The 68,606-nt window shown below is 39.7% G+C and overlaps 1 protein-coding gene across 1 annotated transcript; it reads right to left on the bottom strand.

Moving 5' to 3' along the window:
* Positions 1-8,032: 8,032 nt before the first annotated feature.
* On the bottom strand, positions 8,033-51,408 carry Lurap1l (leucine rich adaptor protein 1 like). The gene is made up of 2 exons (XM_059255950.1): positions 50,452-51,408; positions 8,033-9,127 (listed from the first exon to the last, which is right to left on the bottom strand). Exons 1-2 carry the CDS (start codon positions 50,740-50,742, stop codon positions 8,753-8,755), a joined length of 666 nt encoding a protein of 221 aa, XP_059111933.1. The 5' UTR covers positions 50,743-51,408; the 3' UTR covers positions 8,033-8,752.
* Positions 51,409-68,606: the final 17,198 nt, after the last annotated feature.

The following is a 68,606-nucleotide window of genomic DNA, read 5'->3' as shown; positions in this document are numbered from 1 at the left end:
AGATAGTTACATGGTTAAACATGCACAGTGCTCTTGGAGGAGACCTGAGTTTGATTCTCAACACCTACATTATGCAACAGTTCACAGTTGCCTGTAACTCCAGCTCCCAGAGGGTCAGACATCTCTGCCTTCCATATCCACCTGAACTCAGTGCACATACCTATAACACAGACACACATGCATACACTTAATTAAAAATGACAAGTCTTTTTTACAGTTCACACAATATGCATTTATTTCCATAATTATAATAATTTTACATAAAATATAAATACTTATTTCATATTTAATCAACCATTTCTATCTTATTAATATTCATGCTTATATGGATTTAATTTATTCCTGGGCACATAGTATAGTTAAATAACATTCTGTCTCTCAGTAAATATTTCCATGATTTCTGGCTTTGTAGTTTAATGTGGTAAATACCCAGGAGCTTTTGTTTTCCAAAATTTTAAATTTAGATTTTTTTTTAAAATTATAGAGAATAATACATATTTACTATAGTGCTAGGAATTTATACATACTATATGTTTTGGAAAGTTTGGAGAATTTGAGAAAAATGAAACTTACTGTAGTCAATATTCAATACCAGGGTTTTGTTGAGATGTTTTATGTTTCAAACTTTTCACATTCTTTGTTCATTTAGTTATGGGCATACTAACAATATTCTTTCCAATGATATTCTATTCACTTAATTTTTCATAACCTATTTTGCCATTTTCTAAACGTCTTTGACTTTTACAAAAACATTTTTTTGGTGATGTGGCATAAAATCCATGATGCTCCTTCTTGAGTCACTGAAGTCCTGGGACTGCAGACATAGTATAACGGCAGTAGAACTATTGAGTTTGTGTTTGATACTAACACTGGGTTATCTGGGTTTGTGCTGTGTGTTGGAGGTGTATGTGTTAGTTTGTTTTCCATTGCTGTGATAAAAGAGCATGACCCAGTGTCAGTTGGGAAGGAAAGAATGTGTTTGACTTATGAGTCCCAATCACTGTCCATCATGAAAAGAAGTCAAAGTGGGAACACAAGGAGAAAACTGGAGGCTGGAACGGAAGCAGAGGCCATGAAGGAATGCTGTCTGCTACTTGCTCCTCATAGCTTACTCAGCCTGCTCTCTTATGCAACTTAGGACCATGTGCCCAGGTTGGCACTGCTCACAATGGGCTGGGTCCTCCCTCGCCAATTAATAATCAAGAAATTCCCTACATAAGATTCACAGGGCTTGCACAGGTCCGATCCACATGGGTTTCCCCGCGCTGAGATGGCAAAATTAACATGAACTCCTAAACCCAACCAAGAAGCTATTTCCAGTTGACTACTGCTCACAAAGGAACACTTTGTTTCTTTAACTTTCTTCTTTACTGTGTATTAAAAAAGACACACCTAAAGATAGACCCCACACCCAGCAGTAGATGGCCAACACAAAACAAACACAAAGGTATTTTAGAGATTTTTCTGTCTTATGTCTTATGATTCCCAATTTTGTATTTTAAAGAGTTTTTTTTTGTGTTTATTGTTCTCTCTTTGTTTCATTTTTTGTTTGTCTTGTTTTATTCTTGTTTGTCTATTTGCCTTTTTTGTTTTCTTAAGAGAGAGAAAAAGAAGACACAGAGTTGGAAAGGTGGGGAGGTGGGGAGGACCTGAGGAAGGGAAAAACCGTGATTGCAATATATTGCATGAAATGAACTTTTTTTTTTTTAAGGCCCTGGGTTTGATCCTCAGCTCCAAAAAAAAAAAAAAAAAAAAAAGAACTTTATTTTTAATTACAAAAGCAAAAACAAAACAAAACAAACAAACGAACAAAAAGAAAAGAAAAAAGAAAAGGCATACCCTCACAGACTTGCCTACTGGTAATCTAATAAAGGCAATTCCTCCGTTAAGTTCCCCTCTTCCCAGACAACTCAGTTTCTTTGTCAGAAAGATGAACACCAACTCGCACAGTGTACAATACACTGATTTCAAATTCCTAACATATTCTTTGTGCTCTTGATCAAATGACTATTTTCTCTATTGTTTTAATCCACTAAGTATGTCTATGTGTGCTTTTACCAGCATGTTCTTTCAGATCTCTTGTTTCACTAGAAATGTGTTCTGAAAATCAGTTATCCAGTAGAGGATTTTTCTTCTTTTCTAATTTTTGCTAAACAAATTAAATTTTTGTTTAAAAAAGTTTAATTTAGAAAATATAATTACATCACTTCATTCTTCCCTGTCCTCTCTCAAACCCATCCCTTGTCACCTCCCTCACTTCCTTGCAAATTGATGACCTATTTTAGTTATTACTGTTATAAATACATAAATGCATAGATATATAAATATAACTTTCTTAGTTTATTTAGTTTTGTTTTTGCATATGTGATTTTAGAGTTGACCATTTTGTATTAGATAACAAATTAGACAGATTTTTGCTAAGTCATTTGGTGAATGTTTAAATAACAGAATGATTCCCATGATAAATACTAAATATGACTAAAAATAATGTCACCAGTCCTTATTTCTTTGCCTATAATTTTTTCACAGATTCATTTTATAAAACTAATAGGAAAAAAGAACTCTATTTGTGTTTTAATTACTTCATTTTAATCTCTATAAATATAAAAATATGTCATTATAATTAATCTATTGCCATATCTGTAAGAGAATGAAAAACGTTGACACATAAATGTGTACTCATTTTTAACATAAATTAAAATAAAATTTGATACAGCAAATTGACAATACTTTAGAAAGTAGTAGTTTCTAAATTTTATCTGTACATTTGTTGGTTTCGAGAAAACACAAACTAAATTTAGTGCTTTCCTCTGAGATTGATTACTCAAGTATTTTTTTAGCCCAGTTATATTAGCTGTTTTATAGTGATCTCAAGGACAGAATGGAAAAAAACTTCATTCAGTTTTTTTTTTTTTTTAATTTACTACTGGCACTGTCTTCAAGAGTTTTATAACTTCCATAGAAAGTTAGAATGTGAAAACTACAAAATATTGAGTTCAAGAATAGTTTATATAAACAGCTCAAAGACAGCAAGAGTTTTTCCAGAAGCCTGTTTCATGTCTGCCCACAGCTTGTTGGCCATAACTTTGCCCCGTGGTCATGGCTAGTTACAAAGGAAACTACAAGGATAACTTACTTCTGTGGTATTTGCGGAGGATGTCAAGTGATAACTTGGTTAAATAATTGCTGGATTGAGCTCTCTATACCCTATGTTGTTAAAGTGTATGAAATTTGATGACCAACCAGCCAGGATATCTTAGATGTAAAATCTCCCTTTATGTATCTATTGTAGATGATAGTCACATCATTCATTAAGCCTTTGTGTGTGCCAAAGGTTACACCGAGCACATTGTTAGTTGTCCAACAATTCTGTAGCAGGGTTCATTACACTCATTCTACAGACAAGGAAACTGACATACAAAGAAGTAAAGTTCCTTTTCCTTAAGTTCACAATCTAGTATAGGAGAAATAGAGACACTTTAAAATCAGTCTTTGTGTTTTATACCACCTTTAGTTGTAAGTTATTCTGCTACTTAATTCCTTAAATATTTTATTTTTACATTTCATTATTTGAATTTTAAAAGAATTTCATTTATTTGCTTTATTTTGTTTTGCATTATTCTTTCAACCAGTCATACTGTTCTGTAAGTGTGGATCAGATAATTTTCTGAAGAGTGATCTACAAAGACAATTTAGCTTGTGTCCATCAGATAGTAATAGTTGCTTTTTTTTTGTTTGTTTCATTATTTATTATGTATACAGTGTTTCTTTATGCCTGCAGGCCAGAAAAGGGCACCAGATCTCATTACAGATGGTTGTGAGCCACCATGTGGTTGCTAAGAATTGAACTCAGGACCTCTGGAAGAGCAGTCAGCACTCCTCTGAGCCATCTCTCCAGCCCATAATAGTTGCTCTTAAATGTCTCATCCTTCTTGATTTTCAGAAGGATATTAGTCCAGAAGTTCCTTAAAGCGACCTTCTCTGACTTAATGCCACATAGTTTCAGAACTTTTTTAAAAAAGGTTTTGAGAGTTGAAGCAGAATATACACCATTATCTCCTCTATCTTTTTTACAATGGAAACAACTTTCAGAAAGTTTTTAAAAAACAATATATACTAATAATTTTTCATATAATGTTCAATAAAAATCACAGTGAAAGTGATTTGGAGAAAAACAAAGGGATAACAACCTGAAATGCTTTATGGGTAAAGGAAAGGAGGATCTTCCAACTTCTCAGACCCTCCTCTGCATCAGGGGGAAAGTGCAGAGCTCAGTGCCAGAAGTCTATTTGATTTATACCTGGATTTGGTTGACGTAAAATTAATTGTTACAAATTACTCTGAGAACAATCTAAAATCAAGAATACATGCATTGCCCTAGTAGTGCAGGCTGCTCATGGGTAAATCATGAAATGTCACAAAGTTCCTCCCACATTGGCTAAACAGATTCTGCACACGCTATTAAGAACTTGAAGAAATGCCAACTTTGGGAAAGGTTTGGAATTTAATTCGTGGTCAAATACAGATAGATGCGATTCCAGTGCTGGCTCTGGTTTGGCTCAACTAGACCTTGGGCTAATTGTGCTACACGAAACAATTCATAGTGGTAGGTGAGAATATTAAAATGTTGGTTAGTGTTTAAGTGTTTAATGGAAATGATTTACCGAACACCAAACAATGGTCACTGTAATTATAAAGAGATGCTGTAAGGCTGATGCACCAATCAATACAATCGACACTGCAGAAATGCAAGCTGTTCTTTGTTGCACATTCTTTGGTTCACGGCCACTTTGGGCCTCCCAGTTATCAGCATAATATTTTAAAATACTTCTAATCTTTTTCTCATCTACCCTCCCTTTTTAAAAGCCCCATTTAGATCAACCAGGACGATTGTTCATCTTCTCAAGGTCTTCAACTTCATAGTATCTTCAGAATTCCTTTGGCATGCAAGGTTTCCCATTCAGAGGCTTCACAGATTAAGACATAAATGTATTTAGGGATAGGAGTAAGGACATTTTTCTTCACTGCAGAGAAACATACTAGATGGGTGGTTTCGTATTCGGATGGCAGTATTACATCTTATTTATCTTTTCATCACTCCAACAGAGCATAGTCATTGTGTGGTGCTTCCAGAACACAACAAGCAAACATGTAAAAGTGCTTCAATTAAAGTATTTACTGAGTATCTACTATGTGAAAGACACTCTTGTAGGTGGTGGGAAACATGACAGTGAATAAAATATCATTCATGTTCTCATAATCCTTATCTTTGGCTTAGAAAAGCAAAGAATGCACACAAAAATGAGAATTGAATTGTGTGATGGAAAGGACTATGAGTAAGAAATGCAACGTGTTCTGGACTGCTACAGAAGAGGCCCTTGTATGAAAAGGGCCATTTGATTAGAGACCACAGGGAACTATAGAAGTAGAAGAAGATGCCCACAAAAAAAAGAATTGAGAAATACAAAGATTCTGAGATTGAAATACATTTTGAAACTCTTTAGGGAAGAAAAGTGGTGCCTGTGAGGTTTTGCAATGAAAGATAAGCTCTAAGAAGATGAGGTCAGGGAACAGAAGAGTGGCGTGGCTCACTGCATAGTATTTTATAGTCATTGGTAAGGATTTGGATTAGACACCAGGTGTCTAGATGGAGCTTATACAATTTGGATCCTGTGTGAGGAAAGAGAGTAACTAAGATTGACTAGAAGGATTTGGGCTGAGAATTTTCGCTGAGAATTTGACAAGAAGGAAGTACCACTTACTTAACTTGGGAAGATTGTGAAAGGATCTGGATATGTTCAGAATGAGTTACATATCAGAAGTTAAGTATAAAACCTATGCAGGCAGATGGACATGGGAGAGTAGAGTTCTAGAAAGAGACTGTGGAATGTGGTTTCTGTTTAGAAATCTCAGCTTGTGGAGGTCATGTAAAACTGTGGCGTTGAATAAAACTCCCAGAGTGATCTCTGAAAAAAACAGCCCAGCGCACTGGGGTTTGGAGACCAGGAAAAGAGAAGGGTTAACAGCAATGGAGTCTGAAGAAGCAGGCAGCGTAGAAAAGGGGGAAAGTAGCATTCTAGATCCAGGCAAAGACAGACTTCCAAAAAAAGTGACCAAATGTGTCAACTACTGCTGATATGTTAGTAGGTTCGGTTTCTCCAAACTGTCATTTGTTTTATCATCATGGATATGACTGTATTTTGATGGAGTTATGGGAGCAAATGCTTTAAGTGAAGTTATCAGTGGTGATCCAAATGTCTTATAATCCAGCCAACTGCAAGGAGTCTATGCTGCATCTCTGAGCATTAAAGAATATTTAGAACTCTAAACTCTGACCTCATGCAGTGGAAAATAGTACCAAAAACATATCAGTATTGGCTTGTCTGAATTGCTCAACTATTGTTCAACTATTTCACTTTTATTAAAAGACTAACAAATTCATAAAAATAGACTAACATAACTCAAGTACATTTTAATTTCTGTGGCAAACTCAGTGTAGGCACAATGGTTTGGAAAACATTGTTACTTTAATTTCTTAGCCCATTTCCTCATGGTGCTAACAAAGACCAAATACAAAAGCTCAGGATCAGAGATTGGTAACAGGAACTCCTTTGGTGAAAAAGAGACTTCTATGCATTCATTCTGGAAAACAGTTGGTTACATTTTTATAATTGTGGGCTTATATTGGCTCTCTCATCTACATTTTATTATTTAATGTCAACAAACAGTAAAAGTACAGGGGGAGATTGTTAGTGAGTGTAGTCTTTAAGAGCAGCAGAGACCTCAGCTCAATTCAAGCCCTAGGCTTGATACTGGGGGAATTTGACACCCCCTTTCATTACTTATGTTCTATGTGCCTCAGTTTCCTAAACATAAGTTGACAATGGTCCTTACATCCTTAGACTGCTCTGATGATACTATAAGCATTACATGGGGAAAATTTATAGTGCAAAATATAAGACCTGACAGACTTGAATTGGAAATATAGTGATATGTCTTCAAAAGAAACAATAAATTTGACAAGTATGCAATGAGCATGTACAGAGAGAAAATATTTCTTGAATGGGGACATTCCTTGGTTGCAATGTCTTGTTGACTTATGTTGTCAAACATTTAGTGCACAAACATGTATTATTTCTTAGGATACTTTGAAATCTTAATAAATCTACCTCACTAGAAATCATAGAGAAAAAATGTATAGAAATAATAATATGTATATGAATAGTATGTATAGGAATAACAACACAACATCAAAATTAACTGGGGTACAGAGATGGCTCAGCTCTTAAGAGCTTGGGCTGCTCCTTTAGTGGACCAGAATTTGATTCCCAGCACCCATGTTAGATGGGTCACAGTTGCCTGTATTTCCAACTCCAGAGAACCTAACATAGCTGACCACCACAGGCACAGGTATCCACGTGCACATACCACACCAAACCCACACATATAAAGTAAAAAAAAAAATATCAAAAGGAAAACCAAATGTTTTAATTCATTACATAAATGAAAATATATCCAGGTATCATTTCAGAAAATATTTTTCCATCCCAGGATGAAAAAAATAACGTGTTGGGCTTTATAGTTATAGCATAATATTTCTGCTCCTGTCTGTCTGTCTATCTGACTGTATATGTTTATACCTTCTACTAGCATGTCAAAGTATATACAAGAAAATATTAATAAATCTCAAACTATCTTTAATGTAGGGCATTTTTAATAGTTTCCTGTTGAAATGCTATACTTCTCAGCTTCTTTGCAACCAGGCAAGGCAACTCCTGAAGGGAGAGGACTTTGAGGCAGACCTTAATATACATGTGGTAGTCATTTCTGCCCCTATAAAGGTTGTAACCATCTTTTTCTGTGGAAGTTTTCTCATCTGCCTACCTGGCTCCACCATCTATGACACTGAGACGGTGTCCCTCACTGTGTATCTACCAACAAACATGGTCCTGCCTTAGATCAGACTCATTTCTCCTTCATCCTTCCCATCTCTCTTTTAAGCCACTCAGGGAAATCTAACTGTCTGCGCCCATACTCATCTTGAAAACTACTGCCCATTCTTCTTTGAAATCTAGCAGTATAATACATATTGTAACTCAAATAAACTTAAGATTTGAGTTAAACTCATTGATAATAAAATGGTAATCTACAATGTTAACACCAGAGTGGACTTAATCAAGTCTACGGTGGTTAGTCTTCCAAATGTTAATCGTGTTGATGAATGTGACCAAGAGTGCTGCTCGTTATGCACTAACATGTCCTGCCTTTGAATTAATGTCTAACTTGATCCAAATATTTTGTTCAACTTATTATACAAATAGTAAAATGTCTTCATATCTTCTGGCACATAGAAATATCAAATCACTTAAGAACACAAGCAACAAAAATGAAGTTATCAGACTTTGGTTTATTGTAAAATTTAGCAAAGTTTTCCTTATAATCCCTGACCCCTTGCTCTGAAAACATAAGCGGAAACAATTATTGCTTATTCTTTCCCCTCTACTTGTCTGTGCTACTATGAAAGAGGGGAGGAAGCTTATTATAATAAATAAAAATAAAAATGTAACAGAGAAAAATAAATCAGTCTAGATGAGAAATATTAGGAGCAAAAGAAATATCATTAAGCAGTTTAAAAATAAGCTTCTTTAAAAAGGTTGCCTTATTAAAATAAATCACACCAAAAATATAGCAGCAGAGAAGAAGGATACATACAAGTTAATTGCACACCAGTCCCATGCAAAAAACTGGGTCATTAGCCAAAGCAGTAGTACTCAGAATCCAACTTGGGATGCTTGTGCAGAGCCTGGGAGTCCTCTATGATGGAGCTGTCACTGAACTGATCCAAGTCCGAAGGGGTCTGATGGCCCGGTACGTCATCTGCCAGAGTGTCCAGATAGCTGCCCACAGAGATGCCATCCAGCCCGTCACTGCCATCGTGGAGGCTGTTGTAGCTGCCATGTAAGGAGGTACCCTGACTCTCCAGCAGACTGCACAGGCTGCCACTGAGACTGCTGCCCCGGCTGGTGATGGTGCCCTTTTCCTCAATCATCCACTTGATGGACTCGATGCTCTCATTGATGAGGAGCAACTGGCGCATGAGCCTCACATCTGTGGCCCTGAGGTTAACCTATGGCAGAGAGGAGGAGAAGAAATACATGCCAGTTATTTCACGTTCTAGAAAAATCTCAAATTTGCTTATCCTGTGTACTTCAGTCCACAATTTCAAATTCATAGAATTTTTTAAAAATACTCTTGTATCACTCTCTTTGGAAACTGTTGATTCTTGATAGGAGCCAGACTCAAGAACTTACTTCCTGGCATATACATCAGCCTCCTAATTGGCCAGTAAGAGCTCCATTGTGTTTCCAACCCCAATCAAGCTCCTTGAATACACCCATCAAATGGCAAGTTGTCTGTTAAGAAATGTATTCTCTTTCTGGGTAAACTAATAACTTACCTATATTTATATGGTACTGAGCTAACAAAAAAGTGGAGAAATGAAAGAATCCTCATTAGTTTTATAGAAACCTCTGCTTATTAAATGATAACATGCCAAGCAATATTACAAAAAACAAAAAAAAAAAAACCAAAAAAAAAAACCAACATTCATTTGAAAAACCTAATTACATTGTACTGCAGGCAGTATCACTTTCTTCTTCTTTTATAAACACCTGAAAACTGCAGGGAAAATTTTAAGAATATAGTAGAAACGGGCAATCCTGACTGTTTCTCCATAAGGAATGCTCGATAATACATTTGCTTCTAAGGAGAACCAAACTGGGAGGCAGGGACCTGTCTGGCCACAAGGGGGCCTACTCACATTGATTGCAGTTTGAAAATGGATACCCATTCTCCCACTTGGAATAGTAAGCCAAAAACGCTGGCCATGTCAATTCTCTCTTTAAGAGACAGGACTAATTCAGATATGCAGGTCTCTAGACTTCTCAAAAGCATTCCTTCTTGAGTGACTCAAACCACAAAGAAAAAGAAGCCTATTGTCATCAGAAATGTGCTTTCATCCAAAAGGACTTCCTGCTGGGGAGTTCATCCATAACTGAAGGTGAACTTCGGCTGTTGAGTGTGTAGACAAACAGGGAGGGATAAAATCTCCACCAGAAAGCAGCTGGGGATAGTGCTCCATGAATAGAGCACTTGCCTAATAAGTGCCCTGGGTTCAACCCAAAGAGACAGACAGACGGAGACACAGAAAGAAGAGAAAGAGACAACGAGAAGAAAGAAAGTTTCACTCTAGAGTACAATTTTCAAAACATAAGAAAAGTATAAGTGTAAATACAGGATGTACAAAGTGCACTTTTAAAATACCATGGAATCACTAAGATATTAAAGCAACCTCTGCATCTTCTCAGTGAAAGGCATAAACAGACAGTAACAGGTTGAAATTAGTCTCCCATGGTATTCTCAAATAGAAGGATATGAGCTCAGTAGGCCTCAAACTGCTTTTTTTTTTTTTAATGGTGTTTCAATAACTTTGCAATGACTGTGACCAAGAAGGAGGCTTTCTGAAAATCTTTGTGTTCCAGTTCACCCACATACCTTAAAGGCCATCAAGACATAGTTCAAATTACAAATAATACAAATATTTACAAAGCACCAACAATGTACATGGGTCCACTGGTGAGCACAGAAAATCAGTGGGTAAAACTTCTACAAAATTCTTCAGTAAGTCCCTGAAGCTGAAGACATTTCCCATGCCTACTAGAGGCATGGGACAAGAACTGTGTGGCCATTTCCCAAACAGTCCCCAAATGGACAATAGATGCCCGTTTCCACATGCATGCTTCATCCCAGGAAAACACCCAACTGGGTCCAGCAGTGGACCATCACCGCTCTTCATTTCTTCAAAGCCTCCTCATTCCTTCAGGTGCACTGTGCCCAGCTTACTGACTACTTATTCTCTTCTGCTGATCCACGAGCCTCTATGGCACTTTCGTGTTTCTATCTCACAACATTGCTGAATTTTGTGCAGTTGCATACTATGACTGATTGGGGATACATATGACTAATAAATATGTATATATTGATCTTCTCAATTTAGCAATAAGTCCCTTAAAGAACTAATTCTTACCATTCTCTTACATTGTAAAATCTTTCCTAAGCACTTTTTAAAAATTTTATTCATATTTTTAGATCTTTGAAATATCTTAAGATATTAATAAATTCACACTTAACGGAAATTACATCACTCAAGGGTTAATATGTACTAAGAATATATTTTCTTTCAGCAATTATGGTCATGTATAGTGGTAACATCTAATAGACATTTTATCATTTTCAATTTTATAAGCAGTAAGAATAAAAAGAAAGTAGGCTATGTAGAAACAAAAGTTTCCTTTGACCGTGAAATGATTTAAATAAGGAAATCATTGGCTTCTAAAAGCAAAACATTCAGATGTTATTGAGTCATTGTTGAGGGGTGGGTTATGAAAGTAACGTGGTTAAAGCCTGTAGATGCAGATAATGATTATAGATATGTGTGTGTAACCCCATGTCCTCTAGGACAGTAAACAGTGTCTGCCAGATTGCTGGGTGTGCTGGTTTCTATGACTGGCTGCTGCTAGTCTGTTCCAGGAGTTCTTGTCTGTTATGCAGGGCCTTGTCCCAGAACTGAGGTGTGGTTATGGTATTGATGAACCCTGGGTGTATGAGCAATCAACCAAAAACTGAATCACAGTGTTACTCCTGTCTCCAGCGGTTGCCCCACCTTTCCATGCTGTGATTCATCTCAGGCCTTGGGATGGCTGCACCAAGAACAGAGTAGCTTTACCACAGTGGCTGTTGTTCTCTCAGCCAGGGTCTCGTAAGCCCCTTGACTTTATTCTGAGTTTACTGAGAGTTGGGACCCTCCTCAAGCTCTGAGCTTCAATGTTACCGTAACCTTAGAGAGCCCATTCCTGATTAATCATGCCCAGTCCTCAAGCCCAGTTACAGATTGAGTTTCATGACTATTGTTTCCTGCATATTTATGACTTGTTAGAATCAATTTGCTTATTACTTGCGCATGAAGGAGTTTCAGAGTACAGGCAACTTTGACTGCCTAATCACCACTGCTTACTAAGACCTAGAGAAGTGCTTGGCACACAGTATCTACTCAATCAAGATCTGTCCAATGACTGAACACTAGTTACGCTCCAGATTGGACCCTCGGTTCAGCAGCCTGGAGCTTTGTGTGGGTTGGTGGTATAGGACTTGAAAGGAAGGAAAATCATCAGGAAGAAACACCCCAGGACTGAAGCATTCCCAAGCATATACTCCTGTTTCTATTCATTCACAGGACTCTGGCACTGAGTCACTGGCATAAATTCTCCCTTGCTTAAATTTACAGAGTGTAAGATAGCATCTCAAAGGGAAGCGGACTTCAAGCTGTGAGTCACAGTGCACACATGATTCTGTTTGCTTAGGGGTGATAACTTGTTCTAGCACAGCACAGGTGTTCTGCAAACACCCAGTGAAAGGAATTGAACAAAGAGACCAATCAAACCACATATCTTTTTCCCTAATACAAGTGTCCGTACTGACGGATTCAAAGTCACGTCAGTATATTCCCTTTCCTTCTTCACTTCCCACGCCCTATTCTGATCTTTACAATTCCTGCTGGGTGGTTTGCCTTCACCCTGAGTCTGAGTCTTCCAACCTTTAGGTTTGCGCCAAACAGGTTTTTGGCCTGTGGGGAAAGTGCTGAAACTTCATGTCATTTCTGACAAGTGGTGGACTGAGTCTGTACAAAATTTGAAATGAAGGATCTAGAAAGAACAACTATTTTCAAATAGTTGCTAAGAACAAAATTTTCAAGATCTGTTCTCTTATGAACAATCCCTTCTAAAACAATTTTTCAAATTACATTTATTTATTTATCTATTTATCTGTGTAGAGGGTGGAGGTGTACAGGTGTCCTAGACATGAATACAAGTCATTGTAGAGTCAGTTCTCTCTTTCCACAATGTGGGTCTCAGGGATCAAAGTCAGGTCACTGGGCTTAGCCAAAGTAGATTTACTGACATATACCAGAGCCATCTCATTGGCTCCACACAATCCTTTTCATAAGAAAGAATGCAACAGTTATGAATTAGCATGATGGAATCGAAGGAAGAATACAGTTAAATTTTCAATTAACCAAAGAACTGAGGCAGCTGGAGAGATAGTTCAGTGACTGAGAGCATGGGCTTCTCTTCCAGAGGACTAGAGTTCAATTTCCAGCATCCACAGGGTGATTTACAACCATCTACAACTCCTATTCCAGGGCCTCTGAGGGGATTGGGCCAACAAGTGGTGCACAGACATTCATGCAGGTAAAACACCCATTCACATAGACAAAAATAAATAATTGTTTTTTTTTTTAAATCAGAGAACTGATATTCAAGATGGTATTGTATGAGGAACATAGTACACTGTACAAGTCTGACCTTGACATGTTCTACTTGTGACCTATGGATAAACAAGAAAAATCACGAAGTTCTGTTAAGTTCTCCATGGGGCTTAATAAGGACAGCAAAGTGAGTTCTATGAAATAAAGAAGAATCCTCATCACTGAGGCTGAATTGAGCCCGCCTCATGTACTTGTCTCCGTCCCCACCAAGGTTTCATTTTAGGTATTACTTTATAAGAAAGCACTACTGATCAGATGCTCCCTGGTTTTCCTTCCGTTCTGACATAGTCTCTGTCTTCTTTGAGGCTGTGTGATTACTAAGTCACTTTTGCTATGAAGAAATCATGTGGGCCATAAGGAGACAGACAATTCCTGCTCAACAGCTTCAGCATGAAATGTTACAAAAAAAACCAAAAAAACAAAAACTTGTGATTAAAACTGAAATTCTAAGTCACCATGAATTATAATTAGCTTATCAGAAATTGTGTGATAATCTGTACAATTGTGTAATTGAGAATAATTTGTATTCTCACCATTTGAGTTTAATAAAAATCATATTTATGTTCCAAGGCAAACACGTTTTTTTATTTACTATTGTCTTGTCAGTGTGTATGTCTGATGCATACATATAAGTAAAGCCATGTGCTTGTCACAGCATACATGTGGAAATCAGAGGGTAACTTTCTGGAATCAGTTCTCTCCTCCCACAAAGGGATCCAGGGATTCAACTCAGGTTTTAAGGCCTGCACAGCAGTATTTTTACCAGCTAAGCCTCTTGCCACCCAAATAATGTCTTTAAATTAATCAACATGCACATGAGCTATTGAATGTGTTTTCTAATAGCCGTTTCTCATGTTGTCTTGTTGTACTTGAGGACCAGGTAAGATACCTCTCACAAAGTCCTCTATGTTTTTACCCTTTTATTTACTAATGTCAAGTTGAGTAAACAAATAAAGCATGCCATGTCCAAGTTACACATTCCGACTATAAACTCATGATATAAATCCCACATGTGCCAAAAGCAATAATAGGAATTTGGAAAAGGAAAGTTCTTGGCAAGTCCATCATGAAGTTCATGGGATAAGAGAAAGAGGTTAGATATGCCTCTTAGTGCTGTGCTCTATGCCTAGTTTCCAACCAGAAGAAACAATGAACATCTATTTCTTTTTTTTTCCCCTCCCAATTACAGTTAGAGAAAATCTTTGATGCTGGACAACCCTCTTTTATAGTCATATTTATTTCCAACGTTCTTACCATACTTATTTTACAGATATTTAAATTTTAAACATGAATTGGAGGGATATTGGAAAGGTGCCTGAAATATTACTTTTTTAGCAGCTTATCTTAGTTTATACATTGTCTTGGTTAGGGTTTCTATTACTGTGATTAAACACCATGACCAAATAACTTAGTGAGGAAAGGGTGTGTTTTCGCCTTACACTTACACACCACATCCTTACACAAAGGAAGCCAGGGCAGGAATCAGAAGGCAGAAACAGAAGCATAGGTCATGGGGGAGTGCTTACTGGCTTGCTGCTCATGGCGTGTTCCTTCTTATACTCTCCACCCCAGGACCACCTGTCCAGGGGTGGCAGCCTCCACAATGGCCTGGGCCCACCTACATCAGTCATTTTTTTTTATTATGGTCCCGTTGTACCAAATTACTCTAGGTTATGTCAAGTTGACATAAAACTATCCAGAGAATGCATATCCCCATTGTATCACCTCCTGATATCCAATTCTGTTCCTTCTCTGAATTCACCACATAACCATTTGATGATCACAAGACATTTTCTGCCTACTCATGGTTGGATCCTCCACAAGTTTTATTGATAGCTGTATTATATAGCATGTCTCTCTCTATTCGCCTTTCTCAGCAGATCCATGAGGACACTGCTGTCTCTCTGTCATCTGGGAAGACACTATATGACGTTTCTATTCACTGACTTCGATATAGAACCTTCAGGAGAAAAGACTGTGATCACACACACCTTTCTCATTTGGTTGAAATTTTAGAGCAAAATTAGTTTCTAACTAAGAAATGGGGGGTTTAATTTTTATATCAGTCAGCTTTAACATCCTTCATTATGTTGCTCACTGGTAGAACTGAACAGTAACTGCAACAGTTTGCTCTTTTCCCAAAGCCTTATGGCTATGTAATTTCCCCAATAACCACATTACTGACAAAAACACTGCCATCAGTACAGCTGACCAATAATCCTTTTGATGACACAGAAAGCAGAATTCGGTTATTTGAAAGAGGTACATGTGACTTCACTGACTCTGAATCCAGTTCCAGCATGAAAGCAGCTTGTGAGTACATATCAGCTCCTTCCAGTGAGTCTTCCCATGGCTAAAGTGAGCTACACAGCTTGCTTTTCTTTCTTATCCCAACAAGTTGTACTCAAACTGGTACCTTTTTCATGTTCTAATGGACTGACTGAAAGTCAACTTTCTCTATGTCTGAAGCATAACTGACATTAATAAAACCAAACTGAAAATTACCTGAGCCAAGATTTATTTAGAGTGAGTTAACAAACATGTCTCACATTCCCAGCAGAGAAGCTGGTCCATAGAGAACATAGACCAGAAGTTGGTCCACTAACATAAATTATTCTGCATATCCATCTTTCCAAATTAGACCTTAAAGCAGTATTTCCAGATTAGGTTGAGGTCACAGCATGTGCTCCTCTGTGGCTGTAGTGATCAGGTTTCTGTTTTAAGAGGAGGATGAAGGGAAGTATAATGCCAAGCGTTCAACAGCCAATCACTAGTCAATGCATACACACTTATTTACTGCTTCATTGTTGGCTAGTTTATGTCGACTTGACACAAGCTACAGTTATCTGAAAGGAGGAAACCTCAACTGAGAAAATGTCTCTATAAGATCCTGCTGTAGGGCATTTTCTTAATTGGTGACTGATGGGTAAGGTCCCACACAATTGTGTTTGGTGCTACCCTGGGCTGATGGTCCTGGGTTCTATAAGAAAGCAGGCTGTGTACAGGACCAACCTAGGCCCTCTGCATGTGTGTGACAATTGTGTAGCTTGGTCTGTTCGTGGGGCTCCTAGCAGTGGGAGCAGGACCTGTCCCTGGCACTTGAGCTGGCTTTTGGGAACCTGTTCCCCAAGCTGGGTTGCCTTGCCCAACCTTGATGCAGGGGGAGGAGCTTGATCCTGCCTCAACTTGATGTGCCATGCTGTGTTGACTCCCATGGGCGGCCTGCCCCTTTCAGAATGGAGATGGAGGAGTAGATGGGGGGCGGGTAGGAGCAAGGTGGGGGTAGGGAATGAGAAGAGAGAAGGGAGAGGAAACTGTGGTAGGTATGTAAAATAAATGAAAAAAATTATTTAAAAAAAAAGATACAGGGAGCAAGCCAGTAAGCAGCACGCTGCCAAGGCCTCTGCATCAGCTCCTGCCTCCAGTTCTCTGTCTTGTTTGAGTTCCTGCCCTGACTTCCTTCATTGATGGACTATGATGTGAGAGTACAAGCCAAGTAAACCCTTTCCTCCCCAAGTTGCTTTTGATCATGACACTTCACCACAGCAATGAAGCAGTGACTGAAACATCCCACCACTGTGTTGAAATAACTGAGCTAATCAATTTATAAGGTATAAAGATTTGTTTTGGCTCATGTCTTCACACAGCACACTTTGAGCATGTGGTAGAATAGTACCTCACAGGGAGAATGCATGTGAAGGGGGCCTTGTTTAACCTGCAATGGGTGAGAAACAGAGAGACAGGCTGGAATCCCAGCATCAAGACGTAATGCCCAGCAACTCAATTTCCTTCCAGAAAGCTGTACATCTGAAATGTTTTACCACCTTCCAGTTCTGTCCCAAAGTCAGGAATCTAGCCTTGGACACATGGGCCTTTGCAAGACATTTAAGAGCCAAATTCTACCATAAAAATAAATGCAATATAAATTGGGCTAGCAAGGAAAGTGTGTGATAGATACACTTTCTTTTTTTGTTGTTGTTTTTTGATTTTTGGTTTTTTCGAGACAGGGTTTCTTTGTGTAGTTTTGGTGCCTGTCCTAGATCTTACTCTGTAGAACAGGCTGGCCTCAAACTCACAGAGATCCACCTGGCTCTGCCTCCCAAGTGCTGGGATCAAAGGTGTGTGCCACCACCGCCCGGTTTAGATACACTTTCAATAACATATAAAGTAGTCTTTACTATAAACTTCTGATAACCAATTGATTCTCAAAGAATGCCTTATTCATTCTTGCTGAACTCTTGGATGTACGGCAACAGAAAGAATTGTTCCCACCTCACTGATTCTTCTCGATAATTATTTATCCTTAAATACACAGTTACATGTGGTTAAACTTTCTGATATAGTACAAATTATGTGTATTAAACTGAAGCCTGTGTTAGCCTTACATTGTTTATGTTACTGGTTTATCGATGGTGTCAGCAATTTCTTTGATGAACTGTATAACTGATTTTGAATACACAACAAAGATTTCATTTCCCTTTTCACTGTAAGCAAAGTAACAGGGACATTTCAAAATGTACTTATTTTGTATTTTATGTGTACAGATTTTTTTTTTTATCTGCATGTATATCTGTTCACCACTTGTGTGCTGGGGGCCTACAGAGCTAAAAATGGTTGGTTATGAGCTGCCATGTAGGTGCTGGGAATTGAACAATGTCTTCTAGAAGAACAACCAGTGTTCTTAACCATTGGGCCATCTCTCCAGCCCTATAGGGACATTTGGAAGTTTAGTCTTCAGTGTTAAAATCATCTCTGACTCTTTAAAGTATAGAATCAATGAATGAAAACATAGGATTTATTTATAGTGTTTTCCAGTTTCTGTATATGAATTCTTCTGTCATGGCTAGTTAGCAATGTGATGTCAGCAGACACAACTGATAGGTGTTTAGAACATCTAATATACAGTATTTTCATCTCTTAGATACAAGCAGAAAAATTTTATTTTTGGGGGGATTTCTGAGTATTATATTTACATCATTTATACTTTTTGTCTCCAACTCCTCTGGCATCTGTACCCTCACCTTCTCAAATTCATGGATTCTCATTCTTTAATTATTAGTATATATAATACATATATACTATACATATATACATACATATAAATTTATATATACATCCTGCTGAGTCTATTTAGTGTTAGTGTTGTCACATGTAATCTGTTAAGGGCTGATCATTTGGGATTAGATAACATATCAGAGAACTCATCCCTGGGGAAGGCTTGTTCTTTTTCTCTCAACATCCACTGACTCTTCTTCATCTAGGGGGTGGGGACTGGTGAGTTTCCCCTATAAACGCTGGCATGCCAACTGATCTTTTCATTTTTTAGGTCTTATTTAGGTAACCATATTATTGAAATTTCATGGGCACAGCTTCCCTGTCATGTATAGAAGACAGTTGCCTTAAAACCAAAAAACAAAACAAAACAAAAAACAAAAAAAACCCACTATAACTGATAGTAAAGCAGTAAAATCATCAAGAAGTGGTTGAGTACTTGCTACCTTTGAGTACTGATTTGTAGGCTTACATACAAACCTAAAGTTTTAATAGTGAGTCTGACAAGATGTTCCCAAAGCCCCTGAAAGTTTAATAAGCAGCTCATGCATCCCAATAGGTGTTGGTTTCCGAACCACTGGGAAGATATAGAAGAAGGCTTTGCCTACTCTACTGTATTTTGTGATAAGAATATTTAGGGACTTTCATTTTATACCTTAGGATTTTTATCTCTATATATATATGTTTTAAAAACAGAATGTTCCTGTCTCAGAAACGGAAAAAAAAAAAAAGAAGAATGTACCTTTATCTTTCCCACTAACCAAAACTTGAGATAAATGTAAAACATAGTGAAATGATTAATGTCAAGGTAGGCATGGTACTGAATGCTATAATCCAGGCATTTGGGAGGCTGAGGCGAGATGATGGTGTCACCTGGGTTACACAGCAAGACACTGTCTCAAATATAAGAAGTCGTTTATGGAAATGGTCAAGTTCAGTATGCAGACTATTGCTTTAGTGTCATTGAGATATGAAGTAGACAAGAAGGGATAATCAAGGTGCTGAAACTCCATTGAGCATTTAATTTTTATACTGTGATGATTTAATGGCTATATTTTTAAAATATGCTCAACACTTCTGTGTCTTGGTAGGTAGAATCAAATAAATCCAAGCAATAAGGGTTGGTTACCATTATAAATAATATGCTGCATGTTGATGTAGAGTCGTTCGAGAATGGATTTAAGGGTTGTCAAAAAAAACAGGACTATAATGGAAGCATTTTATAGTTAATCTTTTTAATTTTTAACATTGCTTTTACATTTATTTGTTTGTTTGTATATTTATTGTTTTTAGTATATGAATACTTTGCCTGTTTGTATTTCTGTGTACCATGTGCATGACTGGTGCCCATTGAGGTCAGAAGAGGGTGTCAGATCCCCTGAGACTGGAGTTACAAACACCGTGAGCCAGCCACCATGTGGATACTGGGAATTCAGCCCAGATCCTCTACAAGAGCAAAAAGTGCCCTTAACCACTGTGAGCTGGCTCTCCAGCTACCTTTTTAATATCTTAATGCCACCCATCATTACATCTTTTGGTCTCAGTCCTTATATCCTCTACATCTTTCTTATTCCACCAACACTATCCTCAGTCTGATAACTTTGTCCAAATCATGAGTGCTCTAATGACATTTGCTTTTCCTATACTTGTTGAATAAGGGAGGAGGGAATTACCAGAAAAACTGATCTTTGAGTTTAATAGAGAGTAAGCAGTAAGTAAGGAAAATTGAGAAAACAGCTTCTATAACAGAATAAAGCAAGTGGGCCCTGCTCATGGGGAAGGCTCTTGGATGGCAGGTGTTAATGGTCAACTTGACACAATCTAAACTCAGCTGGGAGATGGGCCTCGGGCATGGGGCCGATTACCTGAGGATAACTGAGTTGGGAATATTAGCCCATTGTGATACTACCATTCCCTGGACTGTGGACCTCCGACTGTAAAAAGTAAAGAAAGCGAAGTGAGTCACAACATGAATTTGTTGCTCTGTGCCTCTTGACTGCCAGCTCCAGTAAGCTCCTGTTCTTGTGACTTCTCTGCCGTGACAGACTATAACCTGGAACCATATATGAGCAAAATAAACCTTTTCTCCCTCAAGCTGCTTTTTCAGTGTATTTTATCACAGCAATGGAAAAACAAAGACAGCAAGCTTGGATATGTACATGGACTGCCTAAGAATCTTGCTAATATATAGATTTAGCTCACTAGTTCCATGATTCTGCATTTCAAACATGGTCTCAGTTGATATTAACTCATAGGAAGCCTGTAAAGTATATCTCCATTATTCCTCCTCTTGATGTATATCCTTTGGTAGTCCTTGCCATGCACTGTAGATCAAGCCTATTGCCTGGTTTCTAAAGAGCGCTGGAACAACCCTTCTGAGAAAGGTTGCAAAGAGCATGGCTTCTGCTCAAATACATCCCCCTTCCAAGCTGTGAAATGCCCTAATCTGAGATCCACATGGTAAATAAGTGAGTGCCAGGCAATAGCCAGCAAGGGGGAGGACCTATCCACCATCCTCAAGCATCTCAGTGAGACTGGAAGCATGTTCTTGCAAAACTGAGCCTAGAGATGACTGCAGCCCTCACCCTCACCCCTGCCCTGCACCTTGATGGGAGTCTGCTAGAATCTCTGAGCGCAGGGTCACTCAGTTAAAATGCACACAGACCCCTGACTCACAGGAACTCTGAATCAGTTTGCTTTTTGATGATGCTGATTTTGGAGGAGCACAGATCACTCATAAATAATTGCTGTGACAACCCAGCCACACTTTGATCAGCAAGGGCCTGAAGGTCTTTCAGCTTCTGGATAATTTGAGAGAACGGCAGACCACTGTGTCAATGGAATGCTACTCTTCTAATATCTAACAGGTTGGTGTTTAACAATGAGTAAGTAGTTAAGTATTTATTGGTGGGAACAAAGAATATTCTAGGTAAGGCAAAGTCAATATTTAAATAGCTATCTTGATTTCCCATGAGGCAAACTTTCTTCACCAGAGAATGCTGTTTCTTATACTGAGGAGTGATAGTAGGAGAAACGTTTGATAAGTAGTGTCAGAGTAGATACACTCAATGGAGATAACTCACATAACTCTTGAGGGAAAATAAAACGTAAATAATTACACTGATTAGCAGATCTAAACTTAACATCATAACATTCAGACACAATGTGAAGAATAGTTTGGAACAAACTAAAAGATTAACAGTGACATTATTGAAGTTTCAATATTTACAATTTTCTTCTATTGCAATTTTTCTTTTCAAAATTGTGCATTTAAGTTGAAAATATGCTTTGAGTTGGCCTCAAAAGAGGAAAAATGGAAGGACCATAGGATGGGAATAACAGTTCTCTGTTGAGAAGCTTACTATAAACCAGAATGTATTTATATGTTAATTCATTGTCTTTACAATGGGTCCCCTGTAAAATGATCCCTTTGGATAGGAAACATAACTGAGCCACTGGCATCTTATTGTGATACTCATTTTCATCTGTTGTTAGTGATTTGGCCACATCTACAATCCATTATGGAACATGAGTCTCAGCCTTATCCTATTTTCCCTACAGTGCCCAACACTGACTGACTAAGTATTTTCACTTGAGATTTCAGGCAAGACTCTCCAGACAGGAGCAGTGATATTGCCTCACTGGGTGGAGGCAATGATGAGAAGAGCAGCCTATAAACAACACCTGCAATATTCCAACACTCACTGCAGTACCTCAACTTTCTGCTCTCATGATTTATTCAGTCTCAGCTTTTAAAAGCAGCTTTGGGAATACTAAAAAAAAAACCAGTATGCCATTCATTTATCATAAGCTTCCTATGCCCTGTACTTAGGTAGCTGCCGTCAATATCAATTTGTCAGTATGTCATCACACACACACACACACACACACACACACACACACACACACCAATTGCTGAAGCTTATTATTCTCATCATGGTTCCAATCTGACAAGTAACAAAGGTCTCTACAGTAAGAAAACAACTGAACAAACTGCATGTCAACAACATCCTTAGAGAACTGAGGTCACAAGGCAAACCGCAGCCTGGGACACAGGTCAATAAAATCAATGCGGCCAGGAGTCCAGATGCAGAAAGCCCTGAGCTAGGACCAATGTCAGTTAGAAATGTTTCAGAGGGCAATTTGTGAGTTGGTGGAGGTTGCGTGGCACCTGCCTGGGAGTTAGGAATGGCTTCAACACTCCACACTTTCAGTTTCACCTCCAGGAATGCTGCTGTGTTCTGATCTCCTGGGTTTCTGGCAGGAAGAGGGATGCTCTGAAGTATGTACTCGCACACCTTTCTGGTCTCCTTATGCAAGACTCTCCTTACAGGAGGTTGTTTTACAAAGACTAGTAAAGTTAGGTTTTCCCTAAAGCGTATCTTAGTTGAGAGAGGGAAACCATTCAGTCAGGCTCACTAGAGAACACTCTGCCTTGGGCTGCCATCCAGCAAACCAGCTACTCCTGTGTAACGTGGGGTTAAGACGGAAAGTGCTTCAGGCCTTTGATCCTAGTGAAGATTGCCCGAGAAAAATGAGAGATCATAGAGTGCCAAAACAGAAGTCCTGGAGGAAATTTCAGTCGATGAAATCCATGGCTAGATAAACAGTAAACAGCCCAACGCTGACTAATGCTAACAGGGAGCCGCACTTAAAGGCCTCTGACGGAACCCAGCTCCTTTTCATACCCAACAGCCACAGAAGACCAGAGAAAAGTCTAGAAACTGCCTAGAACAGCATAAAAACAAAGAAACAGACAAAGAAAAAACTAACCAACCAACCAAACAAACAAAAACAAAACAAAACAAAACAAAACAAAACAAAAAACCAACTCCACAGAGAACAAGTATAAGAAACTACTTCTTTTGCAAACTATTTAAACTACAGAAATACTTTTAAGTCCTGAAGGGAAGGGGGGAATCAAATCTATCACAGGAATTGCATATCCACAGCATCACAGTGAAAGAGAATCAGGCTGAAGTTTAGTCAAGTATGGCCTGTTCTTCCTTCCCTTCAAGCTGCATGGAAAGACCTTCACAGTCCAGGTCCACACAGCGAGCCCCTCCCACAATCCTCTGGTAGTAGACCACCTCTCCGACTTTGGTTGTTGATAGGAGTGGCCTAGTGTGGTTGAACAGTAGCCAAAACAGCAAGCCTTTTAGTTTAGTTTTGTTTTTTTTAAGAGCTATTAACAAGCTTTCCATCAGTATTGCTGAGCGAGTGGGTGTGTGACACTCTGGTAATATCCATAGAGAGAGTAGAAATTATCTCCCCAATGGAATAACTTCACACTCAAGAAATAAACTTCATTTCCTTAATTTTTGTTCTCTGGGCCTATCAGAAAAGATTAAAAACAAATCAATATGATAATTTTTACCATAAACTTCTAAATTTTATTGAAAATAGACTTCTGAATCTAAACATAAAATTTTGTAAAATCAATATATCCTCAATGATACCTTAAAAGAGATTAAGGGTATGACCTGATGACCTAGGCTGATTTTTTTTTTTCAGGTAATCTGCTATTTACTACCAATTTGGCTCAGAATTACAAAGTCATAAGTGAACTTGGAAATTTGTGTCTCAAAGATGTGCAAACAAATGGCTTATGTTAGGTTGGAAAAAAATGATAATCTCAAAAACTTAAGTTTTATTGTTCTAACAGCTGTTTAACAGTTTTAACTCTAAATTAGGAGTTTGAGCTTACATTTTTCCTGAGAAAATATATAGCCACAGCACATTTATCTATTGGTTTTCTAACTAAATGCTCCATCAATTTTTGACATATTCCTTCTAAATTTCTTGTGAAAGTCGAGGTTTCAGCTTGCTGGTGTCACCGTCAGAGCTCTCACTGAGGAAGCACCATGAGCTCACCACAAGACCTGCTCACACAGAATGGCTTAAGCTGTTCCTGGGCCGAGGAAAGCATAGGAAGGGGACTTCACCTTCCAGGAACTTGGTTTCTTCTTTTTGTTTCTGGTTTGTTTGCTTTGCTGTTCCCAATCCTGACTATGTAGCTCCATGTTTTATTTAACTCTGTGATCATATCATGTCCATTTCACAACTAGATAATGGCAGGTTTTAATTACATAGCCAAGTATGCCTCAAAAACAAAACGTGTGTAAACAGCCACCTCCAGTAGCTAATGAACATTGAGTCTCACCTTCTATACATCTTTGGGGGTGCCTAAAACTGACAATCTGGTTTCATGATGGGATGACTTCATGGTCCCTGTGAAAAGATAGAAATCTGTCCAGATAATCTGGGAGGCAACAGTGGATATAGCCAGCTGCTCTCTATTGTCTGCTTGTTAACTTGCTAAGGTCTGTGAAGAAAACATTCCTTTTCCACTAACGTGGAAAATAACCCTTTGAAATTGGTAGCCTGTGTTTTCTATTGTCCTATGCTCAAGACCATGAAACTGGGCTTTCAATTCCTGTAGGTGGCTATGGACTAAAATGAAAAATCTTTTACCACTCACTGCTAAAATTATCACATGCAGGAGCAGCAAGATGGATTAGCAGGTAAAGTCCCTTGTTACATAACAACTGACCCAAAACCCACATGAAAGCGTGGATACATGTACACACACATACAATAATGATGATGATGGTGACGATGATAATAATCATAATAAATGTTTATGGAAGAATATGAGGGGGCTGGGGAGATGCCTCAGTGGTTAAGAACACTGGCTGCTTTTCCAGAGCTCCTGACTTCTATTCCCAGCACCCACATGGCAGCTCACAACTATCTGTAACCCTAAAACCAGGGGATGCAAGACTGTCTTCTTCTGACCTTCAAGAGCTCCAGGCACACATGTGGTGCCTTTACACACATGCTAGCAAAACACTCATGCACATAAAATTAAACAATAAGCACACCTTTTTTTTAAGTGTCCTAACTTCAAACTATAGCTATTTATTGTTTTCAATTACACATGGCAGTGTTTTAATAAAATGACTGAATCTACTTCAAGAATCCTTCCAATTTTCCCTTCTAAATATAAGCCCAAACTGGGGGGGAATAAATTAAAAATGTCTTTCATAGCCAAACACTTCTTGCGTTCTCTGCAAGGCTCTGGGTAAATGACCCTCCATGAAGACAGCTAGTAGACCACAGCCATAGAAAAATCATGCTGTGATCCAACAAAAGTATTTGCAAATAACAAGAGAGCTAGATGTAGGTACTGGGTTGCCCAATTCCCAGCTTCCATGAATTAAAAGAAGAAGCAAACAAATAAATAAAATAAAAATTTAAAGACAAGACACTTCCTGGAGAACTTTGCTGCAAGCTTTTCTTCTGGATCATTGGAAGTCTGGTCTCAGAGTCTTCCTTTCTTCGTCCACCCTTTCCATCCCAGTGGCTGCCCGAACTGAGCTGTAGAAGTCCTCAGCAAAGGCTTGTTTTATGTCTGTGTTTCCTGTCCTTTGCCTCTTTTGAAGAAACACGTTCTTCCATGGTACCAGCTGATAACCACCGAGAGGAATCTTCTGAGAGCCGACACAAACGCAGATGGTTTCAGTACAGTCTAGACAACACAGCGGAAGCAGAAATCGAGGCATCGTGGCAGCAGCGTGGCAAGTGACCACTAAGTTAGTGTCTCTAGGCCTTCAATTCATTGTTAATATTAATTTACTCATTCCTCACCCTTTATTCCACATAAAAAAACATGTCATTTGCCCAGCACAGGCATACACTGAATTTAATATTTCAAGAGTAACTAAGTAAACATATCTTTTAGGTAAGAACGAGATGAATTCCATGAGGAAAAAGTGGATTGCTTTTACCTTTTTTGGATTTATGTCTGACTCTCTCTAAGAATACAGAGAAAATGTCAGAACAAAGTGCCTTTCTTTACAACCAACACAGGGGACAAAAAGGTGTGAAGTGGAAGTTTTTCCACGTAGCAAGCTGGGCAGTCTGAAATACATCCCGCTGTGTATACTCAGTTTAGTTCAGTTCAGGTGCTGTGTCTGAGCAGATGTCACCAGATCCCACAGGTTAAGGGTTTAGTCTCACTTCTAATGTGAGCTCCAGGTTGTTTTCCCATGCTTCTTACCAACCAGCTACATATAAACCAGCTTCCTAGGATTCTCCTCCTTGGGTACATAGTTTGCTAGCACCTCGCACAGAAGTCAGGGTACCACCTTCCTTAGATTTGCCTGTGTATTATAAAGGATACTACAAAGGATGCAAGACAAGAAAGAAGGTCCATAACTTCCCACGCCCTTTCTAGTACTCCACTGTCCAGGAGGCGTTACAGGCACAGCTAACTGAAGCTTTCCAAGCCCTGTCCTTTTGTGTTTTCTGGAGGCTTCCACACATAGGCTTCATCAATTATATCACTGACCAACCTAATCTTCATCCCCTTTACTGGTCCCAGAGTTGGGTAGTTTGGCCTGAGGCTAGCAATCTTCTAATCATGCTGCTTATTGTCTTGCCATGGTGACAAGTCCCCATGTGGAAACCACCAGTGGGCTGATATTCTTCAGTCAGCTCAGTGCTGTACAAAACAAATTTGTTACTGAGGAGGTTGCAAGAATTTTGGGAGCTTAATGCCAGAATACATAAAGGAAGACCAACCATAGATTTCACAACAATGTACTGTGACTCAACATCTATCACGTATTAAGTGTTGTGATGGTTCTGCAATAATCTTCCTTAGCTGCTTACATTATATTTCTACAAATAGCTTAATGGCACCTAAAGCACAGAATATCAACGACCCCAGTCATATACTCCCACCTCATCTTTTAGATGTATTTAAGCAATCCTTTTGCATGGTTCCATTTTGGATAATTATGCTTATTCTAAATGAATTTGGAGTCATTGAACTAGCTGTGCCCCAAATATATTCTTTCTAGTTTAGTTTTCTTCAAGAATTTCACATTTGTTCATTAAAACATGTTTATTGGGACATGTAAGAGATTGCTCATTTTTAAATTGGATAGAATGTGGCATGTGGCTATCTAGGCAGATGCATTTCCAGCATAAATAACATGTAAGTAGATTTAAAATGCAAGTGATAGGTGCTTTGCAACCCAAACATCCACTGGTAGTGTAGTTGAGGGATTTGCTGCGAGAATACAACCTTGTTTTAGCTTTGTTGCCTCTAGTGGCACACTCTCGACTTAAATCAGCTGGTCTTCTCATGCTTTCATTGTCTTCTTTGATAGATGAGAATATGGAAAATCATTCTTAAGATTCCCTCTAGCCCTGCAATGCCTTGGCTCTCAAAAAAAAAAAAAAAAAAAAAAAAACCTGTTAGAAGTACATGCCCACTGTAGAGTTTGCAAAGAAAACTCCAGCCACTCAAGACATCAGAATGAACTGCCATTGCTTCTTGAAGAGACTGCATTGGAAGAAAATTGATACATGAACAACGATTTTCGGAGGCATGAATTCTCTAGATAGGAGAAGCAAAAACAGCAAGGACGGTCATTCACAGAGAAGTGAAAAAGTGAACTTGCAGCATGTGTTCACCCTGTCGGTTGATCCCAGGGTAGGACACAGACAGCAACCCGTGCTAAAGCCGTGGGTAAGAGAGAAAGATCAGAAAGGCAGCATGCGGGGATGTGCAGAGTAGTAGACTCGCTGTCCTTGGGCAAAGAACTCACGCGGCCGTGAAATCATTTGAGTTGAGAATAAGGAAAAGAACCACTTGCCCAGAAATAAAAATATCCCTTTGTGCTTAAAGCTGACAATCCACCTGCAAGAGCTAGGCTGCAGAGTGTGGGAAGGTGTGTCATGGAGGGGCTGAGGTGGGGAAGGCCCTAACCGCACATTTACATGGAGAAGCTCCGTGCATTTTCTTAGACAGTTCTTGAGCAGAGATTTGACTTCGCTGGGCTGCAAACTGCTGAGTGAACTTCCTCAGAAAGTGCGTTTCACTGTGCAGGGCTTTATGAGCATCCGAAGCCCATTCTTTCTTGTGGGCAAAAATGCACCAGTAACAATAGCTGAGGATATTAGAGAAAACTAATTCGGTCACGTAAGAAGCCGATTTAAGGACTTCTGTTTAAATTGACACGGGCCTAATTTAGTCATGTCTCTATAGAGGGGGTGCAGACTCTTCAAGTGTTGTCTTCCAAACTGTTTGTAATTACCTCAGTTCCTGAGTTCAAAGTGGCAGGTCTACTCTGGAGGAATTGTGATGGGGATGAAAAGAGGGTTAATTTGCACAGGAGAAGCACAAGCAGGCAGCTTCCCCTTTCCCAGTCCGAGTTTTAAAACCAGGGCAAAGATCTTTTGGAGGATGACACCGAAAGGCCTAGACCACTGACACCAAATTCTTCTTCTGATCTCCGTTTCCTCCCCATAAACTTAGTTTTGCTGTTCCTACATTCTCATGGAAAATATGTTTGTCCTCTGGGGTTTTGAGTCTTCCTCCCTTAGTGGGGGGCTTTCTTAAGTTGCTCCAGCTTATGTCTTAAAAACACACACACACACACACACACACACACACACACACACACACACACACACACACAAAGGAAATTGTCAAGACTTCAAATGCATTGTTCCCACTTTTAATTTCCAATTACATTTTATGCTTTAATTTTTGAAAGCTCTTCTTTGTTGGGCACGGTTATGCACACCTATAACCCCAGTAGGTTGAGGTAAAAGATGCTGATTTGAGGACAGTCTTGGTACTACAGCAAGATCTAGTTTCAAACAAAAAGGTAAAAGTAAGATGTCCTTGGGGCTGGAGAGGTGGCTCAATGGTGCTGGGTTCAATTCATAGCAACCACATGGTAGCTCGCAACCATCTGTAATGGGATCAGACTCCTCATTCTGGTCTGCATGAAGACAGAGCACGTATATACATAAAATACATGAATAAATAAATCTTTAAAAGAAAAGATTTGCAATTTGCTCTTAATGTGGCATCTTTATGGCAGTCTAATTAAATGGATACAGAAAAACTTTTTTAAATGATCAGAGGTGAATTTAGGAACACATTTTCTTTTGAGGGGGGTAGGGGATGTGAAGTACCTATGCTGGCACTCCTCTAGAAGCCATGGGGGCGCGGAGTGCTCTGTAAACTTAGGAATGGTTAATTCACCAATGCCTATGGGCATGATTCTCAATATTCTCAACCACATTTGAAGTCATAGCCTGATGTGAGGTTTCCTCCAGGAGCACAGCTGTTACAGCTTGTGGAGTTGTTCAAAGTTTTTGGATGAATGGGCCAATGGGGATGGCTATGCAATAATTATAATTAAGAGACTACATTTTCTACTTAAGCAACTCATTAGAAAAATATTTTAGTGCTAAAGATAAGAATTATGATCTTTATCAAGATGTAAAAAGCTTTAAAATTTTTCTGTTGCTTTATGCCTTAGAAGTCAGAATTAACTTTATGCCTAGAAATTAACTAAAATAAGAGGTTTTAATTTCTCTTTGAACTTGACAAGAGAGACAGCTACCGACATTATTTAACTGTGGAAATTACTAACATATCAAATATTCCAATGATTTTACTAAGGCATCGTTTCCACATTTTTTTTTTAGAAATGTACATAAACACATCCTCAAAATCTAAACTCAGTAAGGGGCAATAGATGATTTTTTTGCTTTTGGATTCCATGATTTGCCATTATTATTATTATTATTATTATTGCTAAACCCTTGTGAGTTTCCAAATGTAGATGAGCTAAAACATAACCTCAGACAACTTGACATCATATTAAAACAAATGAACATGCCTAGGTTTGACTTCAAAGGACAGGTTAAAATATCATTCTTCCATTAAGTGGTTTTTGCATTTCTGTCCGTTGAACAGGTTACTTAATACTTTCTCTACATTAGCTCTCTAACCCACAAAATGACTGCATGGTGGTGGAGCTGCATGAAATATTGTATGCAGCCTGTGCTCAATAGAATTTAGGTAACTCTTTTACTTTTGAAATAGGTCAAACCGTACTGAGTTGCAGTTATGTGGGACCAATAAACCCACATAGTTAATGTACACAAAGACTACAGTTAATAATGCAAGATGGCTTACTAGAAATTTGCCAAGAGCAGTTTTAGATGATCTTGCCACAAAAATATCAAAAAGGGTAGCATATGAAATATGTTAACTTGCATAACTATGTAGTTACTTAACTATATAGGTCCAGCATCCTGTTCACCTTAAATGTAAACAATAAAAATTGTTATGGCATAAAATTTTAAAATGCTCGCCACATTCAAGGAAGTTAGAAAGTATGTATATATTTATTTAAAGACTGGCTCTGTGTAGACCGAGCTAGCCTTCTGTGATTAATGGTCCACACCATCGCATCTGGCATGAAAACGAATGTGCTGAATTTTATTTCTGACCAAAATTTGGTTATTCATTTGATCAAAAGTGTTATTTAAACTGACTTTAGCAATAGTAAATATATCCCATCAGCTGTGCATCACCACACCTTTAATCCCAGCACTTGGCAGGCAGAGGCCAGTGGATCTCTACGAGTTTGAGGCCAGCCTGGTCTACATATCAAGATCAGGCCAGCCAGGTTACATTGTGGGACCCTATCTCCAGAGAGAGAGAGAGAGAGAGAGAGAGAGAGAGAGAGAGAGAGAGAGAGAAGAAACAAAAAAGAACGAGGGGAGAAAGAGAAGGAGGAAGAGAGGAAGGTGAGAAAAAATGCCTAATCCACATACTTAAGTGACTATAATTTTCATTTATAACATTTGAATCTAAATATCTGGTACCAGTGACACTATATTACTCTGAAGGTTTTTATGTTTGAACTGGGTTGATAAATTCCTGAGTGTTTCAATGAAACAATAAAAAGATAGCCTACAGCTAGGCATAAAAATTGTAGATTACTAATGCTAAAAGAAAGCACAGGCTGGGCAGTGGTGGCACATGCCATTAATCCCAGCACTCGGGAGGCAGAGCCAGGTGGATCTCTGCGAGTTCGAGGCCAGCCTGGTCTACAGAGCTAGATCTAGGACAGGAAACAAAACTACATGGAGAAACCCTGTCTCGAAAATCCAAAAAAAAAAAAAAAAGAAAGAAAGAAAGAACTCAGGATTGACAATACACTGGCAAGGTAGCTTAAATTTCTCCAATATATTCTGATGATACCTTAATATTGGATAAAGACAATATATTCTTCAAAAAGAAACAACTCTACAGCTTGAACGTAGAACATTCTTGTACAATCTTACCCTGTCATATCATGCTGTGCTGGCTTTAAAGGAAACTCAACAAATAACAAGCAAATAACAAGGACTCACTCCTCACATTTTAATGATAAAAAGGGTAATGACAAAGGCTTTAGAATTACTGACTCAAAAAAAAAAAGGTGGCTGAGAATACAAATATACTTCTGCTTTCTATTCTTAGCCTCTAATATTGCTAATTTCTGAAAATTGCTACTGCCAGATTAAATGCCTTGCAAATAGCTGTTCTAGCACTACAAATTAGCATATATTCAATGTTAATTCATTGCCTCTAGTTTTGAAGAACCACAGATGAGGATGATAAAAGCAGATGTCTGACATATGGCAACAGATGGGTCAACACATTTGAAAGAGCTGCTGGGAACAGAGTGATTCACTTTTCTCATTTCCTATCAAAAAAGGTGAATGGAATGGAGCAGAAGCAATCCAAGCAAGGCGGGCTGAACAGGCTCCTAATTTTCCCACAGCTTTTATGTGTCCTACAAAAATACGAGACTCTCAGTTGGCAAGGGTGTTTCATGTCATAGTGTTGGTCTTATCCAGGTAGAAAATTCATAAACAAACATCAGAGAACTGTAGACAGGAACCTGCTACACTACTGCAGAATATGTCAGTTGGTGGCAAGAATTATTAGAGCAGATGGTACATAATGTATTCATCAAGACATGTCCAGACCTCAGTTCCTAATTCCAAGTATACAATTCTTGCTCCTGTGATTCCCTAGTCTAATGTGACCTGAAATTTTTCATTTGCAATTTTATATTTTTACATGCCTGTTATTATAATGCAGACATAGGGGAAAAAACTAACGTGTAAAACTCTGACTCAACTATGAGACTGCAGAGACACCTTTAGATCCAAGTCTGCTCATTTCCGTGGGCATTAGTAACATTAAATTACTGCTCTGGAGTAATGGGAATTCCACTATCACATGGAGGTGGTTCCACAATAGATAAAACAGGTGCCCACACAGTGAAAACTGAATGGCTGGATTTTGTTATGTGGCGTTCTTCATCACATAGTGTTCTTCATCACAAAATTATATGTTTTCTCTAGGGTATACATTTTAAAAAAAGTTTTGTTAGGTTGATTTGATTTCTCTCTGCTAAGTCAAATAAAAACTCTTACACAAAAGTCCTTATACAAATTCCTAATTTAAAACAAAACCACCGCACTTCCCCTACATTTGAACACAGGAATAAAAAGACAAAGTCCAACAACAAAAGCTCATCTTTCACACAGCCGCTCACAGGAATAGGAGATGCTTTCATGACAATTAAGATCTTGGAGGACACAGCTTTGGAAAAAAAATCTAATCTGTATTGCATCTAGATTCCTCTAATGTCAGTAAAACAACCTGGTTCTGTGGCCAGGGTCTTTGCCTCTGCTTCAGGAGCATGATTACAAACTGAATGTGGAACTTGTCTTGGTTTTGCCTGTGCTGCAGCTATACAGCAATCAGACTATGATTCCCATTGCTTTTTTTCTCTCTCCAGTAACAGCAGGCTCAGCTTCCTTGCTGATTTGCAATTATCGGAGTCCACTGCCAGGGAAGCAGGGTAAAGGAGCACCCGCAGCGATGTACTGAAATCTGCAGAGGCATAGTTCCCTTCAGTACAGCTCCAGCTGATGCCAGCCATGCACTGCAAAGGCAGTGGAGGGTTGGGTTGTCTTCCTAGTAGTTTTGTTTTATAATGTCACCGAGAAATTTCTTTAATTTTCAAGGTGGCTTTCATGCTGACTGGGATATATCCCAACAACAATAAACAACAGCACAGACAAAACAAGTCATCTTTAATCAGCTTTAGGATCATAACTACAACTAATACCTCAATGCATTTCCTCCCACCTAATCTTAAATCACTAAATGGTAGAAATTACAACTTGGAGGAAGTCATTCTCCTGTGCATCAGTGGGAATGAGATTCAAGTCTTATTCTCGGTGGCTTTGAAACTTAACTTGCCACTCTACCCTATGAAAGAACTCTGGAAACAGCATGCATGTACTCTTTTATGGAAAAGATTTGATGTGACGAGAGAAAACTCCATCAAGAATTTGAAAATCATGTAGAAGCGGTGAAATTGATTCCTTGAGCTAGGAATTATTTGAACATGTGAAATTTAAAAACTATTCATCAAAATGAAAATCTAAGAAACAAGTTAATGTTTAAGACAGTTACATAGAGAGGCCGGAGAGATGGCTTGGAGCTTAAGAGCACTGGCTGCTCTTCCCGAGGACCCAGGTTCAATTCCTAGCATCCATAGGATGGCTCACAACCATCTGTAACTCCGGCTCCAGATCACCCGAACCCATTCTTGACCTCTGGAGCCACCAGGCATGCCAGTACTGCATAGACATACATACAGGCAAAACATTTGTACACATAAAATAAATCTTTTTTTAAAGGACAGTTACATGGGGAAAACTTGTAAAAAAAAAAAAAAAATCAAGCAAAGGACTTGGCTCCCAAAAAGGTAAAGATAGAAATGACGAAGTATATCTTCTACAATAAAAACAACTGCAGAGGAAAAACATTCAAATAAAATGAAAATGCCACTAATAAAATAATGCAGTCTGGGCAGCATAATCATCTTTTTGCTCCCGCTATTAGTGGAGAATTATGAATCTACATCATTAGGATGATTGAAACATTTAATTTTTCTCTAGAAAACTTCAATAAGGTAACCTGGGCAACTTTAATTTATTGACATCATATTATGAAACTACAAAATCATTATAATAGTGGGATTATAGTCAATAGGAAGAAAACAAATATTTTTGAAATATTTGTATCATATAAAAGTTTAATAGTCCTATTTTGTTTCTATTCTTGTTCCAAAAATATACTGTCATGTTTTACTTTACTGCACATTTTATTCCTCAATAATCAACAATGTTTTCTTGTTATGGCAAGTTCAAAGATATGTCTTTTCAAGATACTAGATACAAAACACATGGAAACTGTTTTTCTCTGAAGAAAAGAAATAAAAGAAAATGAGCAAGCATGCAAAAACACCCCATCTGAATTGTATAAATTCTCTAAAACAGCAGCTATAATTGGTCATTGTCATCTATTCAGCCATACAAAAACTTCTTAGTCTGGCACTCTCTCATTTAAGATTATCCCACCTTTTTATTAATCTCATTTTCATTAACTCTTAACACAGCCATACATCTGTCTCGGTCATTAAGGTTTCACAGTTAATTCATGCTTCCCCCTACCTCCGATTTGCTCAAGCTATTTAAACAATCACACCTCTGAATCAGCTGTTGCCCTTCCAAGTTCCTCCTCAGAGGGGTAATCTAACAAATGAGCTATTTTATTATTAATCTGTTTCTAATACTGAACTCTTGTACTCTGTTAGATTCTAAAGGTGAATAAACTAAATATGGTTCTAGCTATGAGAGAATGTGTCATCTATTGAGAGATCCAAAAAGGAAGAAAAATCAAAAGCAATACTAAGTAAAATGTATTGAATCGTCTGACCGTCATTATAATAAGTTGGAATTAACTACCTGTAATGTGGGAGTTAAGATGGGAAGGGAGCAAGAGCCAGCCAGGCAAAGGGAGCTAAGCCCGCGGATGACAAGAGGCTAGAACGCTTGGAAGGGGCTGAAGAAGGGAAATGGGGCTCCAGTTGCAAATTAAGATACAAATATATAGCTCCTGGGCCCAGCATCAGATAAACAGCTATGAAATAATAATTTTCTTTATAAAAAACATACACTTTATTACAAATCATGAGACCTTTGAGCTTCGACACAAATTTTCAATACCATAGAAATTAAATTGTTTAATAGTAGCCCCATGCCTTATTACCTGATTCACTTGTAAATTACTTGAACCTTATGTCTCCAGTGTTACCTGTATTGCTTATGGGGCTTAGCACAGGAAATGATACTGCCAATACCTAAAAATATGTGCTGTGTTTACTTCATGCCTTCTATTGAAACATTTCCTGAGGTGGAGATACGAAGCCTCATCTAGGGAACATATTTACACTGTTAAATGGTGTGCTGGTGAGTTTTCATCTGTGTCTGATCCAACAAGAAGTGAGGATTTGGAAATACAAGTTGCTTCATTTTACTGCAACAAAACCGAGTCAGTGATAGAAAAAAAAAAAAGTCCTAACAGTACATTCCTCTGTAAAAATTGGGTGAAATCCAAATGGAATCCATTTGTCTCGAGACTGAATGCAAACAAACATGACCCAACACTTCATGTGGTGAAACTGCAGAGCATTCCCAGTAGTGATGCTGGACTTTTGGAATCAGAGTGTAAATGGAAATGCATTTCCTCTATTTATATTGGCCAAGCCCTTACACCTGGAACAACCAGTTCTGGAAGTGGGAAAGCTGGCCTGTCTTTATCAGTGTGAACTCTCTCCATTTCTGTATCTCCATTTCCAACTCAGCAACTTGAGCCTTTGCTATTGCTCCTAAGAGAGTTAACTAACTGTGAATGGCTATGTGTAACAGTCACAGAGCAGGCAAGAGTCCCTTTGGCCGACTTGATTACTGGCGCCAAGGAAGACATGGAAAGCTCTGACAGCCATACTCAGAACTCATAACAGGAACCTAAATCAATGCAGACATCTGAGCAAATAGTTTCATCTAGTTCCCAGAACAGCAATGGAGAATAGAGATTTCATTTTCCCTTGGTATGAATTACTACGACATGTATAGGTTGATATGGTGATGGCTTATAATCAAGCAAGTTGCTTCTTTGGTTTGAGTACCTCCCTCTCTGTAACTTGCCTAACAAAACAGTTCACAGACTACTCATTCTGTTTAAACACAAGGGGATGATGTTGTTCCTTTATCTTTCATTCAGATTATAATTACTGAATACCTTCTGTAGAGCAAAATCTTCCCATTAGCCTTTCAAGATTTCACATGGATTGAATGCTTTAGTGAAGATAGGACTTTCTGGAACAGAACTGGCATAAACCAAGCAGGAAGAGAAATTTCTGGCATGCTGTTCTGAGGCCTTTCTCATGCTTTAGGCAGACCAACTTGTATCATCTAACTCAGGAGTGCTCAACCTTCCTAATGCTGTGACCCTTTAATACAGCTTTTTTACGTTGTGGTGACCCCAACCATAAAATTATTTTCCTTGCTATTTCATAAGTGTAATTTTACTACTGTTATGAATTATAATGTAAATATCTGACATGCAACCCATTTGGGTGTGGCAACCTACAGGTTGAGAACCATTGATTGCACACTGGTCTCTGGTAGGCTTCTGTGAGGCAGGTCCTAGAGGCATTCTGTCACAAAAACTTCTAAGAGCAAATTTGAATTCAGTGGAAAAGAGTTAAATAAGCCAGCAATTGTTTCATTATTGTGCAATAGACACAGGAGGGAAAAAAAAAAAAAAAGACACCCACCCCAACCCCCTCGCAAATGAATGTCTGCCTTGGGAAGTACTCACTAAGTTATTGAGAATCATAGCAACACAGCAATATCAATCATACTTGCAGTCTTTAGGGATTTAAAAATGTTTACGTGCTTGTGCGCGCACGCACATGTGGTATGTGTAGAAAGTGGGAGAAGGAAGAGAATGAGAAGGTTTAAGGGACACAGGGTAAGTACAATGCATTGGTTTGGGCCCAGTTTTTCACAACTCTTATGAGAAGACTAAAATATTAAAAAAACACATTATTTTTAAATGCATGCTGCATATTTAGAATTTTTCCAGTAGAGGATTTGAATTAGAAAGACTGATTATAGGCAGGAAAATTCCAGGCAGTGGTACTTCTCAAAAGGCAAAGACTGATGTCTCTGGGAAAGGCAGTATTCACACAGCTGTGTGCAGACAAAAATATCCAGAAGGGAATATACAGTTCCTGCTTTAGTTACAACACTACATTATGTGATGACCATTTAAAATCTTTCTAATTAATACAGTTTCAAATGAAGACACACATACACAAATAGATTGATTCAACGAAACTTGTACCAATATTATGATCCTATTGAGAACATTCAAGAAATCTAGTGTTCCTCTTTCTATTCATTCATCTTTCCCATGTGGACCTTGCTTATGTAAAGGTCACTACCAGTTTGTTGTTTTAAACACCTCAGATACAATGTGCCCCAGCCACACTGCCCTTGTAATGTCCTAGTTCCAGACTGAACACCAAGCCAAGGACAGTCAGAGAATTCATACTCTAATGCTTCCTAGCTCTCAAGTGAGCCTATCAAATTAAATGATTACTCATTTTCAGCTAAAAATGTGCAAAAATTTGCACAGTGCATCTGTATTTGTCTATGTGTACCAAATTATATGAATTCTAATCTTTGTGTGAATGTTGGGGGCGGGGGGAGGGGGTGGTAATGTGTGTGGTGTGTGGTATGTTAAATTGTCTCTTTACCCTGAAACCTCAAAATATCATTACAGAGCATGATACGATGGCAGAACTGGATGCATGTGCTCTCTGTACACAGGCAAGGAAGAGCAACTCCGTTCCATGCTGTGCTCTGTGAACACTCTTAGGCACATGGCTGCTGAGATTGGCTGCAGGTGAGGACAGCGTGGGACCTACAACCAAGTACAAATTCCCTAACACTCTTTCAAAGCAGGTAGAAAATAGTCATTTTAGTGTCTTATGCCTATTACCACAATCACAGACAGCAGAAAGATGTTGCGCTCTCTAATCGAGAGCCTCGTTCCAAATGACTGGGTCTGGCTGGTGTCAGCCAAAGGAGGTAGGCGAAGGAGGCAGTGCTGGTGCACTCCACACATGAAAGCTGGAAACCGACTGAGGTAGACTTGAATTCACATTTAGCCCTAAGTAAATGTCTAGGCCTTTCGGAAACACAAGCATCAAACTCATTGGTCATAGCGGTGACCTAGAATTGACTATACTGTAGGATACAGGATCTGACGCTGCCACGTCAGGAGCGTGTCAAATGAAGTCACATCTGTGTAATTTTGTCAGACTTTCACCCCATGGAAACCTTTTACCAGAGGTTCATGAATCTTTTGAACAATAACTTTATTTCCCACTAGAAAGATTTTCGTCAGTTCAGACTTTATCTGCCTATAACTCATTAAGTTTTAAGTGTGACTAAAATCACTGATCTAAGTGGGTTATCTTTGCAGTGCGATTTTAGAGTCACATGGTAGCGACAGAGGACTAAAGTACAGGTTCTGATTCTCGTCCATGAGTCATGTATAAGCCTAAAAAGAAGCTTTCCTGTGCCCTTAATTATTTCTAATCCTCTAGTCTTGACAAGGACTATTTTTCTCTCTAAAAGCCTTTATTTAATCGTTTTCAGTGGGACTAATGCTTTTTCCTCAACCACTCTAGCCAGCAGTATTCAGGCTATCATGAGCACTGGGTAGAATGTTTTGCAACTACCTCAGAGTACTTATTAATCCCATTATTACTCACTCAGAATGGCCCGGATGCTGGACACAGAGTTATTTTAGTTACACTTTTTGACTTTTGCTTTGCTTGCATTTGTTTATGACTGTCCCTGGTTCTTCCCTCTTTTTTTTTTTTTCTTCTGGTATTTTTGAGACAAGGTTTCTCTGTGTAGCTTTGCACCTTTCCTGGAACTCACTCTGTAGCCCAGGCTGGCCTCAAACTCACAGAGATCCGCCTGCCTCTGCCTCCCAAGTGCTGGGATTAAGGGCGTGCACCATCACCACCTGACTAGGTTCTTCCCTCTTGAAGGAAGAAAGTATTTAATTTCTTTGTTGTTGTTGTTTTAATTTTATAGGAGCCCACAGTTGAGAGACTTTGGGTATTTTAAAGAGACTGCACTTTCAAATTTTTGTGTTTGAATTTTAAAGATTGTGGGACTTTTGATGTTATACTATGGTTTATAGTATGATGTTAACATCATATCTTGGGGATAAACAGGCAAGGACTATGATTTAATAGAGATATGTTTGTGTGTCAAGTTGACAGGGTTCAGTTGTGCTGTTTGTTTGTTTGTTGTCAATTTGATACAAGCTAGGAAGAAAGGATTTCAATTGAGGAGTTGCCTCCCCATCAGACTGGCCTGTAAATCTGGGGACACTTTCTTGATTCAGGATTGATGTGGGAGGGCCCAGCTCACTCTGGGTGATTCCAGCCCTGGGTAGGTGGTCCTGGATTGTATAAAAAAAAGAAAGCTGAGCAAGCTGTGGAGAGCAAGTAATGCTTCTCCATGGCCTCTGCTTCAGTTCCTGCTTTCAGGTTCCTGCCTTGAGTTCCTGCCCTGACTTCTCTTCATGATGGACTACAAGCTGTGAGAAGAAGCAACCCCTTCCCTCCCTAAGTTGCCTTTGATCATGTGTCTTTTCATAGCAACAGAAAGCAAGTGAGTATAGTATATATTCATTCCATTGGTTCTGCTCCTCTAGAAAACTCTAACCAATATAATATGTGTATATAATCAACTTCTCTAGTCCATAAATTTAGAACATATTAATAATATTAAATGTCAACAATACTTACTATATTAATAATAGCTCAAAATTTCTATCTTATGTACATACATAACCTACTTGTCATTATCGATGATTTAGATTATTCAGCTCTCTTTTTTTAATGTACACGTTTGTATGAGGGTATACATGTTGCACATGTTTGTATATAGGTAAGGGCATGTGTATTGTGGATACATATGGAGGAAAACCAACCTCTGTCATCCTCGAGAATGCCATATGCTTCCTTTAACACAGGGCTTCTCAGTGTCCAGGAAATGATGAAGTAAGTTAGACTGGCTAGCCAGGATCTTCCTTGGTCTTTCTTTTTAGCTCTGGGATTACAGTCATGCACCATCATGCCAGGCATTTTTATGTGCGTTCTTGGGATTTAACTCTGGTTCATTAGGCAAATGCTAAACAAATTGAACTATCTCTGTTTTGTTGGGATTTTAGTAATGACACACAGTGATAAATGTACACACAAATTTATGTACTTTTACACAAATTTATGATGATTTCTTTTGGATAAATTTCTGCAGCACTGCTGATGCCAGAATTAGTAGGTTATAAAGGGAGTACATTTTTTTTGTTTGTTTTTTGTTTTTTGTTTTTCGAGACAGGGTTTCTCTGTATAGCTTTGCGCTTTTCCTGGAACTCACTTGGTAGTCCAGGCTGGCCTCGAACTCACAGAGATCCGCCTGGCTCTGCCTCCCGAGTGCTGGGATTAAAGGCGTGCGCCGCCGCCACCACCACCCAGCTTGTTTTTTCTTTTTTTAAATAATATTATCAAGCTCATCAAGGTACTTTTACACCCCACCCACAGCAAAGCATCAGTGACCATTTCTTCCAGTGTACAAGGCAGCACATTGGCACTCTCTTCTTTTTGCAAACAAGCATCAAATTTTATTGCTATTAGTCTCTAATGGCACAACATAATCACAACACCCTAAGTATCCTTTAAAGCAACATGTATGTATGATAGATAATAGGTAGATAGATGATAGACAGATGAACAGATATAGATGAGAAAGAGAGAGAGAGAGAGACAGACAAATGATTGATACGATTATTGATTGGTTGAACCTAGAAAAATAGCTGCATCATGAGCTGCTAAGAGTCATGTATACAGCTGAGCATGATGGCACATGCCTTTAACCCCAGTTCTCTGGATGCATAGTTAGGCGGATCCCTGTGAGTTCAAGGGCAGTCTTGTCTACATAGACATTTACACACCAGCTAGGGCTACATAGTAAGACTCTGATGTATTAAAAATCTCTTCACACTGGTACTCCTGGTATCAAAACTTGCTTTAGATTCATCTGGAGCTCCAGTTTGTGTTCAATTCATTTACTCATTCATCCATCTTTCTTTCTCTCTCTCTCTCTCTCTCTCCCCTCTCTCTCCAACAGAGATCAATATTGAGTGATTTTCTCTATTGTTCTCCACCATATTTGGGGAACAGGGTCCTGCAGAGAACCTGGAATTCACTAACTTAGCTAGACTATGGGGCCAGCAAACTGTATGGATCCTCCTCTCTCTGTCCTACCCCTCACCCCGCCCGAGGGTGGGCTTTACCGGGGAAGCTCTAAATTCAGGTCCTCAGGCTTGCTCAGAAAGCACTTTATGGATTGTGCCACCTTCCCAGATCCTGCCTGTGTTTAAAAGCCCCTTCTGAAATCTACCAAGGCTCTGCCAAAGTAGAGGGCAAAAGTCAATAACAAAAGTGTGGGATTGAAAGAAAAAACAAGGGTCTGGGAGACAGCTCTGCTGTTATGAGTAATTATTGCTCTTTCAGAGATTTGGTTCCCATCACCTACATGATGGCTCACAACTCTCTGGACCTCCAGTTCCAGCGGGTCCAGGAGACCCAATGCCTCTGACTGACACTAACTATTGTTAAGGAATAACAAAGACTTTCACCAGGAATCTCAGTTCCACAGTTGTGTCTTAAAAACTCAAGTCTTGATGCAGGAAAACATCTTTTAAAGGTGACTCACTTCAATGGAAGATGATAGGAGGTTTATTTTTATGTCAGAACAGGATGGGCAGGCACTATGAGTTTCAAATTCCCACACAATTTGTAGTATCTTTTAAACAGCATGCTTCTGTTACACAACCAGAAAGGAAGAAAGTTCTTTTCTTCCAGAAAATGTTCTTAGGAAAGGTGTGGTGGTACATTCCTTTAACTAGAGCACTTGAGAGGTACAGTTGTGACTCTGTGAGTTTGAGGCTAGCCATGGTTACACAGTGAAACTCTGTCTCAAAAAGAGAGAGAGAGAGAGAGAGAGAGAGAGAGGAAGAAGAAGAAGAAGAAGAAGAAGAAGAAGAAGAAGAAGAAGAAGAAGAAGAAGAAGAAGAAGAAGAAGGAAGGAAGGAAGAAAGAAAGAAAGAAAGAAAGAAAGAAAGAAAGAAAGAAAGAAAGAAAGAAAGAAAGAAAGAAAGAAAGAAAGGTACATTATTGGATGAGAAAGATGGCCCAGCAGCAGCTTTGATAACCTGAGTTAAATCTCCAGGACCTACTTGGTAGAAAATTGATTCCTACAAGTTGTCCTCTATCACACACACACACACACACACATACACACACACACACATACACACACACACACTACACATAATTTTTTTTTAAATTTAAGAAAATGTTCTTTATCTGTGTCAATAATTCCAAAGCACATTCTTCAGTTTTGGGTAGGACATTAGTTTGTGGAAATGTGATGGTTTTCAAGTGATATATTTACCTTCAATGAACTTATAGCAAAATGGCATTAGTGCTACTGTCAACCTTAGTGCCGCTCCTTAAGGAAGCATATCTCAGAAGATTTACTTAGTACATTAAGAATGCTAACGTTCTGTGGCAAAATGACAGAAGCAGCTGAATCCAATAAAGAACTAAAATCAAAAGGACATGACTGCCTCTAGGTATGGTAGAGGAGAAAGTTTATTGTATATTAAAGGGAGAGTATAACCAGATGCAGGGACATCTGGGAGAGTCCAGGGTGAGCCTGACCCTGAGCCATGTGAGGAGAGGTGGGAAGGGGAGAGTCAGATCAAGAGCCTAGGAGGTTAAAGGGTAGACAAAAGACTAGGTAAACAAAATGGTTGGATTATATAGGGAAGGGCAGCTGGAGTAAGGCATTCCAGCCTCTGGACTGGAGAAGTTCAGGCTGGGTATTCCAGCCATACCCTATGACAGGTAGGGACTGGGGGATGCAGGGAGAACCTGGCATCCAGGTCCACTTTGATACGTTAAATTGGCACCTCAACTCTTTGTCCCAGGTTTGAGACCTAACAACAGCTACTGCTGGGAACTAGCTGTCCTTCAGGTCTTTATCCCTAGGTTACACCCTTAATTTGCATGGTTGCCAGCAACACCTGAGGGGCTCATCCTCATGGGTCACCTCCACAGCCAGGATCCCCGGTCTCCAGTGTGGCATCTGGCACCGGCTGACATGTTGGTTTGTGATTTTTTTCAGACCCAATTATTTTCCCACTTTATCTTTCCAACCATCTTGAGAACTCATTAAAGAAAACGCCTTCCACTTCCCAGCATCTACCAGAAGGGATCAAAGTGATAAAAGTCTCCTTGCCCACACTGAAGTGTACCCGAAGCAAATGCGAAGTTAATTTAATGAAATTAAAGTCTGCTTTTCAGGGAATTTTGAAGTTTTTGTTTTGTTTTTTGTTTTTTAAGTTACAAAAAGCAAAGAAGCCATTTAAAATGGCAGGGACATAGTAAAACTCAGTAAGAAAAGTCTCCATGAAAGTCAAATACAAATCTGTTTTCAAGATTTTTTTTCAAACACTTTTAAATTGTTTCAGTACCTTTTATGAATTTGTTTTTCAAAAAATTTTAGCTTTATTTATTTTATTTGATATGTTGGAATGTTTTGCCTGCATGTATGTATGTATATGGGTGCTGGAAACCCGAAACTGAGTTCTCTGCAGAAGCAGCAATTGCTCTTAACTGCTGGGGTGCTTCTTGAGCCCCATTTTTCTTTATATGTGTATTTGTGTCGAGTCCAAGGTATTGCTCTGAAAACTTTATTAAAACAAAAGTTGACAATCAGTTGCAGCATGTGACTATGTTATAGTAAGAAAGTCTAAGTTAACTACCTTCAGATTTCTATGTTCACAGATACTGAAATCTGCAAACTATGGCCCCAGATATGGAAATCAGGACACAGTGTTTTCAAGTCAGCTTTCACAATGGCACCACCCTACTTAAAGACTGCAAAGTGTCTCCACTTGAGATGGCCCTGACTGGGATCCAGATTGTCACTTCCACAGTCAGTGCATGTCTTAGTCCACGAAACACTTTGATTTTCCAGCTCCTCTAGATAGGCAAGCTTAGGAATATACATTAGACCCTTGTAACTTCCATTTCTTACCCTTTGCTGATTGCCTCCATTATCTTCTGCGTTTTAAACTCACTACAGGGTACATCAATGGAAATGGTTTTTGTTCTCAAGTTAGATGTATGACACAGACATTTTGATATTTCAATCAAATTTATACAACAATCTCTTGAATAACTTGTAAAGAAAGAGTATGGTATACACTAGATTACTAACTAAGTGCTTGAAAAATGATAGACATTATTTATATTTATTGGAAGATTTCAGATATTATGAGATTATAAAGTGTAGTCATATTTAATAACCAGTGAAGTCCTCATTTTTAAACTCTTCAAAATGAGTCTTTTTGTATACTGTGGAAAGAAAGCTCCAAAACAGAATCCAAACAAAGTCCACAGTCTCTCAAAACTTACTTTAAAAACAAACAAACAAACAAACAAACAGACTGACAGACAGATAAAAATAAAACATATTATTGTATATGTATACATATATGATGTGTATGAGGGTAATGGCATGTACCACGGTGTGTGTGTGTGTGTGTGTGTGTGTGTGTGTGTGTGTGTATGTGTGTGTGTAGATCAGGAGACAATTGTTAGAGACAGTCAGCTCCTTCTACAAGTAGGTTCCAAACTTGAACTCAGGTTGTCAGGCTGAGAGGCAAATGCCCTTACACACTGAGCCATCTCAAGGGCCCCAAGACTGAGTATTTAAGGATGGCATTTTGTTCTAGATCCCTAAGGTCAAAGGCAGGAGTAACACAGACATAATTGCTAATTGGTAAAAGAATCCATCCTTCCAACAACCCTACCATATACCCTGAGGGCTTGTTTTGTGGGTTTATCATTTTATGAGGTACTGAGATATCACAGATTTACAGAGCTAAACCATTTTTTAAAAGAAATTTCTGGGCCGGGCGGTGGTAGCGCACGCCTTTAATCCCAGCACTGGGAGGCAGAGGCAGGCGGATCTTTGTGAGTTCGAGGCCAGCCTGGTCTCCAAAGCGAGTTCCAGGAAAGGCGCAAAGCTACACAGAGAAACCCTGTCTCGAAAAACACACACACACACACACACACACACACACACACACACACACACACACAAAGAAATTTCTGGAATACAGACTAGTGTAGGGAAAAAGACTACATGGAATCAGCTACCGTGAGTCCAAGTAATAATACTAGTCACTAGTTAACTGTGTGACCTTAGTCTGTGTCCTCAACCCATCTCTATGCCAAAAAAAAAATTGTTTTCAAACTGTGGATGAGAATATTTCCTTTGTTATAGTCTAACCTGAGGTACAAATGCTATGACACACACTAAAATGAACTGAAAAGTAGTGAACAAATACTATTGGGCAGATGTTGTTCACTCATCTATTTATTTTGTGGTGTTTCACTTTTGTTTTTGTTTTTGTTTTTTATGACAAGGTCTCACTGCTACCCAGTGGCTGGCCTGGAACTCACAGAGATCTGCCTGCCTCTGTTGTAGAATATTATTTTAACTGGGTGACCCAAAAGAGAAAGCCGGTTTCATGCCTCTGCCTCCCAAATGCTGCCAGCATTCACAGGCTTATTGGGTAGATTATGTATCAGAGGCCCAGCACCTACCTCCAGTTTCATAAGAAATTTCATGTGTAATTTTACATTCCTTTCTTATACTGTCAATGTCCTAATCTCTAAATTCAAAATAAGAACTATTTCTCATTGAAATCTTGGTTCCTTCCCCCGCAAAAGAAATCCTGAAGTGACTTAGAATTGGCCTATTGTATCCAATTATGCTTGCCAGTATCTTCACCAATATTTTCCTTACATGTGGCACCATGTGTATTGCTCAGAACGGTTTCACCTTCAAGGAGTTTGGCCGGAACCAGCTTCCTACCCTTCTTCAGTCTCTTCACTCGATTTTCTGCTTCCTAAACTACCTCCCTGATCTCTGAGAGCAGTGGCTACAACATTTAAAGACGAGAATGAAAGACGTTATCCATGGAGGAATGAAAAGAGGTGACAGAGATGAAGAGATAGTTCAGAGGCGTTCAATGGGAAATGCGCTTGCTGCACAAGTGTAAGGACCAGCATCTGGATCCTTAGCATCCACACAAACGCCAGATGCATTCATGTAATCGAGTGAACAAGCTGGCTAGCTAGACTAGCCAAATGGGCTAGCACTGCCTCCATATCAAAGGTGAAGACCTATGGAGGAAGACTTATGGTGTCAACCTACACATGCACTTGCCCACATACACACATACCCAGACACATGCAATCATGCTCAGATATAAATATATATATATGTGTGTGTGTATGTATACACACACACACACACACACATATATATATATATATATATACATACATACATACATATGTATGTATGTATGTATATATATGGGGGTTTAAAGAAAATAACAGAGATAATGATGAGATCATAGGTATATAAAACCTTAGGTGTTGAAACTAACTGCAAGTGTCTGCTGCTGCACGGTGTCCTTGAGGGTCCACTCACATATTCTAATAGGAAAAGAAGAAATGCCTAATTCTGGGAGATCCCTGGAAAGGCTTGTGCATCGCTAGAGTGTTTTGAGGAAGGAATGGTGAGGACAAGCAAAATAAAAACCTGGTAATTATACACCATCCAATCTATAAATAACTCAAAATAAGATGTGGGGTTGAGCCTACTACTAAGGAGGTTGACTCAGTGCTAGGCGATAGGACGGGAAGGTTGAGCCCAGGCTAGTTGTCTACTTCCTGTACTTTGGGAAGCTAGGAGGAGACAAAACGGACTGCAGAGCTGTATCCATCCCATCTTCACAGCAAAACCACTAACCAGCTCTACATAAGACAAGTTAGTCACTTTGCAATTATACCTAAGTAAGGATTTTGGATACCCACAAGAACAGCATAGAAATAGAGGGAAATGATGGCCTTCTTGACAAAGAAATATACCTCCACTGCCTTCTAAATTTCTGAACCCACTGAAAGATTTACTCAGTGGCGATCTTCATTAGAACACAAAGTTTATCACAAAGCATCTTTCTGACGTGAATTTTTCTCAGTCCCCAGACACTGAGACATCATAGAGAAAATATAAAGAAGTTTCATCAATCTGCTGTTGCTGTCCACTTGCCTTTTCAAAAATTAATGCCAGAGAGCTGGAGAGATGGTTCAGCCGTTAAGAGCACTTGTCCTTTCAGAGAACCAGTGTTCAGTTCTCAGTACCCAGATGGTGACTTACAACTATCTGTAATTCCAGTTCTGGGGTGTCAAACACCCTTTTCTGGCCTTTGAGAACACCACGTATGAATGCAGTGCAGACATTCATGAAGGCTAAACATTTATACGTGTAACAAAAATAAATCCTTTTTAAAAAACTGATACACCATGGCCATCCGAAATAGCAAGATATAGCTGAAAGAAAAGGATTTTTATCAACTTGGAAATTTCCATTAGAAAAAATAGATGTCTAGCAGATATTCTTAGTTGAAAATGATCAGTTTTCTTCATCCTGCAGAATTCGATACTACAAATAAAAGGCAAATAAGCACAAGGAATTTGAAAGCCCTTGGTAGACAAACTCACTGAAAAAAAGTGTTCTTACAACTATGATTTGATTTGTGAGAGTGTACATACGTGTGCATGTGACACCATAGTGCTAGTGTGGAGGTCAGAGTGCGGCTTGCAGGAGCTGATTATCCCAGTGAGCCCTGGGTATCAGGTCATCAGGCTCAGGGGCAAGAATCTTTACACCCTCACCAACTGGATCAGGCCCTCTGAGTGGGTGAGACAGTTGATTGGCCTGATCTGTTTGGGAAGCATCCAGGCAGTGGCACCTGGTCCTGTGCTCACTGCATGAGTCGGCTGTTTGAAACCTGGGGCCTATGCAGGGTCCCTTGGCTCGGCCTGGGAGGAGGGGACTGGACCTACCTGGACTGAGTCCACCAGGTTGATCTCAGTCTGTGGGGAAGGCTTTGCCCTGGAGGAGATTGGAATGGGGGGCGGGCTGGGGGGAAGGTGAGGGGGGGAGGGGGGAGAACAAGGGAATCTGTGGCTGATATGTAGAACTGAATTGTATTGCAAAATAAAAATTAAAAAAAAAAAGAAAAAGAAAAAAAAATGAGTAATATTTGTGGAAGTCAAGAGGGTATTGTGCATTGGGAAATACTGTAAATGTAGATAATCTTTCTAAAACTCTCCTAAGACACAATCTTTCACATACTTTACTTTTGTAGTAGATAATCAATATTCACACAGAAAACTGTCATTCTAAAGCAAGGGACAGAGCTGAGGACACAAAATGAAGACAAGTATTGTTTAACCCTGTCACGTGTATCTTTTTTAAAATAAAATATTCCACCATAAAAAAAAAAAAAGAATCTTTACACCCTCTAATGTCCAGAGTTTCCCAACCTTCTGAGTGCTGTGACTCTTTAATACAGTCCCTCATGTTGTGGTGATACCAACCATAAAATTACTTCCTTGCTACTTCATAACTGTAATTTTGCTACCATTATGAATCATAATGTAAATATCTGATATGCGACCCAAAGGGGTCGCGACCCACATATTGAGAACCTCTACTTGGACTAAAAGGTAACTGCAGTAATGACTCTGAACTTGGTAGAGGGTTGGAGTGCTTAAAGTCTAGGCAATCTCACTTCCCTTACTTCTGTATTTTATATTTCAGAACTCATTGCTTAGTAAGATATGGTAACTACTTAATAAATATTTGGAGAGATTAATATGCATAACTTGTATATGTGTATTTAGACATATTTAGTGAAATATGAATAGTAATAAAATAATTTGCGATGCAAAGATATATATTCTTACAAGCAGAAATGTATCATATATTTCAACGTTGGGAACATCTCAAGTGGTAAGCGAGTGTTTTAAGACATTAAGTCCTTAAGCAGACCATGTTTAGAGATTTAGTGAGGGTCTTTGGAGTGATGTTCTATAGTGTTTTAATAGGTCATGACCTCTGAAGACTGTCTTTTTGCTTGGGTTTTTTTTTTTTAACTAGTGTCTTCCAAACACAGAAAACGAGACTGGAAGGAAGCTGAGACGTGAGCTTAGACAGATAGGCTGCTTCTGTAAGAAGCCTTTCTCAAATCCCTCCCCCTCCTCCGCCCGCAGGACTGAGGGTCACAGTTGGAACCTTCCTCCCCTGCAAGTTGGTAGAAAATGCTATTGGTTGTGGACATTTTCTTCAGAAGACTTAGAAAGAGATAATTTCCTCCAATCAGCTCATCACTGTAAAGATAAAGTGAGATCTGAAAAGCCTAAGACTCGCCCAGGAGCTCAAGGCCAACAAATGAATGAATGCCTTAGTCTAACTAAGTACATCCGGAATAACGAGTCTTAGATCTACTTGACCCATTGTCCTAATCCGAGGTTAACAGAAATGGCAGAGAAAACAAGTGCTGACTGAGGACTAGAGGAAAGGGTAGGAGGCAGTCATTAACAAATCCCTGGGCTCGGGTCACCTGCTCTCCAGGATCAAAACAGTGAAACAAGCCATTCATAGGCACATCAAGGGCGAGTAGCCATTGTTTTCAGAACCAGCTGTGGAGAATCTACTCTACAGTGGCCTTGGGACAGCTGCAGCTGCTGCATCAAGGGGAGGGCGGGGGAGAGCAAACTACCGAGGCAGGCTGCAAGGACCCCGCCGCGCCACCTCCCGGACAACTGGGAGGCATTTCTGCCTTAAGTGCATTGGACTAAACCACCCTTTGAACCGACGCAAAGCATAAACTGCTCACAGCAGGCCCATACCCGCGGAGCAACTGCGGCCCTTCGGCAGGCTGGTGCGGGAGAATCCGCGGCTAGCAGCTGCAGAGTGGTGCGCAGCGAGTGACGCTATTAGAAAGTACAGCCGGCTGAGCGGCAAGAGCACCCGGTGACCGAGCAAAGTCCTCAGGGTTCAAGCTTAGCCGTAGTCTAGTCCAGAGGCGAGTTCCCGCTCTCCTCCCGGCCTTTCTCCCGGCTCCTGCGCCACCCTCCCGGGTCTCAGGCCCCCAGGTCCCCAGGTCGCCGCTGAAGCATCGCACTCACCATCTCCTGCCTGAGGACGTGCAGTTTGGTCTCCAGCCTCTCCAGGGCGCTGGGGTGGCTACGTCGTGGAGAGCCAGAGGCAGGGGAGGATGAAGAGGAGGAGGACACAGAGGGAGCGAAGCTGCTGCAGCTGCTGCTGCTACTGCAGCTCCCGCCAACCCCGCTGGGGTCCGCAGCCCCTTCTCGGGGCGCCGGCTCCTCCCCGCGCAGCGAGCGCGCTAGGCTCTCGGGCACTTTGCGTCCCAGCTTCAGCTCGATGTCTCTGAGGTCTGGCAGCGGGCCGTCTTCCATGACTCTTTGAGAGGGGCGACACTGACAGTCAAGGCAGAGGGCGCAAGGAGGCGGAGGCCTGGCGGACTCTGGAGCTCAGCAGTCGGCTCCCCGGGCCGGGCCTGGGTCCCCGCGGGCGCCGGTGCGCTCCATGCCTCGGGCGCAGTCGGCAGATCTGCACCCGGCCGCAGTTCCAGGTTCTGCCGCGCCGCAGCTAGCAAGATTAGCCAGATCGCTTCATTCTTTCCTCTCTGGCCACTCCACCTCCAAGTTGAGTTAATTGATACTGCAGAGAAGGGCAAAAGCTAGTACGTTATACCAAGAGACAGGAGAGGGCAACGGAACCTGCTCGATGGGGGAAAATTACCATTTCAAACTGTCCATTCACATCTCTGCGCCGTTCACAGTGCCCATCTGGTATTACACCACACAGAAAAACGATGTGGCCACACTCCTGGGTCGTTTCATTTTCCAGCCATATGTCTCCAAGGATCAGACTATCGTGGATCGTCGGGAGAAAAAAAAAATCTCTGGTCAATGGAAGAAGTGGGTTCGTCGTGTTTATATGCCGTATGGACGAATTTAAGAAAGGAAGAGATGGTTAGCTTAGCTGGGGTTTAAGGGCTCCCTGGTTGCGGCAGCAGGGTCCTCCCCATTTAGGCTGTCTCATCCAAGTCATTGTGTTCCTCTGAGCCTCGGAAACTTTAAACTCGGCTGGCAGGTGGACCAAACCAGGGCCAACCCTTGTACCGTATGTCACAGACAAGAAGAGCAGCAAAAAAAAAAAAAAAAAATCTCAATCTTGAAGCTACGGAACTGACTTGCAAGTCCTACTTCAACTGAGCACCCCCATATTAGGTTACTAAGTAAAAAGTTGTCCCACTACAACTACAACCTGTCAAACACATTTTTAAAATTAGGGGCAGAAGGATGGCTATATTTTATGTCATTTTTTGTCCCCCAAGCTTCCTAAAAGCCAATACGCTTAGCATTAGAAAACTGGCCCAATAATTCCCCAAAGAAGACCGAAAAGGTTTAATCAATCAATAATTCAATAAAGCAGGATAGTGGTGGCACATGCCTTTAATCCCAGCACTGGGGAGGCAGAGGCAGGAGGATCTCTGTGAGGCCAGCCTGATCTACAGAGTGAGTTCCAGGACATCCAAGGCTACACAGAGAAACCCTGTCCTGAAAAATAAAATAATAATAATAATAATAATAATAATAATAAATTTAGTGAAAATGTACAGTGAAATAATAATTGCTCAAGCAATATTCCAGTATACTACCACAAGCCAAAATGAAAAATAGACTAGCCAGATTTTATATATATATATATATATATATATATATATATATATATATATATATGCAAACACTGAGGTGTCAGTGAATTGAATTTCAAACAGAGAAGTTGCTGGATCCTTTCTCTTTAACTGTGGAAGAAAAACACTGAGAATAACTAGTGAAATCATACTTGTGTTCTTTGACAATTTCCCTATATTTTTCAGCTATTTAGGAAGACTCACAACTTTGTAAACTATTAATCCGCAATACTTCTGCCAAGTAAATTAGTACAAAGTACATAGGTTATAAGATAGCTTGAACATTGTATTTGTGTCAATGAGGGCTGAAAATACTATTTTCTACCCACTAAACTATAATTTTTGGTTTCTGTTGAAGTATTTCAAAGTTGAGGTTTTTTGTTTTGTTTTGTTTTTCTGGAACAACTAGATATTTGTGTCCTTGGTTCTTCTGGCCCCGCTTCCCATTCAGCTTCTGCATTCAAAATAACATAGATTAATGAGTTTGGAGTTTGTTTATATCATTCTCTCATCTAAGAAACCTTAAAAGGAGAGAAAACATAGCCTTCTGAATGAAATATCGCATGTCAGGAACAATGTTGTTGAAATTGTTTTGTCAATAAGCCAGAACTTCACGTGTTAACTCTTCTTCCAGAAATGAAAAAAAAAAGTGGTAAGTTAGGTGGCTCGTTTCAAAGTCAAAACCACCATTTATGGAATCAAAGGAGAACCAAATTAAACCTCAACTCTCCCATAAAACTGCATGCATTGTCTTAAAGCTGGCAAACCACAAGCTCATTGCATGAGGATTGCACCGTGGCATGTAATTATGGACGCCTCTCATTTGAGTCACGGACAGCTTTTCATTATAAACTCAAAGTCCAACTCAGAGCTGAGTGCAAAGCAAACCTCATGTGTTCCATATCCAGCTTGAACTTGGTTCGAAAAGTCATAAAATTATCAGTGGAGTACCTGTGCATACCTCAGACAGTAGTTGACGTTAACAATAACTTTAAAAAAAAAAAAAGATGTGCTATTCTTGCTTTTTAAGTAAGTCTGAAGGAGAATCTTCTAATACAAAGTGTGTTGTATATAGTTAACATTTTTCTTCCGGTGTAATATAAAGCAAATTTAAGCTTTCAAAGAAAAGGCTAGTTATGTTAAACTTCGAAAGGTTCTGTATGATGTCTTATGATATTTTTGTTAAAATAGAAATGTTTTGAAGGCTCATTTTCTTAATTTGGTGAACAACTGAGAACTAAAACCCTTCCTAGGCCTATAATAGAATATGGTAGGTTTATCTTCCCTAGGGTCTGATATGACGGTATTTCTCACTCTAAATTTCTGAAAATTGGATTCTTTTTTAACTTTTGGTCTTGAGCACATTTTCTTTTCATTTTAAAGATGTATGCATGAGAAAATGTGGGAGAGATTTGGCCAGTAGGTCTTGCCATGATGTGGGAAATTAGTCATAAGCAGCAGTGGTGGCTCTGGACCGGCTGTGGGCTGGGAGTGGCATCAGTAACAGAGCAAGAGGAAGCCAAGGAGAAGAAACACAAGGACAGAAGCGCTCTGACCCCACTCTTTTAACAGCTCCCGGCTTCTTCCTACTTAGCCACCTCAGTGCTATCCAAAACTCAGGCTGTTTACCCAAGCCTAAAGTACTGAAAAGCAGAACTGCAAAAACAATGAGTTTGGACAGTTTTTCTGCTTTCATAGGTGATAGGTCTGGGGACTGCTTTAGGTCTGAGCTATATTAGCCTTTCCACTTTATTAAAATGCATCAGCAAACTAAGAATGGACGTTAAACCATAGAAAACAGAGAGACTGAACTTCCTCTCCTGTTGGACTGTGTTCACAGAGAAGAACAGAGACCTTTTATTTATTATAGAAAATCCCTGTTGGTTAATTAAATAGGAGTATTTTTGGACTCAGATGACACGTTCTGAAAGAATGCCCTGGTCACAACAGACTGAGGTGAGGCATGCTTCACACATTCCTCACTGAGAACACTTCCTGGTCAGAGCCTGGGACTTAGAGCACAAGCCAACTCAGCAGGACTTGACTTTGTGTCTAGTACCACTCCTTAGTCTGCTGCTACCATTGCCGGTTAAACAAGAACAGCCTACCACCTTTGCTCTGGCACTGACTGAAAGTCCGCCCAGCTCCTGCTGGCACAGAGTTCAAGGACTTGGGCAGTCTCTTCCTGAGACTCCACTCCCCACCGTGCAAATGAAAATTAAGCTTCCAGCAGGGTCAGATTACCCTTAAGAGTTTTAGGAAGTAGCTATGTAATAGGTATCATGTTCTCTGGATCTTTGATTTAAATGCATAGAACTGCTGTGCCTGTAAATATTTTTGTTCAGCTTCTAGGTGGAACAAGGAAGATGTCATAGCAAAGCTAAAGAATGTTGACCTTACCCATACATAGAAGAATTACATGTCTGCTAAAGCCACTAAAGTTTTATCTGGACCATTTATAACATCATTTAATTTGCCTATGATTTTGTTGAAGGCTTGGAGCTGTTTACTGAGTAACATCATTTAGTTCACTGTCAGCTTGAGCAAGTTGTACATTTGAATGCCATAGCTATTGTCATCTATCTAAAAATCCATCTATCTGTCTACCTACCTACCTATCTAGGTTTTACCTTTTGTGTATCTGAAATGTTTCCCGTCTAAAGAGCACAGTGCCTTTAAATAGTACTCTTTGAAATCTAATTAATATTTATAATCAGAGCTAACCACTTCCTGAAGAGATTTAGTACATAATACTAAAAGTAGGTCACTAGCATCTAAGCCTCCCTTATCCCCTCTTTACAATCCTCGTCAAATCTCACTTGGCCATCCTTGCTTGTAGTAGTGCATAATTTTATCTTTCACGCTTTGCTCAGCTTTGTCACACTGGACAGATAGAGAAATCTTGGTACTTTCCTCTGTAGCCATTCCAGTGTGATTTACAGGATGACAATTTTGATTCTGTGTTGATAAATGTTTACAACAAGCTCCATGCAAATATGGAAAGAACTGATTTGCTGCTTTCTATGGTGATTTAAATACCTTCATCATATCAATATCTGATACAGAGTATTCAACATGAGTTGGGGAAAGATGTACAGTAATATACCTCAGTATAGTGTTTCCACTGTCCAGTCAGATAGATGTACATGACTGCACTGTTTATGTAAATAAATAATGGTAAATTACTTATGGAAATAAATATATTCAAGAACATAGAACAATCAGATGTCAAAATATCAGGAAGTGATAATAAAATTTGAGGTTGCATTGTATTTGTTTTCGTTTTACCTAACCAAAAGTTTATACAATATAATTTTTAAATAATATGTATGGTTAGCAGCAGGTGTGCAAAAATTCCTGAGAATTTAACAATAATCTCTTGCAAAGTGGAATGGGTTGGCTCCTGGACTCCTCTGTTTCGGAGTTTCCAATACTGTGACAGGGGAAGTGAGTGCCTAGGACAGACACCAGACAGCTCAGAAAGCTCATGAAATCGCTTGTGTTTGTTTCCTTGGATTGCCATAACAGTTTCCCAGAGTGGGTAGCTTAACACAATAACAATTTAATATTTTCAGTTTTACAGGCTGAAGGTCTCAAGCCATGGCCGAGTGGTCAACGTGTCCCCTGGTAAAAACAGCCCCCCCCCCCCCCCCCCCCCCCCGTTTTCACATTTGCTGGTTCTTTACTCTGTGTCTGTATCTTAAATTGTTTCTTTGAAGGACATGTTATTGGATCACAGGCCCATCCACCATAACCCATAACCCAGTGTATCTTTTGTTAGTGAATTATTACTGAACTGATCTTATTCCCCAGGAATCTCACACTCTGAACACTGCAACTGAAAATTCGCTTCCATAAGCTACTGGCAAGCTTTTCTCTCTCTCTCTCTCTCTCTCTCTCTCTCTCTCTCTGTGTGTGTGTGTGTGTGTGTGTGTGTGTGATTTGTAAAAGCAATTTGTGATTCGGTGAGAATATTTTTATGATCATAGTGAGACATGCAGAGCATTTGTATCATATATAAAAGGTAAGTACTGTAATTAAGTTCTCAGAAAAATAAAGCAATGGCTAGTGGACACTATGTCTATCATACTGATATCTCTATGATGGATCATCAAAAAACTTTTGTACCAGGAAAATTTCTTAACTCAGAAAATCACAGATTGTTGTGATAATTTGGGAGAAAGTAGAAAAGTACTAGATGGAAGCTGTTACATACTGAGTACAGGACTGATGACCAATCCTTGTAGGTTTTTACTGCCCAGTGCTCCAAACAATCCAGAGAACAAATACCACTAACCTTACTCTGTGAGGAGAAACAGTTTAAACTCCAACATATGAAAAACTCAGTGTTCTGCTCATGGCAAGTAAGGAGGCTGGGACTACTCCTAAACTGTGCTCTACTACCGTCTCCATGCTGTTTTCTTTGTGGTTTTTGTTTGTTTCTTTGATTCTGGGTTTTCTCTTTTGTTTTCTTTTTTAATGCATAAGAGTGTTTTGCCTGCATGTATATCTGGGTACCGCTTGTGTGCCTGTGGCCTCAGAGGCCAGAAAGGGGCATTGGATCTCCTGGAACTGGAGTTACAAATGGTTGAGAGGCACCATGTGGATGCTGGGAGTTGAATCCAGGTCCTCTGGAAAAGCAACCAGTGTTGTTCTTAACCACTGAGCCATCTCTACAGTCCCCTACACAGTTTTCTTCACCTCCAAATGAACATTAGTCCTTGTTCAGAACACTTAAGGGAGGCTGGGTATGGTGGCACACACCTTTAATACCCGCACTTGACAGGCAGAAGCAGGCAGATTTCTGTGAGTGTGAGGCCAGCCTGGTCTATATGGTGAGTTTCAGACCAGCTAGAGATACATAGACAGAGCCTGTCTCAAAAACAACAACAACAACACAAAACAGAAACAAACAACAACAAAAGCTGAATTATTAAGGGGTTACTCTTCTGTCCTATACATATATTATACTGAGGCTTTAACTCAGGGCCTCAGACAAGTAATCAAGGTAAGTAATTGACCACTGAATAACATCTTCAACCCTGAACATATAGATTTTTATGTTGCTATATAGCCTTGGCTGGCTTGGACCTTTCTATGTAGACCAGGTTGGCCTTGAACTCAGAAGAGATCCACCTCCCTCTATCTCCAAATTTCTGGGATTAAAGGATTGTACCACCATGTCCAGCTGAACATACACTTTTAAGAAATAAAAATAGAAAAACATCTTAAATTATTTTTTTCTGATGAATTAGGGGAGTTCATACACCAACTGAAGCAAAGCTCAAAACTATAAGAGACAGAAAGAAGAAATTAAAAGAGAAGACGAGCTGAGGCTGTTGCAGTCATATGCAGTGGAAGGTAAGGGGTGTGGGAAGGTAGCTCCCATTCTCACCTCCCATTTCTTATGAACTCTCACACTCTTGGGAAGGATAAGGCCAATACTTGTGTCCAGATCTTCATTTGGGAGAACTTAGGTCTGGATAGATATGGAAATTAGTGATTTGGCTCACAAGTGATGGCCCCAAGGGAAGTGTGGAGGTGTGAAACAAAGTGCTGGTGATAAGGTGACCATGAAAATTTGTGCCCTTAGTCCATGCTGGGTAGTGGGATTGTGACCTTTTGGCCAGGGAGACGACTCCTCTCTGTCTGATGAAGCAAATGCCAAGGGCATGGCAGCTTCTCAAGGAAAAAAAGTCAAGGTGCCCCGACATTCCAGAAAGATGAAAGGCAACTTCAAGGCGGTTGCTCAACTCCTTCATTCCTGTGATCTTCCTATATCCAGGCCACCTATGGCAGCTGACTTTGTGGTGGCTGACCCTTAATTCCATAATAACCTTTGTCTGTGATGGCTCAAACTCTTCAAAGTTTATTTTAAAAGCATTCCAAATTCTGTTTAAATTACATCATGTAGTACCAGAAAGCATTTCATCTTTGATTTGAATTTGTGAGTCAGTGTTGTCTCTTAAAGGGCCAATGGAGAAGAGATGATCAGAAATATCTGTGAAGCCACAACCTAGATTTGATCTCAAAGCTGGATTGGGGTCAGGGGACATATGTGAGCATCTTAAATGGAATGACTGCATTCTTCTGTGAGACCTCTGGTTAACTAACGCAGATATAGCATAGAATTATTCATTTCTTTTGCCTGCTATCAACTCCAGACAGATTCCATAAGTATTTGGGTCATAGACCCATTGAAGGAATGGTTTAGTTGACATATAACCTGACATTACATCACTCTGTATTGAGTGTGAATAGGGATTAGGAAAAAAGAAAAAAAAAAAAAAGGATTTCCTAGCTTACTGGAATGTAGCCTCTGTTTTAGAGAACTTAGGTTTCTTGGTGTGATCTGAAACCTTTGCTTTGTGTTATAGCACGTTTTCCACTTACATAAGTTCACTTTAGTTAAAACAGTACTTAAAGGTCAAACTATATCTGACTGAGAAGGCTTGCATTTCACGTATTTTTTCTTCTATTGAAAATAGATTTGTTTTCATACAATACATTCTGATTACAGTTTCCCTTCCCTCTACTCCTCTGAGTTCCTCCCCACCTGCCCTCTCATCCGGATCCATCCCCTTTCTATTTCTTATTAGAAATAAACAGGCATCTGAGGGATAATAATAAAACAAAGAAAATAAAATAAGATAAAATGAAAAGATAAAACAAAAACTAACACACTGGAATAGGACAAAATAAACAGAAGGAAAAGAGCCCTAGAAAAAGGCACAAGAAGCATAGATACAGAGACCTACTCTTTTACACACTCAGAAATCCCACAAAAGCACAAAACTGGAAAGTCATATTTCATATGCAAAAGACCTACAGAATAAAAACATAAAACATAAAAAAGGCAGAATTGAAAAAAAGAAGAAGAAAAAACTCTGACGCTGCATTATGAGACAAGGAACCTCCAAAGATGCCACTGCTTTCTTTTTCTCTTGGCCATCTGTTGCTGGACATACAGCCTACCCTTAAGAATAGTTTGTTTCCTCAGTGAGACTCGCTGGGAGAAAACTAAATTTTCAGTTGCAAGTGTTTATCGATTGCAGAGAGATTCTGGGTTAGCTATGGGGGTTACCGCTTCTTCTTTCAGCTCTAGGACCCCATCTGGTACAGACCTGTGCAGACTCTGTGCATGCTGCCTCAGTCTCGGTTGGGTGTAGAAGGCCTTATTTCCTTGGTGTTCTCCATCCCCTTTGGCTTTTACAGTCTTTCTTCCTCCTCTTCCACGGGGTTTCCTCAGCCCCAAGGGGAAAGGATTTGGTGTAGACATACTGTTTAGGGATGAGTGTTCCAAGGTCTCTCACTCTCTGCATAATGTCTGGTTGTAGGTCTCCTCTGTGTGTGTTCCCATCTGCTACAGGAGGAAGCTTCTCTGGCGATGGCTGAGCAAGTCATTGATCTATGAATATAGCAGAATGTATTCAGAATTAGGAGTCATTTTATTGCTCTGTTCCTTTAGTAGAAGAGTAGTATTTCATTTTCCCCTAGGTCCTTGGACTATCTAGTCTCAGGCTCTTGGTTACTCAAGCAGTTTTGGGAATGGTTTCATCTTGTGGAGTAGGCCTGAAGTCAGATCCGATCTTGGTTGGTTACTCCTACAAGCTTTGTGCTCCCATTGTCTTAGCATAACGTGCAGACAAGATGCCATTGTAGACTGAAGGGTTTGCATCTAAGTTGGTATTTACTTTCCTTTTTTGGTAGCAGCATTTCACATTATTTAAACAAGCATTTCAATACAGTGACAGACACATAAGGAAAAGACAAAGAAAAGAGAAAGTAATAGATGTTAGCATCCAGAGGCTGAGGTAGGAGAATAGCAGAGTTTGAGGCCACTGTAGGCTGCAGAGTAAGACCCTGTCTCAAGAAACAAGCAAATAGAAACAACAATAACAACAACAACAACAACAAACTCCAGTAAACAGTAAAGGAAGTTTTGAAGTCCTATGTCACACTGTCAATCATTTGTCTATGTCAATACCAAGGCCCTTTCTCCCTTTTCCTTTTGCTCTCAGTGGGTGTTTCCTTAAACATTCTTTTCTATTTCCATCATGGTAATGATTCACTGTGTTCTTCGGCTGTTCTGAGGAGGAATGAACAACGGTGCAGAGCTTGCAAGTTGTAAGCGGTGCACTGCTCTTTCCTCCCAAGTCTCTTCAAGTTTCTTGAGATGTTTTCCCTCATGGCATTCTCCTCCCTTCAGTGCTGTGGACTGAGCCCGGGGTCTTGGGCATGCTATTCCGGTGCTGTACAACTAAACTTCATCCTCAGCCCTCTCCCTTATTTTTACTTTCTTTCTTTCTTTCTTTCTTTCTTTCTTTCTTTCTTTCTTTCTTTCTTTCTTTCTTTCTTTCTTTCTTCTCTCTCTCTCTCTCTCTCTCTCTCTCTCTCTCTCTCTCTCTCTCTCTCTCTCTTTTCCTTCCTTCCACTTGTTTCCTGTGTTCTGTCTGTCTCTTGGTCTGTCTCTACCTCTCTTTCTGTTCTTATAGTTCAAATTTTTGACTAGAAATGTGGGGTGTCCTCATATTGGTTAAAGTAGATTTAACAGTTCACTAGTGTTTATTATTCCGCATCTCATTGTGTCTTCACAACCACTATGGAAAGGATGTCCTCTAAAATAATAATATAAATTAAGTAGGGGCTGGAGAGATGGCTCAGCATTTGAAAGCACGTGCTGCTCTTCCAGAGGACCTGAACTCACTTCCCAGCACCCACATAGTGACTCACACCATCTATTACACCAGTCCTAGGGGAATCTGAGGCTTTTTTCTGGCATTTATGGGCACCAACATGCACATGGTGCATGGACATGCATGCAGGTAAAATAAGAACAAAAACAACAAATGTACACATAAAATGAATAGTAAATAAAATCCAAGAAGAAAGTCGTTCCCCTTACCATGTCACAGACACAACCAGTGCTCAGTTGACTTCGGCAAAGTTCTCACAGCTGCAGAATTAGGGGGTGCTTTATCTTAAGGTAAACACTCGTCTCTGAATCCAGAGACTATATACTTAATTGGTAAGAAATGCTTTCTCCCTCTGTTGGCCAAAACTGCCAGGAAACAGCGCCCTTCCTCCACATGAATGCAACTCTTTACAGTTGTGCTGTGACTGAGAATACCACATAATTCGGGTACCCAGAGCCTTTTTTCGTCCTTCTTCACCCACTTGGAGTCTCTGTTCTTGTATTTATAAAACCTTGTAGAACACATCTGTTCACTGGGTAGAGGGAATGTCTTACGATTTTATAGTAATGAATATGAGGGAACTCAGGAGACAGAGGCAGGCAGAAGCTCTGTGAATTCTAGGCTTACCTAGTCTACCTAACAAATTCCAGGCCATCTAGAGTTGCGTGACACACCACCCACCACCACACACACACCCCAGTGCCACACCTCAAATAAAACAAACTAGACAAAGAATCATTGAACTTTGGGCTAGAGAGCTGGATGGCTGAGTGACTGAGCGTGCTTGCTACTCTTGAAGAAGACTTGAGTTTTTGTTCCAGCACCCATGTCAGGTAGCTCACAACTGCCTGTCACTCCAACTCTAGGGGATCTCATACCCTCTCTGGCTTCAGTGGGTGCCTGTACATATATGAGATAGGGACTCACATAGATATACAGTAAATAAAATAAAATTTTAAAAAAAGAGAGAAGTACTTAGTTGATAGAAACAAGCTCAACGAATCCTAGAATTTGTTTTGTCTCTGTATCTTTTTTTCAGAGAAAAAGTCCTTTGTTGTGTGTAGCTTTGTTCTACTCCTTCCCTGATCATTTTTATGCTGCGTTAGGAGTCCTACTCAGTGTCCACACTCTGACACCAAGCTGTACCTCCAGCCTGCTTGGAAAGTAGATATGAGCAAGTATTATTCTTTGTAAGATCTCCTAAATGACATATACCATCTCTACCTGGGTTAGGCAAATACACACAGCATTTCTGTGTTTTCTGAATTCCACTTGCATAAGCTTGGACAATATCCCCAAATTGTAATAATCATCATTTTGTTTCATCCTTATATCATGATAATCATAACAGAAATTAATGTGCCTCATTAATATTTTAGGAAACAAAACCACCCAGAGTTGTAAGCAATTTAATGAAAGTGATAATTCAGCATCATTGTCTTCTCCTCATTTGTCCCTATTAGCTCGTCTCCATGTTTCTCCCAGGCACCTGGCTTTGGTTCTTTTCCTTGTCTCAGTCTCTGAAATCCACAGCATCATCTGCACTGTCTATCACTTCATAAAATCATCTTGTACAAAATTGAGTTTCTCACTTTTCTCAGCCTGTATCCTGTAATTCCTGTTTTAATTGCTGGTCCTGAGACCTGAGAGCTCACTATCTCCCTATTTTCACTGTATTCAGTAGTTACTCGACTGTACTGATGCTTTCTATTCTGGAGAGGCTACTGTAGCTTAGGCTCATCAGCCTATGATTACATCTGGATCCTAACTGCTTTTTCCTTGAGAAATGTGAAATGTTCTTCTCATCTAACTTACAAGATACTGTCTCTAAGTACGTTTTTTGTTGTTGTTTGTTTTTAGAGACAGGGTCTCTCTATATAGCCCTGGCTGTCCTAGAACTCACTCTGTAGACCAGGCTGGCCTTGAACTCATAGAGACCCACCTGCCTCTGCCTTCCAAGTGCTGGGATTAAGGTGTTTGCCACAACTGCCTGACTTCTCTGAGCACTTTATTTAAAAAAAAAAAAAAATTATGGCTTTCAAAAGATGTAAGTGGCTCCATTGCCTCTAACCTTAATCCAAAATTACTCCTACCCCCAACACTGTGATGGTTACAGCTTAGATTCCAGAGCATGACACATATTTTAGTCATTCAACATAATGGCCAAGGGCACCCTAAGTCAGTTTCTTGTTCCAGGAGAATGGCTTAGGGCCTTGCTGATAATGTCCTCTCGCCCAGAATTCTTACTTCTTACTCATGTATAATCCATTCTTCACCACCCCAGGCCCATTCTTCCTCTTTTCTAGTCTCTCTTCCTCTCTCCTATTTCCCCCTTTCTCCCTTCTTTCCCTCCATTTCTTCTTTCCTTTCCTCCCACCCCAGAGCCCTGTAGGTGTCCTGTGTTATTCTAGAACAATAACAATAAGAGAAAAAAAAAGTAAAGAAGAGCTGATTCTTGTGCTCCAAGAATTCACAGTCAAGTGAACTCAACCTGCAATCTAACAGCCTCAGGACAGTGCTCCGCTCCAACCTGAGTCCACACTTCGCTCACTGTTATCAGAATGTGTGTAACAACTGGAATGCAGGGGTCAGTAGGACTTCTACTGTGCAAAACAAAGCATCTGGCCTTGACAATGTAGGAAGGAATAATACATGGCTCCTGGTCAAAAGGCTTACAATCTAGTTGAGAAAGTAGATTGTGTTTTAAAAATTCGGACACATAATGCTAATTCAGAAAGATGTAGCTCAGAAAGCAGCCAAGGGAGGGAGGTATGTGCTCGAAAGTATAGAGAAGGCCTCACAGGATGAACAGGGCTTGTGGGGGGAAACAGAATTCACACTAGTGGTTAAGTAGGGGAAAGGTGTTTCCCAGAATCAATTCTACATTTTAACGCAATTTCTTTTTGCCTATAAATTGTGTCTCAACAACTCTCCAGCAGTCTGGTTTGTTTTTACCTCCATCCATAAGAACTGATCTAAGCAACTGAAGACTGTTACTTGATTACGTATTCACACTAAACTTACTGCGGATAACCGTATTGTAATGAGCACTACTGAAACACCCATTCCTTTACAACTCACCTTTAAGCTTTACAATTTTGTTTTGTTTTTACTGGAGGGAAAGCCAATACATATTAAAGATTAAGTAACTCATCAAGTTTTTTTTTTTCCCAATGGCATTAGGAGTTTCTTCAATGTGACCTGATAGCGTATCAATTTACTTCCCACTTTCCATTAAAATTCCTTGGAGCTATCTATGCGAGACATTATTTGCTTTTCAAATACAACTATCAGCTTTCAGAAGTATTCAGAGAATTAATTTATATTCAAATACTGTACATACAGGTGGAGATTACCAACAATAGTATTATCCTTAATGTTATTATTTGCCTTCATAAAATATTTCTTAGACAATGATGTTTCCTAACTATCATTTTTCTAAACTCTGCTCTTGAATGCAAAAATGAAAGTCATAGAAAGGACTAAACTGGAAAGAATATAATTGGATTTCAGAGCATCTATGCTTCAAGCTCTCCTGTGACTTTGATATAAATTGCTTAACCTCTCTGAATCTGACTTTTGTCATCTCTACTATGAAGCTAATTACATACATATCATAGGACTAACTGGACGCTTAAGTAACTCTAGCTAGTACCTTGCTTAGGAAAGCTGGCCTCTCTGTAGCTAGGTAAGGTGCTGGTGCATGGTTGTACTTACAGAGGCTTTCAGAAGGCTGAAATAGAATGCTGAGTTTGAGCATAGGCTACTGAGAGCAACCTTCTCTCAAGAGAAGAAGAATGTAATAAAGGAAATGAGAGAATGGGAAGGAGGGAGGGAGGAAGAGAGGAAGTAAGGAAGGAAAGCAAGGAAGGAAAAGAGGATGACCACACAAGCTTTCCGTGGCTCACAGGAGGGAGAGGAGCCTCAAGATTCCTCCTGACAACATTTGTGAGAGGCTCAGCTCTGAGTACCCCTAATGCTCTGTGGCCTGATGTTCGTGTGTGTGTGTGGAACACAGGATGAGTGGACTCTTAAATGGCCAAGGCACACATTTCGAGGCCCTCAGTGCTGTTCACGTGACATACGGTAGCAAAGCAAACACTTTAGATTACAGTCAGCTGCCAAAACTTCCCTGAAACCGAGGCATGGACTCTGTTGTCATAGTGATCCAGCCATTGTTTGTGTTTTGTTTGACTTGGGTCACACAAAGCACCATCTACTTTGCAAACTCAGTCTCCCTCCTTCTCCCTCCCCCACCCCCTTTCCTTCTCTTTCCCTTCCCCTCTGGCAGAAAGAGGTGACAGTGTACTAAGTATTGTATTTCTGCCGCTTGGGACATATATTGTTGTAGAGATTATGTCCCATCTCCCCCTCACAAAACAGGGAAGTTGAGCCAGGGTGGATTAAACATGAAGATTTCTACCATTATGCTTTATTCACAGTTTATATTGTTTCAGGCCAGATAGTGAGCACCTGCGAGGTCACCCAGAGGGTACCAGGAGAAATGAAGACTAACTTGCATTTAAGAAAATGGGTGTGTGACATCCCCTACACACACTCACTTCTGTCAGTCATTTCCTCTAAATCCCTTCTCTTCAGACTACCAGTAATTTTATTTCTTTACTAAATACAAGTAAAAGTAAAAACAAACAAAAAACAAAAAACCAAACCAAACCAAACAAAAACAAACAAATAAACAAAAAAATCTCTTTTTTTTTCCTAGTTGAGATTGCTGACCTGACTAGGAAGATGCAGAAAGTTGACATTCAGAACCCTTTTTGAAAGAAAGGCTTGTTACTGATTGAAGACGTAAGAAGTATGAAAAAGTGTGGAAAGTGAGTTTCTTCTTCCTTCTACCGAGAAAAGAAGGCCATAGGGGCCTATTCTTTGCTTCCTTCCAGAATTTGGCCAGTGCTGAAAAAGAAGTCCCAGTAGATGCTTATTGGATGTTTTATATGACATAATCTGAGTTTGGTCACAGAAGACGTTGGTGAACTAAATCATGCCCTAGCCTGGCTGCCTGTTTGGGTGAGCACGAGGGCCATTTACAATAACAGATTGTAATGCTGTTTCAGCCACGAAGCTGTTCTCTCTGTGATGATAACTGCTTTGGCTACCTGCTAAGCTCCAGACATTTCGCACATCTTATTTCAGTGGCTTCAAACTGTCATTCTCCTATTCAGCAAACGAGGAGGACAGACATACATCATAGAAATGTAAAACAGCTTGTTCAAGGTCATCTAGAAGCAAACTATTTATATCTGACTTCAAATGCAATTCTCATGTGCTACAGTACTCCAAGCCCTACATCACTGGCAATTATTAATAGTTAACTAATAAGGCTGATGATATATGTTTGCTTCCGTATTTCCCCTCAGAGATGCACATAGTACCTCAGAGCTTACTTAGGCTTCAATCTACTTCACTGCTCTGGAAAAGACAAAACAAGGACACTGGAAATCTCAGGGATTGGGGTTGGGGGAAACAGAGACAGTGATATAGAGATCTGGAGAAACCAAGAGGCAAAGAGGATCTGATATCACAACCACTCCCTGCTAGTAAATTAAAGCACTAAACTAATGTTTGTAACCAAAAAAAGTTGGAAAAGGTGAGGAGTTTAGTGTTTAGTCTGGTAAAGGCATGGGAGATTCAGGAGGTGGCTCCATCTACCAGGCCCTCACAAGCACAGGAAACCAATTCAACCAAATCTATTTTGGTGCCTGCTTTGATGGGGCTCAATCAACACTTGTGTATTTTATGAAAGAAATTCTATGGTACAATGTGTTCATGAGTGTCTTCATTTGGGTTTTATTGCTATGATGAGACACCATGACAATGACAACTCTTGCAAAGAAAAACATTTAATTATGGTGTCTTGCTTACAGTTTCAGAGGTTCAGTTTACTATCACCATGACAGGGAGCATGCCAGCACACAGGCAGACATGGTGCTGGAGAGGTAGCCATCAGTTTTACATCTGAGTTGGCAGGCAGCTGTGATGGGGATGTCTTTCTGTATGCTGTGAATAGGTGTTGCTCTGATTGATTGATAAATAAAATGCTGATTGGCCAGTAGCCAGGCAGGAAATATAATATAGGTGGCATAAGCAGAGAGGAGAATTCTAGGAGCGGAAGGCTGAGTCAGGAGACACTGCCAGATGCTGCTGCATGAGAAGCAAGATGTAAGGATATTGGTAAGCCATGAGCCATGTAGCAAGGTATAGATTTATAGAAATGGGTTAATTTAAGATATAAGAACTAGCCAGGTGGTGGTGGCACACACCTTTAATCCCAGCACTTGGGAGGCAGAGGCAGGTGGATCTCTGTGAGTTCGAGGCCAGCCTGGTCTACAAAGCGAGATCTAGGACAGGCACCAAAATACCACAGAGAAACCCTGTCTCGAAAAACATAAAATAAAAAAATAAATAAGAACTAGATAGCAAGAAGCCTGCCACAGCCATACAGTTTATAAGTAATATAAGTCTCCGTGTCTTTGCTTGGGTCTGAGCAGCTGCAGGAGCTGTGTGGACACAGGAAAACTTCAGCTACACAACTGGAAGAGCAGAGTGACATTGGTCCTGGCTTGAGCATTTGAAACCTCAAAGCCCACCCCCTATGACACACTTCCTCCAACAAAGCTACATGTACTCCATGAATATGTCTCCTAATAGTGCCAGTCCCTATGAGCCTATGGGGACCATTTTCATTCAAACTATCACAATGAGTATGGGCATTTATAAAATCTCCAGAATGTGTCTCTGCTGGTAGGTAGACAGGAGTGACCAGAATGGTTTCCATTTATTCTCAAATAGAGTGACTTACAGTGTTAAAAAGCATGTATGAAATCAACTTGGGCTGGGCTGTGGTGGCCCATTAAAATGCCTTTAATCCTAGCACTCAGGAGGCAGAGCCAGGCGGATCTCTGTGAGTTCAAGGCCAGTCTGGTCTACAGAGATCCAGGACTGGCACCAAAACTACACAGAGAAACCCTGTCTCAAAACAAAACAAAACAAAACAAAATAAATAAATAAAATCAACTTGGAAATTTTTTACTAAAGAAAATTAACTTTAAAAAAACATACAAAAAAACCCCAACCACTATAGAGCAAACCAGTGCCTTTGATTTGATCAAGGATATCCTAAATCTTGGAGAAGAGAATTTATGCATCTCCTAAATTTACATAGCCATGAAATCCCTTTTTTCATAAAAATGTCTGTAATGTTATTGTTCTTCATAAACTATTGTTGCAAAATGCTTTTTTACAATTTCAGCAAAAACATGCAATGCATGTCTGTAATCAGCTGCCATGGTTGGTTGTGGCATTGGGCTGACACTGTAGCACCACACCTGGCACCTTAGAGTCCCTTGTCATGTCACTGCCACGATTCCTGCTGTGCCAGTGGTGACAGTTTTGATGCACTCAGATTCAGGGGGCAAACTGAAGATGCATTTGAAAGAAACGTGATCATTTTCTATTGCCCACTTCTCTGATTTTATAAGTATTTCCCTTAGAGTATTATACACAGTGCTCTCCACACTGCCAGGGATCTCCACCCCAGTCCATATCACCCTACCAAAGTCAAAATACTTTTGATTCTTAGCAGGAGGGATACCTTTTATTTTCCAGGGGCCTCTGCCTCATACTGGCCCCTTGGCTCTTGTGTTAGCATACTGAAATAAACAAAAGTAGGGTTCCTTCTTAAGATAAAGAACTAACCTGTCTTGGCAAGTTCATTTAAAAACGCAAATGCTCTCTGAGGAGCATAAACAGTAGAGCTATGTTTTCCAACAGCCCCCCACAGAGCTAAAGTGTAGGCAAAGAGCCAGCCTCTTTGATGTTGGACTAATTTGATAGGATTAAAGGG

The sequence above is a fragment of the Peromyscus eremicus genome, chromosome 2 (genome assembly GCF_949786415.1).
Source record: "Peromyscus eremicus chromosome 2, PerEre_H2_v1, whole genome shotgun sequence".
Lineage (NCBI taxonomy): Eukaryota > Metazoa > Chordata > Mammalia > Rodentia > Cricetidae > Peromyscus > Peromyscus eremicus.
This window is presented reverse-complemented; position numbering and strand designations above follow the sequence as displayed.

Coding starts and splice junctions, on each gene's coding strand:
- Lurap1l (XM_059255950.1), bottom strand. CDS start 50,742: ATGGAAGACGGCCCGCTGCCAGACCTCAGAGACATCGAGCTGAAGCTG. Junction 9,128..50,451: donor ACGTCCTCAGGCAGGAGATG/GTGAGTGCGATG, acceptor TCTCTGCCATAG/GTTAACCTCAGGGCCACAGA.